Source organism: Cornus florida, unplaced genomic scaffold (assembly GCF_030987335.1).
Source record: "Cornus florida cultivar Cherokee Brave unplaced genomic scaffold, ASM3098733v1 CherokeeBrave_3.0.0_Hap2_Chr05, whole genome shotgun sequence".
NCBI lineage: Eukaryota > Viridiplantae > Streptophyta > Magnoliopsida > Cornales > Cornaceae > Cornus > Cornus florida.
The window spans coordinates 97267601-97339078 of NW_026775575.1; the positions used below are offsets into that span (position 1 = coordinate 97267601).

Sequence of the window (71478 nt, forward strand, 5' to 3'; positions counted from 1 at the left end):
TAAGTCTTTGCTTCATCATTTGTAAGAATGGAATACACTTTATATAAAACACTTTTCACACAGACACAGTGGTTGATGACAATTACAAAAATTGCAGAAAATGGTCCCTTTCTCCACAGTAACTTCAAATAATGCCTCCAGGAATCTACTACCAATTAGTCAGACTAACATTACTCATCATATTATCATCATTATGTCATCATTGTTGGCCTAAAACTTGGAAAAATAAAAAAGTTAACCTAAGAGCAAGAGGGGCGACATGCTTGAAGGATATCGTATACTGCTTTTACAAATTGTAGAGTATTGTGTATAAACATTTTATGTCTTATCAATTATGTCGTATACAAATATAAATATATTATCTTTCAAAATATATATATTTTATGTCTTATCAGTTATGTCGTAGTTATATTTATATCTGTATACGACATAACCGATAAGACATAAAATGTTTATACACGATACTCTACAATATATATATATATATATATAATGTTTGATATTTGCTATTCCAGATCGACCATTAAGTAAAGACTGTACAAACATATATTGCTTAGCATAATCGACATTATTAGTCGGTGTTTCACAAAGCATGAATTTCATGTCACAATTGCTGTTGTGGGTCCTATAATTAAGTGAAATATCTCACAATACATGGGGACACATTTATTCAAAAAGTTAAAGATTCTACCAATTATGTAACTAAACCACCAGTAATATCCGAATTTTAATATTTGTATTGAAATCATATATACATACTCCATTATTTATATGAGAATATACAACCGCAAAAGTTATGGGTTCAATTTTAGCTCATCAATAGAACTTTTAAAAAAAAGAAAAAAAAGAGAAAAGGGGGGAATTATTGAAGTGGCAAACCCGGCCAATAGCCAGCTCATGATGATCCACATCACTTAGTGATGTCGTGGCCTTGTAGGAATTATGTGGCATGCATAGATGCTTACAATAATAATTATTGTGGGTGAAATAATGATACTAATTCTAATAATCCATAATTAAGCCACCACTTTTTGAGTTTTGCTCATAAAATTTTCATCGAAATTTATTTATTTTTGGCTCATAAAATAGGTGACACCAATTCTTTCTCTCTCTCTCTCTATATATATATGTATATATATATTCTTTAGACCCCTATAGTTTGACAATACTTCGAGGAGAGCCTTACACATTTATAAAAATTCAGTTAGATCCCTTACTTTTTCTGACACACATCAGTTTCCTCACTTATTCAACAGTTTAAGCTAGTCAAAGACACTTTTAATTTGCTGACATCCAAGTTGCCGGCGGGCTGCGACTTGGAATCCCCTACCTGAAGCAACCCGCGTCAACCTATATGGTCACTGCTACACTCCGATCACTAGGTCGTTTTTCTGGCGACATGGTCGCGTTATGGCAAAAGTGGGTCGCCATATGTTGATTATCTATAACATCGACCACCATTAGGCCGCCGTAGTATTGATGTGCTTAGCGACCCAATGATAAAGGGAGGACAACGACCATTCGTCACGGTCCATGGAGGTTACTTTTCCACTCACCCAAGACGGCAAGAATGAGATACAGTGACAACGCGAGCTCGAATTTATGCTTGAGAAAACGCAGCTTTGATCCATATATATATGATTATTGAATGGGTGAGTGATAAATTAGTGGAGCAAGCTTGACTGAGGAGGAAGAAAACAAAGCTTCCACACGTTTCAGTGCAGGTGTTGCCGACGGTGAAGAAGAAGAATAATTAAAAAATATATATATAGAAGAGAGGGTAGAAAAGACATTTCATTCCGTCTTTTAACATTGTTAGCCACTAAGAGGGGATCAGTTTTACAAATGTGAAAGCATCTCCTTCAAATATTGACAAACGTCTAAATGAATTATACCCTTTATTATTATTATTTGCGAATAGCAAGAGCATATATGTATTACTAAAAACACTACTAGATATATTTGGTGAAATGACCAGCAACCCTAGTGTGGATCGACTTCCATGATTTGCATGGGATGGTGGCTGGTGATAGGGGTGGTTGAAAAGTTGTAGCAATCATTGAAGCCTAAACAGTGTTAGACGGAAAACCAACAACTAATGTTGAAGCAAGTGGTTAATTATTTCGTACAATTATTATAAGAATCGATCAAATGGTTAATTCTTACACTACACCCATCAGATTTTAAAATTGGATATATAAGTTTTCCTCTTAATGGTTCCTTTTCTTGGATACCAAAGACAAAGAAACTAGATTCGCCAATCTCCATCTCTCTCTCTCTCTCTCTCTATATATATATGTATATTAGTCAGTACGAAGATTCGTCAACTTTAGTGTTTGCTCACCATATTACCTAATTAATTGTCTCATTTGTGCCATAGAATCTATGGTTTAGAGCTTGGATTGGCATATATAGTTTGCTTTAAGAATACATACGTACTGTGTGCATAAATATTATATTATATATATGAAGTTGGATTTGGCCTTTGAGACGATATAGGTAGGGGCTCGGTCATTTGGTCCCTTCAGATCCCAAGCAGTTGCCAACTCGAGCTCTTCCACATCCACGACCGGCCCCACTTCGAAAAAATTGTCCCTCTATATTAGTTTCTCTTATGTGAAAAGATAGTGGATACATATCACATCATTGGCATATATGTTTTATGGAAGGGGTAAATCATACTCATCATCTAGTGACCTGAATAAATTATATGCATGCATGGATAATTATTTAGTGTTTATTATTTTGATCTCTTTTGAATTTAGTTGTCAAAAAGGGATTTTTGAAAGTAAAAAAATCAATAATATTCTTATATTATATTACATTTTATATAAGAGAAGGACAAAATTGTTATTTTATAAAATTTGTTTTACAAATTTGTTAGAAAATGCTAAGAATACCGTTTATCACACCTACCAAATTTGAGAGGAGATTAAAGTAATAAATGTTGGACGATTTATTTGTGTTATTTGCTCAAACTGAAGGAAGGTTAATGCAATTTATCCTTTAATAAAACGAAACATAAAACCTTTTTACCAGCATTTCTACATGTAGGTGGAGCAAATTTCTTGGGTTCATAGGGCCACGTTCACACAAATATCTACTCTTTATGTGACCGCTTTTATAAGTTTGAAAACCCTCACCAATTCTTTGAACTGGGCTTATAATTAAAAATAACTGTATTGAATTTAAATATCAGATTTTTTATTTTATTTATACAAACATGCTCACACAATCACTCATCCTTGTGATGACTTGAATTCCTAACCTTTTGTTTTCACAAGCCAGACAGAAAGTGGCAATAGATTTTGATAAATCACAGACTTTGACACCCACTTAAGGAATAGATAACATTTTAAAGTATTTGAAGTATACTACAATTATTTCTTTTTCTTATTCTCTATTACTTTTTCTGACCTGTTCTTTTTAACCATTTACTATATTAATACTCGTACGTACACACACACACACACATATATAGCAGATATAAAATAGCCTCCCAATTATTCGCCTTAGGTCTTCACTTGTACTATCTAAGTGGATCCTAGTGATTCACGGTACAAGCCCTTGTAATTTTCAATCATCCAATTAAAAGAAGTTGACCACTCGAACCCCGCCGGCTGCATTTCGCGATGGTGAGGAAATAGTACTTTGACCATATTGAATCAGTTCCACGTCAATACATTAATGTGTGTGATTTGTTCTTTAATTATATCAATTATAGTCTAAAAAATAGGGTTAAAATATTTCAAATCACAACCATATATATGTGGGTCCCACCATATGATAGGGTTCACATAAACCATTACGCATAGTCACTCATTGGTTATGATCATTTAAAAAATTATAATATTACAACCTAACAATCTTTAAATAGTGAATACTTGTGATGATCGTTACCTTATTTTTTTTCCTTCATTTTAAAAAAAATGGGGCAATGTAAAGTTAAGAAGGCAAGCATGGAACGCTGGCGTGGCCAACCATAGACAAGGGCACTTATATATTCATTATATAGTTTAGTTGAAAATAATATATACACACGTACACCTTTTTTTATTTTTTGGGAGTGGGGGTGTCTATTTTAATATTTGGGTGAACCATGCACTGTGGAACATTAGTTAATTTAATTTGACCAAACAAATCTCTCATCTTTTCAATTGGTAGCTTAGATTCGTATATTCGCACTAAAAAGAAGGAAACAATCGGAAAATATATATTATTTTTTTCTGAAGTTTCTAGTTTTGAAGTGATATACATTTGATACAAGCGGGAAATATTACTCTCAACTACATACTTCCAGCCCAGATAGGCATAAAATAATATTGATAAATAAAAAAGCACCACTGGGGCATTGGCAACATCTGCAATGTCATCTCCATTTCGCACAAAGACAACCAAACATTTATTCCTGTTGTTTGTGTTCAGCAAATAAATTTCAATTACACCCACTCAAAAGTTGTATCTACATTCTAAGAGGAGAAGAATGTAGCACCAAAAGTCCGAAAAGAACATTATCAAAAAGAAAGAAGGAAAGAAATAAAATAGTTTCTAACTTGGATAGGAATCACACTGCAAGACCCCCCTTCAGCCAACATTACAAAACCCGAAAACAATAAACTCAAACTTGTTTCCTTTCAATGAGAATTCCGAGTGACTGATACACAGAAACATGAAACCCAATTTTCATATAGAAATCCCCAAGGACTTCTTCATTTTCTCGACCTCCAAATATACTGTTGAGTAAGGGAGGAACTCTGAGAAATGACTTTTGCTCAGATCGTTAATCGCAACAGCGAGTTTAGGGATCTCTAAGGTCTCTTCATGACTCAGGGTCCTAACACACCTAGCAGGATTCCCAGCCCATAGTTCACCTGTTGGAATCCTCCTCCCTGGGGGAACCACTGACCCAGCTTCAAGGATGGAGTGGGTCTCCACCAAAGAACCTTCCATAAGGATGGAATGCTGCCCAATAATGCACTCCGGCTCAATTGTGCACGACCGCAAAAGACTGCATGCACCAACTGTCACGAATCTCTCAATGGATGTCTCTGCTGGCAGTCCTGATACAAGGAATAAGTAGCATATATAATAAATAATCTGAAGATACCTCAGCATAATTCACATATGTTTTTCCTGCTTTTTTACTATTTCGTGGGGGTGGGGGGCAGAGCAAAGAATCTCTATGTGCAACAAAAGCAATTGCATCTGCACACACGTACACTTCAGTGAGAGTTGCAATATACAATGGGATTTAGGAATCAGAAACATGATGAGTAAAACACAAGAAAGTTCTTTTATCACCGACAACGATTCACTTAAAATTTCATATTTTCAAATGTAATTTTATCACCACATTAGTGAGCAATAAAAACTCTTCCCTCGTTATCTCACATTCAAACATAGTTTTGTGCTCCCAAGTATATCAAATACATAATTTTTTCCTTACATTGGGTTCATAAAACTGTGTATCATATTTTTTTTCCTTTTCCTTTTGGCATTCAGATTCATAATTAATTGCAAAATATCACAATATTGTGTCCAGTTATCCACTAATTTTTCAAATATAAATGCAGTGATATAAAAACCAAAATTTCTTTCTAATATCCAATCTAAATTCAATTCAACTCAACTTGAAAGGCCAAATACCCATCCTAATACCCTTACTTGAGACCAGATACATGCATTCTTATTTTTGCCATTCAGCTATTCATCTTTGTTTAGAGCTAAATCTGCATTCGAGTATGAGTCAACAAGTGTTTTCTTACTATTTTGACCACATTCTTTTTAGACTTTCTGTCGTCCATTTAGTGCCTTCAACTTGAATTGATGCAGTTCTCCTAACCAGTGCAGTAACAACTTTCAATCCACACGATGATGTCATCTTTGGCACTGCACACTCCAATGGTGCTACCTCTCAGCTTTCTTGCCGATGCATCTACATCGTGTTTTTACCATTCTGGGAGTGTTTGGATAATGGGAACTGAGGGGTGGCAATGGGCATCTCATTCCCCTCCGCTGATCCCACATTTCACGCATGCTATTGGCAATGGGAATGATACTCCTTTGGGAACGTGCTACCCTCAAACAGTATCCTATTTCCACCCAGAGTGACGTATCCTCATTTCCATTCACATGGGAATCAAAGTTTAATTATAAAAATGTGTAATGGAGATACTTGTTGAGCTTAATAAGTAACAAGCAAAGTAAACGGATTCATCAATTGATAACAGCAGAGCATGGGTGGAGTATTTGGCGTGAGTTTGGATGAGAGGTAAATTGGGTGATTCTGAGTGTTTAGTGTCCGATACCTAGAGTCATATTACTTTTCTTCACGTAGTAGATTTAATTTGCTTAAACTAGGTCCAATGAATTTCTCTATTGAGGTTTTTCACGTAAATCATGTGCTCATGTGTAATTGCTGGTATTTTATATTTGCTCTCTACAGTTCAAAAAAATTATATTGCTGCATTTGAACTGTAATTGCTGAATTATAAAATTTGGTTATTGTAAGTCAAACACCAGACAAGATCTATTCATCCCCCTCTAGATCTATTTTTGGGCATAGGTGCACTCTAAGTATCAGTGTCTTGGACAACAGTCCTACTCTCCATTGGTATCAAGCATATCAATTGTAAAATTTCCACATACCCTGAATCCGGAGTCCATGCTTCATATTTAATATATCATATTATCTTGGACCTAGTAAATGGCTTCAGAAAATTCTTCAACTATTCCTTCAAATATCCCCGTAGTTCTCTCCTTCAAGAATGTCCAAAAATATACACAAAAATGAGATCATCCCATGTAGTAGAAAGGGGTAAGGCTTGGGACTTGGAAAACATCACATCCTTCTTCACTAATAATGGGTTATAAAGTAATGAAGTTATCACAATAAACCTAAGTGTCTTAGGAAAGCTTATTTCTGAAATTTTAACCCATAATTTTTATTTTTTATTTAAAAAAAAAGAAAAAAAAGAAAGATAATTCTGAGATTTGAAAAATAACAATATTTGCACTGCCAATCAATCTTGTAAACAATGCATTCCCTCACAGAAATGTTTTAGTGAGTATCAAGAGGGTCCCCCAGGTAGGAATATGAGGTCACTCACCCTACAAAACAATTTTGCTGCCATTCTGATATGTTTGGAATATTGACAACTAGAGGCTTAAATTCTGCAATGTTCACCCTCTAGCTTGACACAACCTTGGAACATCTAAATGCGCACCTACTATGATAATCCTAAAATGAATTTTTGCAGAATCACAAATAATTGATCTCATATGCATATCACACTATCACAGAAGAGTGATTGAGGAACCTCCACAACCCTAACTCCCATCCCAACCTCTTACTCGACCAAAGGTTTCCTCCAATGATTAAAACACGAGAAGGGGTGATAGGTTTTCCTTCCATATGCCTACATGTTCCTCTATAAGTTACCATCATCTCGACCATAAACTCATACATCATAATTATTAATTAGTGCAAGATATCATGATTACATAATCATAAGCCTTTTCAATATCCACCTTGCAAACAACTCTTAAAGTTTGAGCACTAGGACCTGACCGCAACACATTCTCTAAAGAAAACTTGTGAAAATAATAAAAGTACCCAGTAATTTAAGTGCATTATTCCACAGCAGGCCATAAAGGGAAATAATTAAGGAAAATAATGTTGAAAATATTAAGTAAGGCTTGATCAAAGAAAAATCATAACAAAAGGCAATATAATACTTGAAGATTAAAATATCATGGTATAACTTAAAGCGTACAAATTCCATAACAGTTTGCAATAAAGCCAAAGAGTCAAAGATGATTAACAATCTTGGGAGAGAGAAAATTCATCACCTAACAGAGTTATTTAAGTGTTAATCTGCTCTTATGACCACTAAACTTCTCTGCACATAACTGACTTCCCATGTGAAAGAAAACTATATACAGTTTTCATGTAATTATCATTTTACGATGGAACACATTTCATTGTCATTTGCCAATGCCAAATTATTATTATGTTCTAACTGATTCAAGTATGGCATTCAGCAATCTTAGTGTGCCTTTTCTATGAATATTCAACAACAACAACAAAAAATCCTAAGTTTAGACTTATCAGCCATGAAACACCAAAGAAAAAGCCACATTTAGCCATACCACAGACAATCAACAGACAAAAAAGGAAGAAAAAATTGAACAATATGATGTAAATATAAACAATTACTTCCTAACAATGATGCTTGATAGGAGAAAAATAACCCTAACTTTGACCGTCGCCCTTACTGAACTGTTTCCTTAGACTTCGTTGAAAAGAGCACAAATCATTCATTCAGTTGTGGAAGATAGAAGAGATCAGTTAGAGAAGATCAACATAATCTTCCTAATCGACATCTGCTCCGTTAATGATGAGAAAGCATATCTCAACCATCGACATGGGCTGAACCGACTTGATTCCAATCGGCAGCCATAAATAGGGCATCGAACCATAAGTCAGGTATGAGAAAAAACCCCTAAACATTCAATACAGATTTAATTCTTCTGCTATACGTAACTCAATCATCCGAGGGTCCTCGGCCGGCACGCCACCGGTGCCATTCGAGGTAACATCCTGTTGTTTTGCAGGTAAACGCCGCTGTTCCGAATCGTGAGGATTTCCGCATCAACAACTAGCATCGTCTGTGAAAAATGATTAGTTTCCTGAATAAATAGTAATTCTGACCCGATTCGACTCGGACGGCAAGACGAAGTTTTCCGATCATGAAAACCATCCTAAAGTTATCCGTTGACAACGGGTTCCCCGTTCTCATTGAAGGACGGGTCTCCACATCAAGATTCCCCCACCAAATATACGATGACAACATTCAAAGTTTGGCACATCGGCCTGGGCACCAGACCAACGTGTCTAGTGACTTCCATCTGGTGGTGCTTGGTCACCGTACTACTAAGGTCTGGTCGTCCATGACCAAATCCTATCTCCTATTTGGCGAAGCCAACTACCAAGGCCTGTTCATTGAAGATTAAGGCCTAATCATTCCTCACCTACATAAACTGGTGGGTGGTCTATACCCACCAAGGAGGCCATTACCAACGAGAGAGTTTCTACTTACCAGTGAAACCTCTACCACAAAGGAGGTCTCTAGCAACAGTGAAGTCTCACTACTCGTCTATTTGTGCAATCAGGGTGGCTTTCTACACCCAAGTATGTATCTCGAGGCCCTCACGTCCAAGAAGGTCTGATGTCTCCCAACATCCCACATTCATTATACTGGGGAAAGCAGTGAACCACATGATATCACTCATCGATCTACATATGACGACAAGGTTTTGAAGACCGACGCATCAACCTCGGTACGTCAAGCCAACCAAGTTCCTGGTCTCTCTTCCCAGCCAGTAACTGACTTCTCGGGCTACCTGGTCTTCCGAGACCAGACACAGGTCATCCAAAACCATAGCCTGTTAGGTTTCTACATACTAGGAAGGATTCTGAGTCCAATAAAGTTTCTACAATCAATTCACCGCATCCAAAGTAGTCCCATGCCCAATGAGGATTCTGATCATCGAGCACCAAGGATGGTCTATTCTACCAGGAACCAAACCTGGTCTCATGCACTTCTAGTCTGACGGGTCATAGCCACCATAGGCGCAGCCACAGTGCAGGGCGAGCATAAAGGATAAGTTCACGAAACTGAAATTTTTTTTACTCCCTTATTAAAGGGCCAATTCATAAAACCTTTAAAAAAAAGAAGAAGAAGAGCCTATTCCCTTATTAAAGGGCAAACTTATAAAGTTTGGGCAAAACATCCCTTTATTAAAGGGGCGAGTTGGGTGAAACTCGTAAAAACTAACCCTTTATTAAAAGGGCGAGCTGAGTGAAACACAAAAAAATTAAACCCTTTATTAAAAGGGCGGGCTGAATGAAGCTCGAAATCATTATTCCCCTTATCAATGGGACAAGCTGAGTGAAACTTGAATATATTACGAACCCTTTACCAAAGGAGTAAGAACAACTACTCCCCTTATTAAAGGGTCGAGATAGTAATGTTCAAATAGATCTAAACACGACTCTAAAAAAGGAAAATGGTTCCAACACCAAAAGTTAGATCAAAAAGGTATGCCCAGGGGGACAACCCTTGGGCAAGCACATTGCCTAAAGGGTACAACCTTGGTTATCAGAAACCAAGGCTTAGTCATCCGGGACCAAAGCCTTGACAACCAAGACTAAGGCTTGATTGTCCAAAGTCTACAAAGGCTCGGTCATCCAAGACCAATGCCTGGTCATCAGAGACCAAGACAAAGGCCTAACCTACAAAGGTCTCGTCACCCAAGTTTAATGCCTAGTTTGCAGACCAAGACCAAGGCCTAACCTACAAAGGTCTCGTCACCCAAGTTTAATGCCTAGTTGCCAATGCATGCAAATGGGCTGGTTATCCGAGATCAAGGCATGATCACTGGAAAAAAAAAAAAAAAAAAAAACTAAACTCTGGAATAGTGCCGAGGGTGTAAAAAAATTCCCACCTTAGGAACAGTACCTGAAAGTACGCTCACCTTGGGAATAGTGCTCGGGATATAAATAAAAATAAAAAAAAGAGAGAAAAATATATATATATATTTCCTAGTCCGCTCCAAACCAGGAAATAGGGGGCAACTCATAGGGGAAAAATAACCCTAACTTTAATTGTCGCCCTTACTGTTTCGACTTTGTTGAAAAGATGGCAAATCATGCATTCAATTGTGGAAGATAAGGCCTAGGGGAGATCAATTAGAGAAGATCAACATAATCTTCCTAATCGACATCTGCTCAACCAACTCCGTTAATGATGAGAATGCAGATCTCAACCAACTCCGTTAATAATGAGAATGCAGATCTCAACCATTAAATACAGATTTAATTCTTCTACTATATGATTACAAGTACTAATTTGATCGTCGGAGGGTCCTCAACCATCATCCCACCGGTGCCATTCGAGGTCACGTCCTGCTGTTTTGCAAGTAAACACCGCCGTTCCAAGTCGCTAGGATTTCGGCATCAACAATGCTAATAAAATAATTCAAAACAAAATATCCAGAATCAGAAAATTATACTCATTTAAACTACATTGATATTACTGGGACTGAATTTTACTGTTTAATTTCCGTCGAGATATGTTTTTGTTTTCTACGGTTGCAAAATATAAAAAACCTGAAATGAATTCAAGGTAAGAACTTCTCCTTTCATACATTGAGCAATTAATCAAAAACCCTAAGAATCAGAGTGAATATAAAGGAATCTGAACCTGTTGGAGTAGACCAAGCAGCGTGAACGACACACCTCTCCTGGACATTGGAGCAGAAACCGATCGTAATCTTGTTGAGATCGCCCCGAAGGACCGCCCCATTCCAGACGGAGGCTCCGTCGCAGACGGTGACCTGTCCGGCGAGGACGACGTTGGGGGCGACGTAAGCGTCGACGGCGATCTTGGGCAGCCACTGACCCAGAGGGATGATCTTTCTCTGTCCCCTGTAGTCCCATTTCACTCGATTGGGCGAATCTGCGATCTTGGCGGCTTCGGTGCCGAGTGTGCGGCGAAGTAAGAGGTGGTGAGTGGGGAGAGTGGAGGTTAGGGCTTTCCTGGACAATCGAGCTAGAGTCGCCATTTCTGATGGATTAATCCTCAGAGATCGAGAGAGTGACACTGAACCGGTGAGGAAGATTACGATTACCATGAATAAGTGGTAATTCTACGCCACGTGGCATGCTGGACTGTCCCTTTGCAGGTAATTTTCTCAACAAAAATACGGCTTGGATGGTCCGAGCAACTGAAGTTACTAAACATGCTCTACGTAGTATTATGTATATTCATTACTTTCCTGTCTATCATTCATTCATTTCATTTTATTTATTTATTTTTATTATTTTTTTTAAATCTCGCTTTGGTTAAAGAGTTACTTGGTGGGGAAAAAAAACTAAAAGGTTGCATTGTCTGACCAACCACATATCAAAATGCAAGTAAATGTTTTATTTTTATTTATACATTAGGATCACATAATCTGAGAGAGTATAAAATAATCCGTAAAGTAAAAAAACACCATTAATGATTTATGTAATGTTATACTATATATATATATATATATGTTAAAAGAAATTATTTTAATTAGTGGGCCCCACCAATATTTTAAACACACAAAAGGCCATTAAGCAGATCAGTTTCTCTCTCCCTACGTAACTGTCTCTCTCATCCAGTCCCGAAGCTTCCCTTTTCTTTTCTTTTTTTTATTTTTCAATTTCAAGCTTTGATTCCTCTTTCCGTACTTAAAATTTTTGGATGCCATTTGCGACAAATTGAAGAGCACGGCGAGATTTACATGTGAGTATCAACAATTTCAGTTTTGGTGCACTCTAGGAAGTTCAAAATTCTAAGGTTCTTAGGCTCAAATTGAAAGTTTTCATCAATTTGAGGTAGGGTATTCTAATTTACAACTTCTTGAGTTTTTTGTGAATTTTTTCCTTAAATTTGATTCTAAGCATGCTAATTTTGATTACCTAGCTTGTGGTTGATAAATGTGTTCCATGTATTATTTGAATTCATATATATGACTAGTTTTTTTATGGTGAATGAGCATGCTTAGTGTTGACATTTTGTATGTCCTATGATTTTTTTTTTTAATTATTTATTTATTGTTTTAAAAAAATTGATGCCATTGTTCTAAATAAATAAAATAAATGAATGTTTAGAAATTCTTATTAAATTGTGATGATGATGTAAATGGAATGTGTGAAAGTCTATAGTTGAATTGATGATTAGAAGTATGAAGCATTCATGTATCTATCGGGAAGAGGAAAAAAAAAAAAAAAAAAAGTTTTCAAAACAAAGGAAATAAATTTTTGGAAAAGTATTTCTAAAAGTGTTTGTGAAAAAAAGACGCTTAGGAGGCGCTTAGTGGTCCGTGATATTAGTGTAGTCTAGAAGGGAATGTACTTGAGTTAACTAGGCCGGATGCGACGCCTTGGAGGTATCTTGTGGTCGTGGATAGTTAACCAACCTTCCTTTCGTGACGCCATGGATGTGTCTTTGGTCGGATTACACTAACGGTTTGGTTGTTGAAACAGAATTTTTTCAGAAATTGGGAGTGACATTTATATAACATTGCACTTCATGACTTTGTGGTAAACTTGTGATTGGTTGATATTTGTTACATACTTGTAATTGTAGTTAAGAATGTGTGCTTCCCTATGGCATGATCCCGTTCACTTTTTATCTATTCATTGTATGGATTCACGGGGACATAAGAAGTGTGTCTTAGACACTTTCTACTGAGTTTATACTCACCCTATTATTTTAACATTTTTCAGGATATGGAAAAGAGGTGGCGGACGAAGATCCACCACAAGTTTAGACGAGCTTGGGGATCTATTCTATTTTTGCTATCTTTTGTATTATAATTCTAATATTTTGTAAATGTAATATTAACTAACTTGCAAAACTTTAGTTTAATTAGTACAATGTTGTAAGTTATGGATTTTTAATTTCTAGCTACATTTTATGGACTATAACTTGATGTAACTAAAGTATGTTCCTTGTTTAGATGAGATGGAGGAACGGAACTTCTTGTATGTATATAGTCATTTTGAAAATGTGATATAATTTCTATATTGTGCATTAGGATATGATAGATTACTTTTAAGGTCCAGTGAGATTATTGCATCTTTTTATGTTTTTTAACGAGTCGTGGAGGGACTCTTTCTGCGGAGGTCATGTCGAAATTTTAGCTATTTATTTATTATTCTTTGGTATATTTTGGGTCGTTACAATTTAAATTTGGACAAATAACACCCCTATGTTTATTTTGGGTTTATAACTCCGTTAAGTTTGAAAAAATGAGCAAAAAATGTCTTATGTTGTATATATAAGTTTGTTAAGTTTGAAATATGAGCAAAAAAAGGCTTGAAGTTACTGTTAAGGTCCTGTTTGGATTGCCTTTTTAAACGCTGTTTTTGACTTCTTAGACTAAAAAGCTATTTTAAGAAGTTGGGGACCCCAACTTTTTCAAAACGCAAACAACACGAGAAGAGTTTTGGTATTTTAATAGAACTTTTTAAATGACAAGTATACCATTTTTATTACCTAATAAAATATATATATAATTCCAAACGCATCCCTATAAAAATCCCTTTATTTTTCATTCCAAACCCTAGTATTACAAATCTCGCCTCTCCTCTTTCAAAAAGAAATATATATATATATATATCATTACATTAATGTTTGGCGGAAGCCACATGTATACCATATTCTATTCAATAAATATCAATGTTATGATACAAGTCTAAGTTTTGAAAAAAAAAAAAAAATGGATGCAATTTAGTCCCATCGGGTCTAAACAATCTTGTCTTTATCAAACTTTTCCTTGCTAAATGGTGATTCAATATAGATTCTACATCTTGAAACCAAGTCAATTTTGAAGCAGCTTTATGATAATGAAACCAATCAGCAAAAAGCATTAATGCTGCAAAGACCAATACACCAATTGCGGTACAATAGAGTTGTAATTCACTACTTATTCCAAATCCCCTTCATACTCAAAGAACTAATCTGATAGAGCATTCAACCGGAGGCAAACCTAGAAGAAGATTCCAAATCATTAAATTGCAAAATTCTAAGTAAGCCACAAAAGGATGAGAACAATATATATATATATATATATGCATGTTGTAATCTGTAATTAGACTCTTTTTTTCTTTTCTTTTCTTCTTCTTTTTTTTTTTTTTTTTTTTTTTTTTTTTTTTTTTTTTTTTTTTGCCTATTTTCAGATTCATTACCATCTGTCATATGCTTTTTCCCTTTAATTTTATTTTGTCTCAGTTTTGCTTGTGAAGATGTGGGTGTTTGTACAGATAATATACGTGTGTATATATTATATGATTTATTTGATGATGGTTATGAAAAAAAATCTCCAGGGCTAAGGCATAATAATAGACGTAGTATTAATCAACGATCACTCCCAACAAAACAAAGAAAATAAAATTCCTTCTTTAATTTAAAGTGAACTTATATGAAGTAAAGCGTTGTTTTTAGTTTCCTTCCATTTTTTAATTTATCAAAACACTATAGAAGAAAACAATTACAAAATAAGTTAAATATATATTATGTTAAGAAAAACAAGGAAAGAAAAATAATTAAATAATTGACTGTAGGAATAATTTCTTTCGAGTATAATTAATTTTGTTATTTAGATCATTTTATGGGCATCAACATGTGAAAAAAATAACTTGGTAAAAATGGTTTACATGGTAAAAAATAACTTAATTTTGTTATTTAGACAATTGTTTTGGACTTGTTTCATTGATTTACATGGTAAATGCTCATTTGATGGATTCTTTAATGGCATATTGAAACACTATTACTAAATTTCTTAAAACGCAAAATAGTTTTTACAATTTATTATTATTGTTATTATTATATATATGGTTTGTTAAAGATAAAATTGATTAATTGAATGAAGAGCAAAATAGTTATGTTAGTAGTAGAAGAGCTTTAGCAATTTTTTTTGCCAAACATATAAAAAAACCCTTATAGCATTAAAAACTCTTCTACAATGCAATTTTCAAATACTAATACATAAGCCGAATAAAAGTGATGGCTTCTACTTCTTTTTTTCTTTGGCGTAAAAGTATAAGTAAAAGCTATGCCAAACGGATCCTAAGATATTAAATTTTAAAAACACCCCTAATGTTTACACTTTGGACAAATACACCCCTATCCTTTATTTTGAGTAGATAAGTCTGTTAAGTTTGAAAAAAGTGGGAAAGAAGGGCTTGATATCATTGTTTGGTTAAAAATTTATTCATATGCATTGCACATGATATTTTTAAAATATCCTTATTTCTTTCAATAAAGTCCTTATATATATATAGACACACACTCGCTTGTCACATTTAATTAGTTTTATAGGAAGAAATAAGAGTGTTTTAGAAATTTTATATCTTAAAGTGACACTTTAAGCCATTTTTTGCTCATTTTTCAAATTTAACGGACTTATATACACAACAAAAGTCCTTCTTTACTCATTTTTTCAAACTTAACAGAGTTATACACTCAAAATAAACGATATGGGTGTTATTTGTCCAAAATTAAAACATTAATGTTATGTTCGGTAGGAAGGAAAGAAAATGGGTGGAAGAAAAATAAGAAGGAAGGAACAAATTTCCTTAGTTCGGTAGAGATGATATAAGGAAAAAAATGATAATACGAAGGATAAGTCATCTTTCCTCCTTCACAAATTTTCATCCATTCAAATATGGGCAAAATATATGAGAGAAGACAAGTGAGCCTATTATAGAAATTTTAAATTACTACATCACCCTTCATAAATATTTAATAAATCCCATAAATAAAATAGTGATTGTTTAATGGTAAAAATAACTTGAAAATTTATCTTTTCTTTTATCTTATAGATTGGCTTTTTCCATTCTCTTCCATCCAACCAAACAAAAATAGAGAAACACTTAATCTATTCCTTATGGATGTCTCAATCATCTCTTCTTCTCTCCTTTCGATTCAATTTTTTTTCTTCCCACCGAACGAAGCATAAGGATGTTTTTCTCATTTTGCCCAAAATTAAATGTTAAGGAGGTTTAGAACTTATAGAAAGTTATATACTCTTATGCATACCATAATTGTTTTTTGCCTGCAACCATATATTATATATATATATAAAGAGAGACAGTTTACTTATTTCACATTTAATTAATTTTTTTACTTATTTTATTTATTCAGTTATAAAAGGACAATTTAATCTTTTTAACATTTAGGTCACCGTTTGCTCCAAAATTAACTGTTACAAATTTTTTAGAAGGTACAAGGGTTTATACACTTTATATGCATAACATAAGAATTTTTTCGCTAGCAACCCTACAATAATTTCTCTAAAGAAAGGATCATACACCACTCTTAGTTACATTTCTATTCACATAGAGAAGATGACGCAGAAGTTTTTATTGAGACAATGCTGAATGCCTGTTGAATGTATATCATCCCTGTAATATTAAAAATAATAATAATAAAAAAAGAGTGAAATTATAGCTAGTGAATGGAATGATCATGTAATAAACATTGTGTAACTAAACCATGTCAGTGTTGATGATTAGGTTGTAATGGTGGAAAATAAGTTGGCTTGGAAAAATAAGTTAAAAAATCCTATAACAAATACCCTATACTTGACGGTACCGTTTGGCAAGTAAAATTCATATAAAATTTGATTTGAGTGAGTGTAAAAAACATATAATCCGCAAGGTTCAGTTGATAGACACTTCAATCGATACTTACCCAAGTTTTGATTGATCGAAATTCTCTGGACTTAACAAAAATTTCTTTCAAAATCTCGATGGATTTAGTTTTATGATATTGTAAAATTCCCCAATCCCAAAAACCATGTCATCAACAATCCTAATTTTGAGAAACAATATTAAGTAAAAAAAATGAGCCTGTTAAAGATCATACTTGAGTCATAATTGGTTTCTATAGCAAACTAAACTTAGATAGTAGTGATTGAGCCTGAAGAAATTTGTGGTTTGTGTTCTTTGCTGGCTTCATCTCCATCTTCTATAGCGTATGCGAATGACTCAATATTTTGACACATACTATGAGACTACCACTCACATTCTTCCATGGTCACCATTTTGAAAACATGATTTTTGAAAAAAAAAAAAAAAACTATTTTGGAAAATATTCTGCAATATTGCTTTCTTTCCCAAGGAAGATTTCAGATCCAATTAGTCGTGTGGTGATGGAAGAATGGAAACAGAAAGCTAACAACTACAATGGACACAATCCACACACCTGAAATCTCCAAGATCTAGTCTATTAAGGATCATTTGACATTCACAAGCTTACTTATCTCCAATGTATCTCCAACATCTATAAATTCCAGAAAACAATTACACAATGCCTAATTTTAAAAAAAAAATTCGAAGCAAAGTTCCGAATCAACAACAAAAATAAGAGCAGATCGATGTGATAAATAGAGAAATGAAGGGTAATTAGCCGGCGTAGATGTGGACGCCAACGGCGATGAGGAGGATGGTGATGAGGCCAAAGTAGATGACGGCGTGGACCAGAATGGAAGCACCACTGGTTTGCATGTTCCCGAACTCAATCACCCTGTTTCGACCCGGCATCTGGAACAATAGCCCTGGCGTCAACAGCACGAACAGCACCACCGCCACCAACACAGGACCCCAGTCCGCCATTCCTTTCCTTTTAGAGAGAGAAATCAAGGGTTAGATAAAATCCAGATTCGGAGGGGTCAATAGGAAGTTTTCTTTCAGTCAATGGGAGTCAATTAGGGATTTATGAATGAAGAAGAAGCCAAGCATGGGCAGATACATTGAAGTCGTTGCTGTCTTGACAGATAATGAGTTACTATGGGGAAGCGTGTCAATGTCTGGATTTGGATTTTTGACGATTGTGATCTTCTTGAGATGGGATGACTATTGATTAAGATAAGCATAATACTACCAGTACAAATCTGCTTCATTAATTTTGGTTTGTTTTTATTGTGGTGAGTTAACGGGTCCGGGTCGGATCAGTTAGGGGATCGTCCCAATGACCTTTCACGTGTTCACTTGATTTCATCACTTCATGCCCCTGCTCAAAACGACAATAAACAACACCAAATGCATGCGACTGATTTGTTGTATGAGTTTAATAACATTTAATGCTTTGTTTAAACCAAATTCTTTGGAATTTGAAATTGAAAATGAAAAATGAATTGGATTGTACTTAAATAAAATTTTATTTGAGTATTTGAAAGAACCAAGAATTATGGATTGGACTATATTTAAATAAAATTTTATTTTAGTATTTCAAATTGCCAACCAGCAAATATCTGTTTGGAGACCAAATTCTTTACATCTTTTTCCAGTACTTGTGAAGCATTAACAATGGAAAGTTAAGCCATCATGGCTCTGATACCAAATAATGCCATTAATACTGAATTTCAACAGGATCAATATAAAGAATTTAGATCGATGTATGATTAATAATAATTACAACAATAATAAGAATTATGAACAGACTTACAGAACTATGAATAATGTAAACAGACTTACAGAAAACCTTCTTTATTGAACTTCCAAGCTAGTACAGAGAAATATTACAAAAGAGAGAAAAAGAAATTGAAAGATACATTGAAAGGAAACTTTGTCCTCTATTTATACATAAAATGGACTTGAAATTATCATTTTGAAGTCCGCATAGTGCATGGGATCGTGTGCTGGAATAATGCAATCGGTCGGCCCACCACTAAGTTCTGTCGCCTTATCGGATGGAAAGTGGATATCTGATGAAGGAAATACTGTAGAACCAAAGACTTTTGAGAAAAGTTCTTTGGCTTCTTCTGTCGGCAGGATAAGAGGAATCTTTTACTTTTTAGGTGGATTCATCTTGTCCATTAAGTGACTGGTGAGAGAGTCCCAATAGTCGGCTACTGTAGGCTCATCTTCAGAAATAAGATCTTCATTGGGATCTTGTGCATAACCAGCTAGACAGGAAAACTGATTACCTTCTTGACTGGTCTGGCTAGAGACTGACACCATGGATGCATCATCTCGTACTGTGGGTGTGGAGGAATCAAAAGATTTAACAAATTTGGTCCTCATAAAATCCATGCATTTAACCATTAAATCAGCTTCGGTAATTAATGGTTGTTGTTTTCTGATCATATCTTTAACAAGTTCAAATGGGTTAAAGATTTCGGGTTCTGGAATAGTTAACTTTGGAATCTTATCCATGTATTCCAGTGTTTTCTTTCTGATCTGATGGAGGAGGGCTTGGATAGGATCTTGAGTCATGCCTGATCACCATCGGTAATAAAAGATCCTCTGAAGGACTGGTAACTTGTCAGTGGTATAACCACATTGGAAATCCCATTTCCAAATCCAAGGGATTCCAAATTCAGTAAAGAACAATAGGGTGGATTTCCCTACAGGAATATTATCCTGTCCCCGTAATTGAGGATGAAATTGTTGCCATGGCAAGTATAATTGTCTGATTGATTCGGGCAACATATCCAGATCAGGGCCAAATATAGCCCACCAGGGTATAACCCAGTTTGGGAAATCAGTCTTAACTGATTGAGGGCATATCTTGAAGAACCAAGAATGCTTAGGCTTCTGATTTTGATAAAAGAAAGAATATGTCCAAGCTGAGATATAATCCCAATAATTGTAACTGTGACCATAGGATATTTTCCTTGGCAAATTAGGATTTAATCCCCAGTCACTAGGTCGTATAAGCCTCTTAAAGATAGCTTTACTATAAGTAAGAGGACTATCTTTGGAATTCGGAAATTGCTTCGTGTGGTTAATCTCCACAGAGGAAGTTTCAGTAAGAATAGCTTCATAGATATATCTATGGCGACCATCCGGTGCAGCATATTGTTGAGTTTGAAAATATCTGGATTTTACTTCCCAAGGATCTGGCATCCATTGCTCATCCTGAGAATCCAGTACCAATACTGGTTGAATATACCTTTGATTAGGTATCCATGGAGTTTCTTGTTCAAGAACCTCTTTCATGGTTGGTTTCTGTTGTTTTTGCTGGGTACTGCTGCTTCCTTTAGAAGGTGTGTTGAGCAGATCAGCAACATGCTCCAAATATGGAAATTGATCATCAGTGAGGGTATAACCACTTTGGCCTTAGCCTTGTTTTTGCCACGAGCCTTTGGAGTATTACCCCGGCCCTGCCCATGGGGGGGCGGATTCATGAACCCTGCAAAAATTCACGAGTTAGAAAATCAGGTAAAGAATTAGAACTGCCTTTAATATATTCAATAGAAAAATCAAAAGCAGATAAATCAGCTTGCCAACCAGCAAATATCTGTTTGGAGACCAAATTCTTTACATCTTTTTCCAGTACTTGTTTAGCAGCATTACAATCAATGCGTAACAAGAATTTCTGATTGATTAAATCATCTTGGAATTTATAAATGCATTTAACCAAAGAAAGAATTTCCTTTTTGATGGTTGAATAATTTAATTGTGCATTTTTCCAAGTTCCTGAAGTGAAGCGAACAAGCTCCTCTATTCCTGTGTTCGGATTTTTCTGTTTAAGAATACCACCGTATCCAATATTGGAGGCATCTGTTTCCACAATTTTGAACCATGAAGAATTGGCTAGAGCTAAGCAAGGAATTTGTTTGGCTCTGAGTTTAATCTTCTGAACTGCCTTGGTGTGTTCCAAAGTCCATGGGGAAGGAAATTTCCTTAACCTGGTGTACAAAATTGCTGTATCCTGTGTAAGATCTCTGTAGTGATTTCGAATATAATTCAAACTACCCAGAAACCTTTGAAGCTGAGTTTTATCCTTAATTTCATCTGGAAATTTAGAAGCAAACTCAATACTGCGATTAAAAGGTCTAATTTTCTTATCGCAAATTTCATGACCAAGAAATCTGACCTTAGTTAAAAACAGTTTTAGTTTAGGAGTAGAAACTACTAAACCACTTTGGTAAATAACATGTTTGAAAATTTTCAAGTGTTTATAATGCTGATCGATTGATTTGGAAAATATAAGAATATCATCAATATAAACTATAGAAAATTCAGTAAAAGGATTAAATATGTCATTCAAAATATGTTGAAATTCTGAAGGGGCATTTTTTAATCCAAATGGCATCACTGTCCATTCATACTGTCCAAAAGGTACGCAAAAAGCTGTTTTGTACCTATCCTCTTCTGCAATCTGTACCTGGTAATATCCAGATTTAAGATCAAATTTAGAAAAGATTACAGCAGATTGTAACCTATCTAAAAGATCTTTGATGTTGGGAATTGGGTATCGGATCCAACTCAAAGCAAGATTGAGTGGCCGATAATCAATAACCAATCGAGGAATTCCTCGTTCTTTTTCAGCATTTTTATTGACATAAAAAGCTCTGCAACTCCAGGGGGAGTAGCTAGTAGTGACAAGCTTCTTTGCCATTAAAGAGCTGATTTCAGTTTTACATAATTTCAAGTAGTCAGCTTTCATGTGGCTGGGACTAGCTTTAGAAGGAATCATGCGATCGGTAAATCCGTTTTCATAGGGTAAAGAAACAATATGCTTCTTTCTGGCCCAAAAAGCATTAGGAATCTCACTACAGATTTCCTTTAGAAAGTTTTGTCGTAGTGACTCAATTTTCTGTTGCTCAGTGGGTTGTACCAATCTTTGATTAATTGCTAAGGAGGATACCTCCTTTTGCAAATAATTCAGTTGCTTTTCCTTAAAGATAATGTTATCTTTAAGAGTATTGATATGCTTATTTACTGGTGGGGTCAAGAATTGGAAAGTAATTGACTGGCCATGTAAATTAGAGCATATTCCATGAGAATCAATTTTCTCAATTGGCATGATTAAGGCTAAAAAGGGAGTACCCAAAATAACCTGTTGTGCCATATTTCTGATGAGTAAGAAAGTAGATGGTAGACAAATACCTTCTTTACAAATGAAAACATGATTAAGTTTATACTTAATCTGCATCTTACCTCCACTTGCACTGGTAAGACCTTGAGTGGTTTTCTCAAAATATTGAGTAGGAACCAATCCTTCCTGTATGCAGTTCATGTCTGCGCCACTATCAACTAAGGCAATTGCATTAGTGATTGTGTACTCCTGATTAATTACCAAATTGATAGATATATACCATTTTTGGTAAGTAACTTGATTCAAGAGTTGAAGATAATTAGTACCTTCTGATTGAGGGACTTCATCTTGGGATGATGAAGGTGTAATTGCAGATTGTGCTTTTAAAAGAGTAATTTCCAAATCCATCTTAGTCTGACGAGACTTTAATTGACGAATTTCTTCTTTTAAAAGATTAATCTCCATTCTGAGATCAGGGAGATTAGCAGGATGAGAATTTTGTCCTTGGTGTTCTAATCTGCTGAGAACTTCTTTCATGCTGTAATGATTTTCTGCTCTCAGAAAATCTGGATTATCTGTATTCTCATTAGATCGTGTCAGAGCAGAACCTATTTCAAAGACTTTCATCTTGATTTGAGGATCCTGGATATGATCTATAAGATCCAATAAGGATTGTTGAGTCGAAGTCAAAACATTTAAGCTTAACCCATTCATCTCAACAATTGCCTTATAATAATCATCATGAGAGGGATTACAGGAACATTTTATTTTTGTATTTCAAATAAACAAGAAATTATAAAATAAAATTTGAAATAAAACAAGCTTTATACCAATTTAGGATAAAGAAACATGACGTTATGATGTAGTTTTTAGAATTAGAGACTAAAAAAAGTAAATAAAATGATAATGTTGTAATTATATTTCAAATCCTATCATTTTTTCTCGAATTTCTTTACTTTATAAATTTTCTTTTAAAATCCCATCAAATTCCTTCTCCTTTTAAAATTCCATTATTCTAAATAATTAATTTTTTTTAAAAAAAAATAATACATTTCTAAATTCGAAAGTTTTATCATTGCTCACATATATAACATGTTTCAAAAGACAATTTATACGGCAACAGTGAGAGTATATATATAGTTGATTCTAATTTCTAAAGGAGTATTCTTACATTTTCAACCGTACTTTTGTCATGTCATTGTATGAAAATGTACAAATATCATTAAATAAGAACAAATCAAGACTCACACTATTGAAGGATTGATGGGTATAAAAGTTGTACCATTGAAACATGAACAAGGCACAAAAAAGGCAACAATGCATTCCACATCAAATTTAAGAACTCACATCAAAATCACTAGTGCGAAGTATTGAATCCGCGGCGACTTGAGTTTAGAATCACAAGAAATTTAGTTAAATTTTGAACTGAATTAAATCCAAAGCACTGATTCATTACTCCCAAACATAACATAATTATAAACGAGGATGAGTAATGTTAGGTGTTTGGGTCACCTTATTTGCCAGTATGGATGTGTATACCAACAGCCAAGATTAGAATAGTGAAGACAGCGAAGAAAAGGAGAGTGTGGAGAAGCACGGCCTTGCCGTTGGTCTTGAAGCTGCCAAACTCCACATGATGGGTGTTCCCTGGGATCTGAAAGACTAGCCCTGGACTCAATAGTATGAATAGCAGGAACCCAATTAATATGGGTGCCCAGTCCACCATTGCTGGACCTCTGCTAAGTATAAATTGATGAATTAGTGGATATGTGAATGATGATGTTACCAAGCAAATAGGTCATATAAGATATATTAATTCAAATGCTTGTTTCTCAAGAGAGGCACCATAATTAGGCAAAGAAGGCTTCAAAAGAAGTTGAGCATATATCTCTCTGTCCTTCACTCAATGTTCTGTGGCATATAGAGATACTTTCGCACTACATACTCAATCCACTCCTTTGACAGCTTTAAATTATTGCATATTGGAACACAGAGTCTCTCTCACGCAAAGGCTCATTTCTCTCTTTTGTTTCAAGAAAGGCATCCGCATGCAGCAAATCAGCTCATTGCTTTTCAATAGAGTTGAGCATCTCTTCCCTAAATAATTCCATACATCCCACCTTGCCATGTTGGAGTACAATACTACGTTGTTATAGCACGGCCTTGTAGGGTTTTTAAAATATTAAATATATCGGTTTTAGTCACTTTTTAATGTGCTGAAAAACAGAATTAATATATTGACAATTTACTCTAAGTAATTTATCTGAGTAATTGCTGTAGTTTTTATAAATGAGTATTTTACTTTTTATACGAAACCATAGTTGCACTTGGCTTTTCTACTAAGATACTTTTTATTTTATTTTATTTTATTTATTTAAGACAATAATAAAATTGTGCATAAACTCATAAAAGTTTGATTTATTAATTTTAGATAAAATGATATCGTGTCATTGAAGAGTGAAGTAAAATACTTATTTATAAAGCGTGGATGTCACCCTTCATTAAAATAATTCACGATCCAAGAATCATTTGAGAAAATAGCACTTGTGTGAAAGAATTATAATAAAATTTTGAGTAAGAAAAAGGATATATGATCTAAAATAAAATTGCCAGTTCTCAATTTAATATTATTTAAATAATATACAATAATACTTTTGAAGGTTTGAACTAATTTAGTAGTATCTTCTTCTCATGATTTTTTTTTTTTTTTTTACGCAGCTTCATGGAGTATGGGAAGCCTTTCAATTTTCTTCTAAAATTGGAAGACAATCTTCTGACGTGGACGAATGTTATTGGCTAGCGCGCCCGTAATTCGTATACCTCAAAATAAATCGACTGCAATAACACCACCCTATTTCATCAGGTCCCCTCTGTTTTCTCGCTCTCACCCGCCACTTTTTTTCCGGTCGGTGAATTTTCCGGGGGTGGGTCGTCACAAATGCAGACTCATTTTCCCGGGAAAGTCCAATTCTCAGATTGCAATTCCGCAGCGACCGATCCTTTCACTTCCACATTATTCAAACTTGCCGACGCATAAACCTATCGATTGATTAAATCATTTATTTTCCTCGTCGGAGTTTCAATTTATATCATTATAATTGGACTACGATCTTCATCAAGAATTGAGTAATTATCAATTAATTGCTAATCGACCTTTGATGTGACCAAGATAATTGGGGCTGTTGTTGTAATCTTTGGCCATATTCGTGGGACGTTGTGGTGTTTGGCAGGTAAAAATGAGGTCGAGTCATGGAAGTTCTTCCAGAAAAAGTTCCTTGACGAGCTCATCGTCAATGCCGAAGAAGAAAGCTCTCGAGAATGGAGCCCGCAATTCTTTTAGAAAATCTATGTCTTCTCGTTCCATGTACGTTTTTTTATACACAGACGTGTTTGTTTATGTAATACAATTATGCTATATTTTCTTGTTTGATTAAATATCTGTGCATGCATATTTCCTATATTAGCGAAAGTGTTTAATTCATGTAGAATGGGAAATATAAAAATGGAGATAAATGGCAGTCTCCATTTTCTTCTTTATTTATTAATTTTTTTAAATCAATCACCAAATTTTTTTTATTTTCTTTCATTTTGTTTTCTTCTTTATTTTAATGATTTGTGCAGGCCGGTTACACATTTCTTTAATGTGCTAGTGTATTTCCGTAAATGCATACTTATACTGCATTTTCATTGAAAAAAACTATACTGAGAAACTGGAATTTAATATTACATAACTGTACTGAAAAAAAACTATATTTCATTGAATTTCAGAGCATATGCTACTCTTTCATTGAAATGCCACTGTTAAAAATTTAACTCGAGATTTAGAATTGATTTCTATGATAAATTGGGACGCAAACTGTTAGGTGGTCCTTTAGAGATGCCCGAGCTTATTGAATTAGGAGATTCTTTTACTTATGTTATTTTGAGTTTGGATTACACTGGGTATTATTGAGAAGATAATTGAGTGATCTCAACTCAGCCCTTCTATGGATTCACCAATAGAAAATTTCACCGTTGTAGTTTTTCTCATGGGAGGGACATCAACCTTCGAAACTGTAATTGATAGAGGGAATTGCCAAAGAGATTAAATCATAGAATGTCATGTGTTATGCTACAACTTAATTAATCTAATAAGTATTTAGCATAAGAGTATGATGCATGCAAACACAGCCTACCTCACCACTAAATAGAAGAAAAATTAAAGGTCTAAAATTTTAAATCAAAACTTCATGTTATACTTGTAGACTTTGTAGTACTAAAGTTTTCCGTTTTCACTTGTACATGGAGCAGGGGACTAACTGGAGAGCGTACAGTGAGGCGATTGAGGCTGTCGAAGGCCCTGACAATACCTGACTCTACGAGTTTATATGAAGCTTGTCGTCGGATGGCTGCTCGTAGAGTTGATGCTTTATTGCTGACTGACTCAAATGCATTACTGTGTGGAATCTTGACGGCTAAGGTTTGACTTGAACCACTTCTATCATACATTGCTAAGCATATTGATTGCAAGAATCTTTTACAATATGTGTTTATTAACTTTTTTTTTTGGTTGAAGGATATAGCAACAAGAGTTATTGCTCGTGAGCTTAATCTTGAAGACACACCCGCTTCAAAGGTTATGACGAGGAACCCAGTGTTTGTTCTTTCTGATACTCTTGCTGTGGAAGCCTTGCAGAAGATGGTGCAAGGTATTAATAAAAAAAAGGGAGACTAAAATGGTATTTTTTTCAAATGTTATATTCTTATTTTTGCCCACTGAATATGGTAATGATATTTTTGTTCATAGGGAAATTTAGACATTTGCCTGTTGTTGAGAATGGAGAAGTCATTGCTTTACTTGATATAGCAAAATGTTTGTATGATGCCATTGCTCGCATGGAAAGGGCAGCCGAAAAAGGGAAGGCCATTGCGGCAGCTGTTGAAGGTGTTGAAAAACACTGGGGAACATCTTTTTCTGGTTGGTGAAGAGATGCTTATCCTTTTTGTTTTGATTTTCTTTTGTAATACTTTCTGTGTCTTTTTTCTTTTTGTTTTTCCCTTGATAGGTTATAGCTTCTCTATTTTTGTTGTTGATGGTATCTATTTACTTGGTCTTCTCAGGGGACATGACTTTTTCATTTTAGTCAATATTTGGTTGATATACAGGTCCTAATTCATTCATGGAAACACTTCGAGAGAGAATGTTTAGGCCCTATTTGTCAACAATCATTTCTGAGAATTCAAAGTAGGTAATATCTTCTTTTTTTTCATATTATTTTTTCAATATGGTACTTTATTTGTTAACAAAAATTCCTCAGATTAATATGCTACAAGTTACTTTGTCATACTGATTGTGGCATTGTCAGGATTGTAACAGTCTCACCTACTGACACGGTACTAATGGCAACTAAGAAGATGCATGAGTGTCGAGTAAGCTCTGCAGTTGTAACAGTTGAAAACAAACCACGGGGAATTCTAACGTGAGTTTCTTCTCATTTGAATTAAACAATGCAAATCTGGTTTTATGTTCAAAGGAAGAAACACACATATTTCCAAAAGTGCTATAATGTATAAACTTCAATTATTCTTTTTGTCTTCTACATTTTCTTTTAGTACAAAGGACATCTTGATGCGGCTAATAGCACAAAATCTTCCTCCAGAGTCCACTCTAGTGGAGAAGGTAATTGTCTCGTTCTAATGGCAATTTGTTTTTAATGGGTTCTTCTGAATACTTCCAAATGTATTTTATCCGTTCTTGGTACAACTTTCATAAGTTTATCTGCTATTTCCTGAGAGGATATCATATTTATGATTTTCTTATGGATTTATTAATAATTTTTTTGATGTTGGGCATCATGGCTTTTAATATATAGGTAATGACCCCAAATCCAGAATGTGCGACAGTTGATACACCCATTGTTGATGCTTTGCATACCATGCATGATGGGAAATTTTTACACCTTCCTGTAGTTGATAGTGGTAAATTTACCAAGTCAAAAGGTTGTATAGAAGTTTGTGATTTTTCATAATGGTTTCTGATCAGTGTAGGTGTCTTGATACAGATGGAATTGTAGTTGCTGTGACTGATGTGCTCCATATCACTCAGGCTGCTGTTGCCACTGTAAGTCAAGTTTTTACCTTTCTGTGATCATCAAAAGCTCAACAGGATTGACTTCTTAGAAATAATACTGAAAAGACATGAATTTTAACTTTGTAGCATAAAAACATTAGAAATCACTCTCTCATTGCCCTAAAGAGAGAAACCTATCTTTAGGGTTACATGTGTGCCAATCTGCAATTCGGGTTTTGCATCTGCTAGTACTTCTCATCATTTTACAGATTTTCTGTTAATAAATTTCATTCATTTTTATGTGATGTAATCTTATCAAAAGATAGTTAACAATGCACAGTAATTAATCATTAAAATTTTAAAATACAGCACTAAGGACTCAACTAGAATTCTATATTGAACATTCTTATTTTTTCCTCGTTTTCCTTTGTAATTTGTGGAGAGTAATACGGTTGTTTCCTGATCAACAAGGTGGGAAGTACTGCTGGAGTTAGTAATGAGGCCTCGAACACTCTGATGCAAAAGTTTTGGGATTCTGCCATGGCATTGAGTCCTTCGGATGATGAGGAAGAGACGCGCAGGTTATAGAATTTTCTTTCAGTATGACGATACATTTCTGATTTCTTACGTATATTTACTAAAATACTATTTGGTGACATCTCAGCAATGGTTCCTTGCAAATGGCTTCTGAAGGGGCAGAGACTGGGAGAAATCTTTCCTATACTTCGTCAGGCCTGCCTACTACGTTTGCTTTCAAAATTCAAGATAAAAGGGGCCAAATTCATAGGTTCAATTGTGGTATGCTTCTTGTTTTCTTGTCACATTTCGTACCCACCGTATAGTTGTATATATGACATTGCCCGTTCTGCACATGCAGCTCATAATTTGATTCTAGTTTCTCCAAGTTTTAGACTTCAGTTCACTGCTACTCTATCTTATTATATGTTTCAATTACACAAACCAGATGTGTAGCATTGCCCTTTTTCCTCAGTTGTATAGAAGAAACTTTAATAGAAATATTGAAGTTCTTTTTGTTACATTTGGGCAAGGCTTCCTTCTAGACATGAATTATGATGTCATTCGACATGGGGACGCTTACACAACAACACACATACTTACCTAATAATTTTTGGTTCACTGTATTTCCTGTTCCTGTTTCTGAGATCAGATGTTCAGAGTTTGACGAGCCTTATAACCGCGATCCTTCAGAGGATGGGGGATGACATTGACCGCAACAATCTGCCTCGGATTTTGGTACACACTAACATCATATATGTTCAAATTCTCAATTTTTTTACTTCAAATTTTGATGCTAGCTAAATGGTAACCACACTGTAGTATGAGGACGAAGATCTTGACAAGGTTGTACTCGCGTCAGATAGTGATCTTGCAACAGCTGTGGAACATGCCAAGTTAACTGGTTGGAAGGTATGATAGATCTTTCTCTTGATCCTACTATCAAATCAGAAGAAAAAAACTAAAATACAATTGGAGGACAATACTTAGTGGCTGTTTATCTTATAAAATGAGTGATGATTGTGTTTTAACAGGGATTGAGATTGCATTTAGATTATTCAGTAACAAGTGGTCGGAGAAGGGGCTCCAGCTCCGGAGATATGGATTATGCAAATGCAGATGCATGGGCTTCTGCATACAGCGCTGTTGCAGCTGGGGCAGCTCTAGCTGCTGGATTAGGTTTACTAGCATACTTGAGGAAAATTGGCATTTAATTATTGCTAAATATACTTTATATTTGAAACAAGAAGGAATTGCAACTGGCTTAGAAGAATTCTAAGGCTGACGAATCCATTGTTTGACTATGATGTGTGATTGTCTAGAACCATATATTCTTTGTCACCAAGGTTCTTGGAGTTTGCTGAACATTTGGAATTGTTTATAATCAATAAAATGGTGACAACTAAAGTTTTCAAATTGTTTCACTGGACTGCCAAGATTGTCGATCAACTGATTATAGTTGCCAAATCACCTTAATTGGAACAAGCTTAATTCTCTGTCACCAAGAGTGTCAACTTCTCCGCAATATATCTATATCTATATTTTCAAGACCTTCATATATTCTGTTTAATCAAACTTCTGAAGCTATGATTGTTCCATTTCGATGTCAATATAACCACAATTTTTGAAAAAAAAAAAAAAAAACATTTCATTAATTGCAAAAGAGGTGACATATCTCAAGTTGTTATGAAGGTATTTGTCTCACGTCGGATCTAGATAGGAAAGTGATTTGGTATAAATGGGTGGGTATATAGTACTACCCAATAACTTGAGTTTTTGGGTAAATGGACAAGTACCGACTTGTTACAGTTGATATCAGAGCCCGACTCAATTCTTGATTCGGTGCCACGCCAAGCGTCCGACTTGAAAGGCGTTCAGGTGAACTATCCAGGGTGATCCAATCGCAACGATGGCGTTACAAGTTCGGATGTGGGAGAGTTACAAAAATCATTTGTCCCACATCGAATTCGAATAAAAAAGTGATTGGGTATAAATGAATGTGTATAGAGCACTATTTAATAATTTGAATTTTTACATAAATGAACAAGTATACACCGAAGTCATGTAACACGAGTCAGAACCCCATGAAAGGTATACAAATTACCAAATTTTCAATCAACAATTTCAATTTATGTACCATATGTCAAACATTGAAAATGTTACGGTTTTGTCTTTTTTATTCACGTGAGTTGGAGGTACATTGTTTAGTATGTTTTACATACGAATTTGTGCCCTAATTTGAAAGTCGGTTTTAAGAAGGAGAGAAGTGGGCCGCTTTAGAATCTGAACTATGGACCACCACACCCAACAATATAAGAACGTGTGGCGTCGAGCTGTGGCGTGGGCCTCTTGGACCGGTTTAGGTGGGATTTGGAACTGCAAGAATTAAGATGTGGGTGGGTGGTCCATCTTATCTGACCCAATTCTGTTTTATTTCATTTTCTCGTGGAAATTTTTGACTTTTGCTCATCACCTTTCCATTTTGTTTTTGACCGACCGACTATAGGTACATTATGATGATAGTAGTAATAAATAATGAATTTTGTTGTGCTTCTTGCCTTCTTTTAAAATGATATGAAATCCGTGGGCCGTGATGAGTAGATTCCCATACACAATATATATATATATATAATCAAAAAGTGGCCACCCATTGCAGTCTCAAATCACATGCATCCCAATTCTATACTTTTTTTTTTTTTTGTTCAAATCCTAATTCTATTCATGAATGTGACATCAATGTTTGAAGTGAAATGCAATACTGTCACAGTTTACTTTAGAGTTGTGCTTTTATATCTCAAAGCTGTTTTAGATTATGTTAGATTGATTGGTAGTACTAGATTCATTAACTAACTAAGGTGAGAACACTATGATTTGAGACCTTTATCCCATCAAAATCAACACTTTAGTAGTTTAGTGGGTTTTAACCTTTAATAAAGTCACTAGTCTCTCTTTTTCTGTGCCTAATGACTTTGAATTCTTTAATTGACAGAGTTCTTAGCCAAGGCTTCAAAATATATACTCTCTTTCTAGTAATAATTAGCATCAATTTGGTGAGTTTTTCTTGCAATGACACCGTTAACAAGTCCATTTTCGTCCAACTATCTAAATGATTAACCAAAAACTATAATGATGGTACTTGAAACCTGATATCATGATTATCATTTTTCTTATACAACAGAATTAGCTAAAGATATGGAAGCATTGGGCCACGTTTAATCCAAATTATCCCTGCACTTAATAGCTCTCCAAAGTAAGATTAATAATTTAATATCATATTTTATATTCTTTTAATTCTTGATTGCACAGAGCACACTGAAGCTGATAACACCAGCATCTTCCTTTGCTTCCGTTTCCATTTTTGTAATTCCATTTCTGTACTCTCTACCAGTAAAAGTGGAAGCCCTCTCTCTCTCTCATATATCGAAGCAAATATATTGAAATTAACAAGCATGGGAAGGTTGAAATCCAGATTACCACCATTTTCCTCCATTTTCTTGCTGTTTCTCACTCTTTCAGCCGTTGTCCAACCCATCCATTTGGTAAATGCAACTGAGCAACAACCCATCAAGACCATTGTTGTGTTGGTTCTGGAGAACAGATCTTTTGATCACATGATTGGGTGGATGAAAAAATCCATCAACCCATCAATCAATGGTGTCACCGGAAAAGAATGTAACCCAGTTTCAACCAAGGCCCAAAGCACAGAAATGACAGAATCGATCTGCTTCACAGATGATGCTGAGTACGTGGATCCGGATCCGGGTCATTCATTCGAAGCTGTGGAACAACAGGTATTTGGCTCTTCTACACTTCCTTCAATGTCTGGGTTTGTGGAACAAGCACTGTCCATGTCACAAAACCTCTCAGAAACTGTCATGAAAGGGTTTAAGCCTGAAAATGTTCCGGTTTTCGCGACATTGGTTCGCGAATTCGCAGTTTTTGACCGGTGGTTCTCTTCAATTCCTGGCCCAACGCAACCCAACAGACTGTTTGTGTACTCAGCAACTTCTCATGGATCAACAAGCCATGTCAAGAAGCAATTAGCTAAAGGGTACCCACAACACACCATATTTGATTCACTACATGAGAACAAATTAGACTTTGGTATTTACTTTCAGAACATACCCACAACTCTGTTCTATAGAAATTTGAGGAAATTGAAGTATATATTTAAGTTTCATCAGTATAATTTGAAGTTCAAGAAAGATGCTAGAAATGGGAAGTTGCCTAGCTTAACGGTGATCGAGCCGAGCTACTTTGATCTAAAGGGACTGCCTGCAAATGATGACCATCCATCCCATGATGTTGCTAATGGGCAGAAGCTAGTGAAGGAGGTTTATGAGACATTGAGATCAAGTCCTCAATGGAATGAGACCCTTTTGGTGATTACTTATGATGAACATGGTGGATTCTACGACCATGTCAAGACTCCATATGAAAATGTCCCCAACCCGGATGGGAACACTGGGCCTGCTCCCTCTTTCTTCAAGTTTGATCGGCTCGGGGTTCGTGTGCCCACAATTATGGTCTCTCCTTGGATCAAGAAAGGAAAAGGTAAGCTCAATTTTGAAATTTTGGGTATTTCTTACCTTTTCATGATCAATGAATTCTGTTATTTTTGGTATAGAAATGTTTTTTTTTATAATTTTATTTTTTGGGGATAAGTTTGATAGCAATGTTGGTAGACATAATTGTATATGTTTGCTGATTTCTCAATGTCAAGTATTCTCCTTCAATGTCTACTTGCACCCCTCACACCAAAACATGACTGCTTTAATTACACTTTCAATTGGACTTGATGTTTAAGAATGTAATGCCTTTAATTTGACTGATTTGCTTTGTTGGCAATAGTCTTCTTCCGAAAAATTGATTGTGATTGTTTAGATTGAGTGAATATATATATATATATATTCTCGATTAGGCAAGTACTCACACACACCCTCACAAATGTTCTACCATGAGGCTCAAACTACTCACTTCCTCTTTGAGGGGGAAGAGGTTTTGCCGTTTTGCCAATTGGACTAATGGACCAATGGTGAGTGAATATGGTTTTGAGATGACGATTTGTGATGAAAACATTTTATTAAGCCAGTTAGAGGGCATATGGTTGTGTTAATACTTGATTAAACATTATCAACTTCATAGTGGACTTAATATTTTCTATATTTCGCCTTTTGTTCTAATGTTGTAATGTCTACTTTGCAAATTGTTTGTTCTGTGTTGTTATGTAGTGATAAGCCGCCCCACAGGTCCTACTCCAAACTCTGAGTTCGAGCACTCTTCAATACCTGCTACAATAAAGAAAATGTTCAACCTCTCGTCTAACTTCTTGACTCACAGAGATGCTTGGGCTGGCACATTCGAGCAGGTTGTTGGGGAGCTAACCTCTCCCAGAACTGATTGCCCAGGTATTCATCTTTCTAACCCATTCACCATTTTAAAATTATCGTTTTTGAGAATTGCTTGCTGCTAAGACTTATTAGAAATTTGAGTTTTGATTGGTCAATTCAAGTTGGCAAAGAAGCATGTTGAACTTAAAATAATGGTGAAAGGAGGAAAATGAATTAGCATAGTTCATATGAACAATCCTAGGGATAAACCAGAAACATAAATATAGGTTTGTTATCATAAATCATCAAGTAGCTTTTTGAATCATGCTATAGTTAAATCACAATGTTTAGAATATTCACAAATTAATTATTCACACTGGTTTCAGGTGACTAGTTTTATTCTGTAAGCTTTTACCTAAAAATAAATAAATATATATATATATATATATATATATATATATGATTACGTCCTGTTAATTGGCTGCAGAGGTCCTGCCAGATGTGGCTCCTTTGAGAATGACAGAAGTGGATGAGAATAGGGGGTTGTCTGAGTTTCAGAGTGAGGTAGTCCAATTGGCTGCTGTTCTTAATGGTGACCACTTTTTGAGTAGCTTCCCAGATGAGATGAGTAAGAAAATGAGTGTGAAGGAAGCTCATGAGTACGTGGGGGGTGCCGTGTCAAGGTTCATCAGAGCAAGCAAAGAGGCCATCAACTTGGGTGCAGATGAATCTGCCATTGTAGACATGAGGTCATCTCTCACTACCAGATCCTCAATTCACAATTAACAAAACCCCTTGGCTAGGGATTTGGTTCATTTTACTACATATGCATGTCTACATGGTAACGAATTGCATGAATCCTTAAAATGAAATGCAACCAAAGCATGTTGCTGCTGAAAATGTTTGGTTGCTTCCATGGCCTTTCGAGTGTTAATCGACTGCTTTACATGGCAATGGAAGCAACCAAAACAGCATGGACCAACACTTCCCTAAAAGCTTCTTTGATGAATGGCTGTCAAAAAAACCGCTAAAATGTGTGTAAATGGTCTTCAGATGTTCTTGTAGGGGAAATAGCTAAGCATGTTTGTTAAATATATTACCAGGTTTGGTCTATAAAATAGCAAATCCACTTTTAATGTTTCAGAAAAGCAGATGATAACTCTTATGTTTCAAGCAATACCTTGTTGCCATAGTCACATTTGAACACATGATATGGAGATCTCACTTTTGTAGTTGAGTTTCAACCTGCATTATTTTACAGTATTTTGGTTGGTATTTGGGTGAGAAGATTAGGAACACAGCAGTGCAGATGGCTTCTCATTTGCTTGTGGCATTCTTCAAATTGGGAAGATGTGCATGTTGTGAAATTAAAGAAAAACACAGAATTAGGGATTGTTTATTAAAAGCCTTTTTTTAAAATCATCCAGAATTTATTATTATTCTTTTTATTCTTTTTTCTAAGGTAAAATGTTTACTCCGTCTCAGTGTTCTTTTTGTAATGGTTAGAGGTTGTTTATTAAAAAGCCTTTTAAAAATTTTTAAATTACTTGGTTAAGTTTCAAATTGTAATCTCACTCTAGTGTTACAGCGATCACTACAATTTCGGCTCACTCTATTATAAAATTTTAGCCAAGTTGAATGGAGGTTGCGCAACCCAAACCACAAGCAAGGACTGAGGATAATTTTGAGCAGAGAATTGTGAAGTATTGGAGGATTCTAAATTATTGTTGTAATATGTACGGTATATAACATTCTAGATAAATATAAAGTTTTCTAATACCTATAAATATCTTAGATTTTTTAAGAGTATTATAGAGAAATATAAAGTTTTCCAATAAGGAGGATGCCTATATAAAGAGGTGTAGCTAGATTAGAAATTCTTAATGCGACTGTTAGTTTTAGAGATGAGAGATGCCAGTGATAGCCTTGACATTCTAATACACAAGAATATCGAAAATTATATTGTCCTTACTAAAAATTAGACGTGACGCTCCTTTTCTTGGTTATTTTAATAATTACTCTATATGAGTAAGGATAAACCCTATTCGGAAACAAGTTTTCAATTTGTATATCATTTGTTTTATTTAGTATAATAAATTAAATTATAATAAATAAATATAGGTGAATGGCTTATTAATAAAATCAATACCTCGTTAAAAGATACAAAAATATAAAACCATAATCAAATAACACATCTAACACTATTTGCTAATACCTCATTATGTTTTCTATATATATATATATATATGGGTTTGATTTTGCAATTACATGGAATTGAGCATGTTAATAATAATGATCAAACTGGTTTGAAAACAAAAAATGGGAATTTTTTTTTTCCTTGAAAACCACCTTGTTGACTAATACTAGTTGTAATACCCAAAATATATATATATATATATACACACACATGAATTATAACCTTTTTATTTTCATTTCTTCTCCTTTCTAACCAACAAATGAAAGGTAATACTTACGAATTTAACCTATGTGATAAAAGATGTAAAGAACTGAAGCGTATATATATATATGCAAACAAAACACGAATCATGTCAATAAATCGCCATATGTATTTGTATGCATATATCAATGTATAAACAGGATCACATAAATTTGGATTTACCAATGATTCAATGAACAAAATCCAACAGATATTTTCATAAAATACGATGCCGATAACTCCGGGAAAGTTTAGGATTTCTTTTTGGAAAAAAATCAGACGATTGGAAGTGAGTATGTTAGAAAATAAAAATAAATAAATAAAAATAAATTACAATTGGGTAAAAGGTAAGTTTTATTAAATAAGATTCTGTACAAGTAAAGCAACAGCCCAACCGAAAGGAATCAAAGCCCAAAGGCTTTTGAATGCAATGCCCACTGGGGCTTCGTTTTGAACAGATGGGTCTGTTTTGGCGTTGAGGTGATAAAGAAAACTATTATGTATGAAATTTTAAAGTACAAGAATAGTTTGTTTTTCATCCAATGTCGATAGAATAAATTTTAAAGTACAAGAATAGTTTGTTTTTCATCCAATGTCGATATAATGAAAAACGTTTTCTGCAATCAGTATGAAAATCATGCTCGGGAGTTAAAATACAACACATCTTTATTTTATGTTTTTTCTTTGCATAAATGCCAAATACTTTCTGGAACATGCTCTGAAGGTTTTGTAAAATCAAGTAACAGAACTCCCAAAACTGAACTCAACAAAGTGAATCATGTGTTTATATATGATTCTATTCTATTAAAGAATTTCATTGGTTAAAAATAATTCAATGTCAATGTAAATAGTTAACATAGATAATATGTGAGTCAATTAATAAAACAGACAACACCAAATACTACAAAGAAAAGGGACACGCACGATTTCTCATCTCCAAACTATCGCATTGGAACATTATCAGTGAATATACCACCCTATTATTGCACTTCACGTCAGCCCAAAAGTTCAATGGCTACCAATTGGTAAATGCCAAATACACACACACACACACATATGTGTGTGTAGTTGTGTATGTAGAAAAAGATTCTACTTACAGGAGCAAAAGGACACAAAGAAAGTGACAATTAGGAGCCAAAAAATTTGTACTTGAAGTAGCTCTCTGTTGTATTATTTGGTCAAATTTGGCAATTTAGGAATATATATATATATATATATATAAGAGTTAATGAAGAAAGTGATGAGCTAGCAACAAATTAGTGACAGTAGGTTAAAGTGAAAAGCAGCATTACTTATCTATCCATTTCATGAACTGTAACATTGTTTTTCTCTCCTTCATTTGTTCTCTTCTCCTCTGTTCCCTAATTTGTTTGATTACAATATACATAGTAGTATGTGTTAGTACCAGCATGAACCTGATATTGTTTCCTCCATAGTATCCATCTGGCCAACGCAGACCGACCAGCCATTGTTTAGTTGCTGGTGCGATTTTAAACAGATGAAATTAACAAGAAAAGTAATTAACATTGACAATAACTAAGATCACCCGAAAACTCAACCAGCACAAAACTATAATTCAATATTTAATTACAAATAAATAAATTAAATTAAATTACACTCTTTTTAATCTATGCCTTTTAATTTTTAGGGTAAAGTATATTAACACTCCCCGAGGTTTGTCAAAAGGACATTAAGAGAAAAGTTTGCCTATTTTGGAACAATAACACCCCCTGAAATTTGATATATCTACCAAAGACACCCCAATGGTAATAAATTAATATTTTTACCTTTAGACTTTTATATTGACTAATTTAAATGTTGAAATGACCTTTTTAACCTCATACCCATAACAAATTCTTTCCTTCTCTCCTCTCTGTTTAATTTCTCTTCCTCAGCCCCAACGGCAACACACACTGTCACACATATTGTCACACATATACACACACACACATAAAAAATGAAAGTGGAGTGTTTAAATATTGTTAGGGTACAATTATAATAAATGTTCTAATGCATCGAACGACCAAAATTCATATTTTGTAGATATAATTTTTCTAGTCTCACACAATTTGACAAACACTGCGGACAGGAAGGATTGGGCATGAACATTGGAAAATTTAAAACCAAAGCCAGAAAAAATTACATCTATAAAAATAATGAAAATTTCAAAACAACTTGCATCATCAAATCAACCCACCAAGTTATTTGGAGAATTTAATAACACAAGATGGATTATGAGGAAACTAAAACATGTTCATTGTTTTTATATATTTCTTTTTATAACTAATGGGTTTTTTCCTTTACTTTTTTTCTTTTTTCGTTTTTTATTCAGAATCAATTTACGCAGGTTTTTTTTTGTTTGTTTTTCTTGTTTTGTTACACGATTCACACAAGTGTTTTTTACGTAAATATTCATTCAAGTTTGTTGTTTTTATATAGCTTGTTTATATTTTTACTATATGGAAAGATTAAGAGAGCAAAGAAAAAAAAATGGTTGAAGGGTAATTTTGTTTCAAAAAATTATATTTTTAGAGTGCATAAATAAGTGTAATTAATGTGTTTACAAGTAAATATTGTGATTGGTTGAATGATAAATTCTAGGAGTTTGTAATAATTAATCACTTAGTAATGATATTAAATTATTATTTAAATTATTACACTTACACTTGGTAATCACCTGATAATGATATTAAATTATTATTTGATGATGCAAGTTGTTTTGAAATTTCTATTGTTTTTATAGATGTAATTTTTCTGGCTTTGGTTTTAAATTTTTCAATGTTTATTGTCCAATCCCTCCTATCTACAGTGTTTGTCAAATTCTGTGAGACTAGAAAAATTATATATACAAAATATGAATTTTGGTTGTTAGATGCATTAGGATATTTGTTATGATTGTGCCCTAGCAATATTTAAACACTCCACTTTCATTTTTTATGTGTGTGTATATGTGGGACAGTGGGTGTTGGTGTTGGGTGCTAAGGAAAGAGACAAAGAGAGGAGAGAAGAAAAGAAATTGTTATAGGTATGAGGTTAGAAAGGTCATTTCAGCATTTAAATTAGTCAGTATAAAAGTTAAAGGGTAAAAATGTTAATTTATTACTGGGGTGTCTTTGATAGATGTATCAAATTTCAGGAGGTATTATTATCTCAAAATAGACAAATTTTCTTTTGAGGGTCTTTTTAACAAATCTAAAGATACTTTATACTAATTTTTATTATTGCAAGTGTCCCTGTACCAACAATGACAACCGAGAGTCATGCATGCATAGTTGATGGAAAGAGAGAGAAAGAGAGGACAACCTTTGAACCAAATACCTACTTGCGCATGGGCTTTGGACACCAAATGTAAATAATTGATCATCCTTAATTATAGCGTTAATTTTCACTATGAGCTGTGTGTTATGCACAGCTCAGTGTTCAAATCTTGTGTCATGCACAATTGCAATTATACAAGTTCAGTCTTTAAATCTTGTGGTTCTTATGGTGGGTTCACAGGTTCAACGGTGAAATTGTATAGTCGTTACATACTATTGCAGTTGGCATTTTTCTTTTCACTAAAGATGGATAAGGACCTTCTTTACTTAATTACAAAGAGTTTATATATATATAATTACAGCATGATTTGGAAAAAATAGATTAGTAGATACCTTCCAACACATTTAGCATAAACCAAAAAGATTAAAGCTGTATGAACACAGAAAAGGCCACAAACAAGCATAAAAAAAGAGTTGGATCTTCGTACAAAAGGAATCAGCCTACAGCAAACAAACAAGTTGCTGATAATTAACACATTCTTAAACATTTGTTGGATAATCCAGTCAAACTCTTCAATATAAAACCCTAAAAAAGGTTGGAATATTGATGCTTTTGTGGACCATGCACCAAAAGATATGAAGATTAACATAGAAAACTACAACCATTTCTTTAGTGTTAGTGTTCTTTTCCTATATATGACGCTCTCCTCATGGTCAACTTTCTGTCCTCTTTCGGTAGTTAAAGGGATATTGTGAATTTGTTTTTGGATTCTTGCTGTCCAATTCATAAGTTGGAGGCCGGATTTGGTTTAGCTGCATCCTAGGTAATCGTTTGTATTAATTGACAAATTAAACAATGATATTATATTAGGACTAAACACTCGAGCTTGCAAATATCTACAGATTTTATCCCCCTGTCAAATGTTAATTACAGCTAATTCATTGTATTTAAGCTATATTTTAATTAGTTCAAAACATATTTACGTCCAATAATAATTCTAAAACTTACTAGTCTAATTGAGAATGCTAGTCAAGAGATTTCTATTCCTTGGATGCATTAGGTGATCAAGCATCCAATGGATAAAAATCCCTTCACATGCATTGAATTATAATTTTCATTCTAAATAATGTTGTTCAGTTATGTCTAATACGAAAGCTCAATCCATTCTCAAACCTAATACTATAACCGAGATTGTTAACGAAAAATTTTCTATTCCTTCGTGCATTCGGATGAAAATTTCATTCTGAAGAGCATTGTCCAATTATATGTCTAATCTGGAAGCTCACTCAATTGGACATAAAATAGCAACATGATGGCCTAATAATAAATCTACATTATTGTTCATAAGATAAAAAAAAAGCATAAACAGATTTATAAAGAAAAATGATACTAGGGTTTCGTATTCTCTTGCCTTTTGTGGTACAAGTGTCAAACCTTAGGGAATTTGAAGGAATCGTTGAAGATAACAACACAACAAAGGTTGTCCATAAAGTGCATTCCTTAACATGAAATAAAGTTGGCAATTACAATTAGTTTATTAAATAACTCATTTTAATACGTTTTTAAAGATTTACTTAATATTTAAAAATTAAAAAACAGAGAACAATTGTTAAAGCTTTACATCTTGGACAAATGGTGAGCATCAAAGGCGGTAAAGCATATGTTTTACTAGGGCATAAAATAATGTTTGAGGTGTGAACTGAAGTGGATAACAAGGCCTTTTTATGCCTAAAGTTGATGCTATCTAGTGGCATATACCTTTAAAACCCTATTGCTATTTAAGGCAATGTCATGCTGAAAATTGTTTAATATTCCTAACTATACCTTTTAATTATTAATTTTTATTTTTTTGGACTCCATTGAAATTAAATAATATATATTAGGAATAAGAATATTGGGTTGGAACTTGAAAGCTTAGTTGATTAGTTGCTTTATGAAATTCTACATGCAATGTTGTTCTAAACATGTTTGGCAAAAGAATGTATCAACGTTACCCAAAAGAAAAAATTATGTATCCAATGAATGAATAGTGTGTGCTTTTGGAGCCCGTCAACTGCTTTTATGTGCTCTTTTAACATATAGACACAAACCACTCCATCAAAAGCAGAGCCAACGAGGAAAAACAGAGAAGCAACGAATTCACACTCCTATTCACAAAGTCTGTTGTATGATTCACACACACATCACACAACTCTCTCTCTCTCTCTCTAAATTCCAAATCTCTCTCTCTCTCTACATTAACGCCAGCTAAGCCACCCACCTTATGAGGCGCAGTTGACGGGCACATGAATTAGGATCACTCCATAGGACCATATGCCCCCGTGACAATTTCACCGTCCGGTGTCTTTGTTTTGGAAGAGTAGAAACAGTAGGTTGAGTGTTCAGTTTCAATTAAAACAAATTACTGCAAAACAAAAAATAAGCCAACCAACAATTACCCCTCTCTCTCTCTCTCTCTCTCTCTCTCTCTCTCTATATATATATATATATATACATATATATAATTATAGTTGAAATCAAACGAGGGAGGAGATAAATGCAAAGCAGCAAGCAAAAAACTAATGGGATTGACTAAGGTAGTCATGGCGTTTTCTTTGGTTTTGATTAAAAAAAATATTGACGTGAAACAGCACCTGTGTCTCTTTCTTTGACCACTTTCAATTGCAATTTGTCAACATCTATTTAGGCAATTACAATGTGTACACACACAAACACATACAGGCAACGAGACCATCTATCTATTTCTATTTCACTTGGAGGCTTCAATATGTTCCAAAGTATTAGTGGAGCTTCTTAACCTACATTATTGAACATATTCTTCAACGATTCAACTTGTCAATACCAACTGGTAGTATATTATATGGTATCAAATCGAAGTTGTAAACACCTTTTATATTAATCTTGTAACGTTTATATATTGCAACACATTAATTTCTTCTGAGTTGCCACTTGCCACAAAAAGAAATTTGGGAAAAAAAAAAAAAAAAACAGACAAGGAAAGAAGAGAAACTTGAAAAATAAAGTGAACCAGAAAGGAATACTATCTGATACTAAAAAGAAGTCTTTATGTACAACAAATGTATGCTGTGTAAAACCAATTTCATTTTCCTCTACCAACTCTGTCGCTCTGCCAGCTAGAAACAACCCCAACCCAACCAACCAACGACTTTTACATTGTTTTTCTGCTTTAAATCTTCTAAAGTCAAATTCTTCTAAAACAATATATTTGAATTGGAGACTGTGCACAACCTATATTCACCAACCACACCCAACTATAAACAACTACGATAACCTAGTAAATTCCTTTCCTTATGTACAACATATGCCCAACCCTGAAGCAAAGTATATGCCCAACTGTGGGACAGGACAATCCCCAACAAATTGCCTTTGATATTCTTTTTAAGAATATGACCCGATCAGCCCCAAATTGTATAGATTCCTTCTCACTAGGCTTCCAAGTGATAACAACACGGTCCCGCCAACCCCAACCGTGGGTTCATCCTTTTCGGCCTTTTGATGATCGATCATAGGCAATTCCTTCACTTTTAAGTTACTCAATCCGATTCTCTCTCGAACATCTTCTATGATTTTAGGGTCTGCAGGCTCCCCAATTGCATCCGTTACATAGAACACGTTCATAGCCATATCACTCGTGGTAGATACCTCTGCCCTTGTCACATTAAGCCCATTCTCACGGAAGGTTCGGGTCACTTCTGCCAACAGCCCTTGCCTATCCGCAGTGCACAGCTCTAACCTCACACCCTGTGATCAAAGAACCAGCTTGTGAGACTTCAATTGACTATAGAAAGCAAAACAAAATGCATAATAATTCTGTTATCTTTTGATGGCAAAAGAATAATACATCGGATGCTCTTCTTTCAATGGCGGCTTCTAGGCAGAGAATCACACGCTGCTTTTCGGCTTCTGAACTAATTGGGGTTCCATCTGTGTGCCTAATAAAGAATTCCTGAGACAAAATTGAACAATGTTAAGTAACAGAACACTGTTAAAATAAGTGATTATATGCGCAAACAAAAAGGTTGACGAATATATACCATATATGCCTGGTTTCCTGCTGTGTTGATTGTTGCGTGGAAGACTATATATTGCATGTCTGTCAATGTGCAGACAACATCGAACAAAAGCTTTGTTCGATCCCTGCACTGAATGTTCACTACAGAGTAACCCCTCTCCAAGCAATTCTGAACAGACACAACAGGGGAATCACTAATTCTACTTGTCATATGCTTCCGTTCATAATCACGGTCTGCAAACATCATTTGATGGAGTCTCCTCTCGGTGTGAGTAACTGCCATGGAAACTGATGTCTTGGCACTTCGAATATCGTTATCCCCTTTAAGAACATTCCTCAGCCGGCCTTCGATTCTATCAATTTTGTGAGAGTCCTCGATTGGGGACCCCGAATCACAATCTTTAACATAAATAAGTGAAGCAATCCGCATATTGTGAGTCCACATTGTAGCTTCAACCACATTGCATTGCAACTCAGCTAATACCGCAAAAACCTCCGATAGTAGGCCGAGTCTGTCGGTTCCCGTTAGTTCGAATGCTGTCAAGCCTTCAAATGATTTGGAACTGGTAGAATGAATTGTACCTAGTGACTGTAAAATACAAAAATGTGACAAATTTAGAGCAATTCAAGATAGATTATTTCAATTTAGTTCCATAAAAATGAATAATAAAATAATAATTGAGTCAAGCAAATTACCTGTTCTATGTAGTTGATGACGCTCTCATCGGTTAACTTGTTTCCATTTAAATCAGTCACATGAAAAACTGCAAGATAAAAAAAATTAAGAAACCACCGTCAATTGCAGTTTCAAGAGGTACTGGTTTTCATTCAACGTGGAGTATTCAATAAAGTTGCTAACGTAAGCCTGGAATGTGGCGCAGGTTAGCATGACAATTTAATTTTCTTTTTTTTTTTTTTTTTTTTTTTTTTTTTTTTTCCATGAATAGAAATATTAAAGGGTGGGTTGATTCTGCTTACCATCCATGAAATACCTTCCGTCAGAGGATATGTAAGCCTTCTTAATTGAAAGGTTGAGATCTGTGAGAATTTGAACGGCCTCTAGAAGAATTCCATGTTTCCTCGCACTGTCAATCTATTAGAAAATAGAGAATAAATTAAAAATAATTAGCGATTACTCAAGATTTCACCCAGTCTTGAGGCATTACTTTTTTAGGGTTTCTGAGAAGCTTACCATGACTCGAGTGGTGTTGGCGCAGCCAGCGTTGTCAATTATGACCCTGCGAAAGCAGTGAGGAAGACAAGTCAGTGAGACTTTTTCTAATGGGAAATTTTGAATTGTAGAAACCGAATTTGTGGCTAGTAGAGGCGAAGAGAAAGAAATCAGAGGCCACTTGTGGAGAAACAAGACCAGAGATTAAAGAAATAGTCAAACAAACTTAAATTTTAATAAACCAATAAATAAACAATTCAATTTCATATTTATATATTTTTTTGGGTAAGTACAATTAATTACACAATATATACATTCAAACAGAAAACGAATTAATACAAAGTTTCCACACAATGATAGAAATTTATGAAAATATATCAGAAATACCAAAAAAAAAAAAACTTTTGAAATTATAAGAAAAGTATATATATATATATATATTTTTCCCCTAAAAAATAGCAAAACAGAGCATAAATTCCATGAATGAAGGAAAAGTAAAAAAATTGCAGAAAACACTAGGTTTAGACTAAAATCACCGAGTGAACAGCGAGAAAAATTAAAAGCAAGGACTGAACTGATATGCGTAGGAAATTGTTGAAACATCGATATATGTGTGTATAATATATATAGAGAGAGAAATTGACCTTGGAGTGTTCATCCGTATAACAAGCTTTTCATATTCATCTAAATAGGCAGAACACTCCATCTGAGTTTTGTTTCTTCTCTGTGTGTTTAATTTCTTGAGCCACAAATATACCAAACGCAAACAAAAACAGATCGTCTTTAAATAACTCTCGGTTTCAACTTCAATTAAGCTATGAAGAAGGACGGAGATGACAAAGAACCAGCAAAGCGCAGAGACAGCCCCAAAATTAACGCGGTCTTCGTACCAAACGACGCCAATGCCAATTAATACTCAAAGGTGCACTTCCTCAACCAAATCGCTATTAACAACCCTCACCAAACCTCCTCTGTGTACTCTTCACACTCATACCCCTCTCTCACTCTCTCTCTCTAAAACTCGGACAATTCCTCCCTCTCTTTAGAAGCGTTAGAACTTTCTCTCTCTATAGCGCAAAGCACGCCTTGCTGTTGCTCCTCTATCACGCTCTTTGGGTCTTATATATATATATATATATATAAGAGAGTACCTTATTCTTAATATGTATTTAAATATGGAAAATATTGTATGCTTTTAAATCCACGCCTGATTTCGCAAAGGGTGGGGGTTCACATGGCGTGTGTAATGCAGCCCGGACGCCTGCCCACGCTGACCTAATTCTTCCAGTTTCATAGCATTTAATTTTACACGCCAGGTCAAGTCAAGCGCATCAACTAATCCACGAAAAATTAGTCCGGTCTAATTAAAATTTTACAACTAGAAAGAAGTAAATTCATACAAATTTAATATTTATTAAATAAAATACAATAATACAAATTTTGACCACCAAGTATCCTATAATTCATTCAATTATTTTTTTATAATATCAGATGGCAGAGTTGCTTTCACTTTTGTGGCTTGTATGTCCAAATCGGGTTTGCTTATATTCTTGTCAACAAAGCAGTTGGGTCTAAAATTAGACATTCTTTGATGAAATTTGTAAATATAAAAAAATTGAATTTTGAAATAAACTCTTTTGAGTGATGTCTTGCTTTTATGAAATCAAATTTCTTTTCAAAAATGATATTACAAATTTACGGCGTATTTTGGTTTGATGGAAATAGAGAAATAAAATATATATATATATATATATATATAACTAACTTTCATACAAAATTTTGTGAAAAAGTAACTTTTCATAAATACCTAATTTTTCTATAAAAAAAACTTAACAAAAAAAACATAGAAAATTTTTGTTTTCTCGACAAAAATATAAGAAATTTCAAATGTATATCTCTTTTTATAATATGTTTCACATTATTCAAATAATAAAATGCTATTTTTTATAGTTTCATTTAATTAAACACACAAATAATTTTATTTTATTTTTACTGTTAATTTTTATCTAACCAAATCGATCAATATTAAGGATAAAAATTTACTTATATTTATTAACTATGAAACTTTAACTTTATAGTAGAAAATTTTATCAATAGTCTGATAAAATGTATTCTGAATTACAGTAAATAGCGTAAAATGAAAATAGGATTCCGATTCCACTTTTGATGTCTCATTTCAATTTTAAATCCTCTTGTTAGCATAGCTCTGTCTATCGTTTATTAGCTTTTCGCGCGCGAGTAAAGATAGTTTATACGTTGAGATCGGCCAATCGAAATTATTGTCATCATCATGGGCCGAGGTCCACACGTGACAACCTCGGCTCGTATCTCCTTTTTCTATTGTCATCATCATTGTATCCTTTGGGCCGGTTTCGTTGCACCGTTAGCTGCTCTTGATCGTTGCACTTGCTTATAACTAACTTGTAGTATTCCCTTGCATAATAAGATCCCTTCAGGGCAATTTTGTCATTTGAGTTCGCAAAACAGTGCGTCGTACGTGGCATTATTTAATTAGTCGTGCTAAGCAACTGCACGAGCATGACTGAAACGTAATCGTGGAAGCACGCTACCAATTTAATAATATTATTTTTTAATTTTCACTTTCTGTTTTTTTTAATGTTAAAACAGTGCTTTGATTAGTTGTGGTACTTGACAGGTTTCAAAAGAATGGAGTAACATTATCCTTAAAAACGCTGTGATTAACGCACCACGTTGTCCCCGCTGAGCTGGGACCCATTGTCTGAAGATCAATTGCAGCTCATCAGAAAACACGTTGGCTTGTTTGGAACTGTTTCCTGAACCTTCTACGTGGCATTGCAGATGCCGTCCATTTTAAAGGACTACTTCATCGACGGTTATCAAGTTTTGGAATTGTCGAATAAAAATTTTCTCCGTACTCCCAGCGGATCATCCTCACGATGTTGCCACGTGGCTACATCAAATGCCGTAGGACGTGCGAAGCTCCTCCTAACTAAACCAGCCGACCGTTATGATATATGACAACTGTGGCGGTTGACCTTTATGCTTTGAATGTTTGGCGGGAAAATGCTGGGACCATATCTTCGCGCCATATCGAACGGTGGGGTCGCCTCCCAGAAGAGAAAGGACGATGGGGACCACTTTTTGCCGTGAAGAGTGGTTCGTTGGGTCGAATAATTCGAGAGAAGGTGATGGCTCTTTGCACCAAAGAAGTGGTCATACACATATATGAGGTGGGTGGATATTGTTGTGACGCCTGGATGACAGCTCAGAGGTTGCAAGTTACCCTTTTTAGAGTAATTTTTTTTCATTTTTGGAAATTACCGCCAGTTGTTGGGTTTATTTATGTGGAATTTAAACTTTAGCGCCAAATTCAAAAATAGGAAGTTAATATTGTTGTTGTGTTAGTGTAATTATTACTCCTTACTAAGTACTAGTTTTTTTTTCCCACAAAAGTATATTATTAGTACTAGTTTAACATATGTAATAATACATGATACATTTACGCTTCGTTTGGATTGAGGGATTTTAGAGGGATTTGAAGAAAAAAGAAAGGAAAAGATAGTGATGAGTGTGTTTGGATGTGAGAAATAGAAGAGAAAAGAAAGGATTTGGAGAGATTTTGGGGGATAGCAATCCCTCCAAATCCCTTATTTAGAAGCCCTCCAAAATTGACAAGATTTAGAGGGATTTGGAGAGAAATGGAGCAAATTTACAAAAGGGGCAAGAGAGTTGAGAGACAGCCGGCTGAAGTTGTGAACGGCGACCAAACTGGAACAACAGGAAACTAATTGATATGGGTTTTGATTTTTTTAATAATCTGAAGTGATATGCTTGTTTAGGTTTTTGATATACAGTTGCATAGAGAGAGAGGGAGGCTGAGAAGGAGATGGAGGCTATTGGGGAGGCTGAAATATATATATATATATATATATATATATATATATATATATATATATATATATGCAGTTGTAGAGAGAAAGAAAGAGTTGCGCAGTTGCAGAGAGAGAGAGTTGCAAAACAAGAATTACAGACCTTGATTAGTTAATTTTAGAAAAAAATTTAAAATAAAACCCATACGTATAAGTTAGCAGTTCCAGAGTGTATATACATCTATACAGACACAAACATATATATATATAGACACATACACATACATCAAATTATGAACTATGTGTGTTCATTAATGAGCTCGAGTCAGCTTTAGCGAAAATTTCGGATGTATCTATGAGACTTTGAACGGATTGATATTTGATTAACATTTAATGGAAAAAATTTATGAGAAAAACCTTGAAATCAGATGAAACCCATACATACAAGTTAGCAGTTGCAGAGGGAGGGGGGCAAGCTTGAAATATATGGGTTTTGATTTTTGAAACAATCTGAAATGATATGTCAATATGCAGTTGGGGAGAGAGAGAGCGGATCAGAGATAGAGGCGATGAGAGGTTGAAATGGTTTTGCCCTACTAGCCCTATCAAAAGGGTAAGATGGTAATTTCATTATTATCCTTTCATTTCTTTTCTCTCATTTGTGTTATCCAAACAACAATATTATCAATTCCTTTCTTTTCTCCCATATCTATCCAAACATGAATATAAATTATACCTATCATTTCCTTTCTTTTCTTTTCTTTGATAATTCTTCCCTTTCTTTTTTCTCATGTGTATCCAAACGAAGCCTTAGGCTAATGTAAAATATATTTTTTTGAAAACGGCTTTTCTTTTTCAGGTAATATATATATATATATATTGTTCGGTGTTTGGCAGAAGTTTAGGTCGAGATTGAGATCGAGTCCATCGGACGGGACGTGTAAAATATCTTATTAAAAATTGATGGGTAAATTATATTTGTTAGATTTTAATATTTTTTTTTTCTTCGTAAATCTTTTACGACAACCAAACATCAAAAAATAAAAAATATTTTTTAAAAAATATTTTACACACAAACAAACAGAGGAGCCTTAATAAAAAAACTCTCTTATTTATAATAGTTTAATATCTTTATGAATTTTAATTGTATTGGATTAAAAAATATTTTACACACAAACAAACAGGAGCCTTAATAAAAAAAAACTCTCTTATTTATAATAGTTTAATATCTTTATGAATTTTAGTTGTATTGGACAATTTGGACCATAAAATAACTAATAGTACAAGCTGATCTAATAATTTTTCAGTGTCTTATTCAGTGAATCTTTATTTTATACAAGAAAATATTAGATACTCCAATAAGATATAAGAAAAAAAAATCTGAATATAAAATTTAATTGGATTTGAATTAAACCGTCCAGCGATTATAATCCAAGACTCTGCAATAATTTCTTTTCGATACCATGCTAGCTAACTAAATCAAGTCAAAAAGAATTCTTATAAATCCTATTTTGTTTAAATATAATTTGATATTTTAATCTAAAATTACATTGTTTGAAAAAGTTTATTTATTTTCATTGTTTTCAGCTGAATAATTGAAATTTTAGTTTCTTCAAAGAATTATACACTTCAAGTGCGCCTGCCCTAAAAATTTAATTTACAATTATAGCAAGAAATTGTATAACTTTACAGCTTCATTTATTTATCTATTCCCTCGACCCCACTTTAATTGTCGTTTTCGAGAAATGTGACTCACAACTTTAATTGTCGCTTTCGGAAAATGTGACTCACAAGTCACATTTCTCAAATGCGACAATTAAAGTGAGACGGAGATATTATTACTTAGCGCAAAATTGCATATCAAAGCTTTAATTTTATCTATATTTCTCCCTTCTCCATCAATCTTTTATAAATTTAATAGTTAATTTTTATGGTTAATTTCACTAACACCCCTTCAAGTTTGGCCAAATATCACCTTCAAATATCTTTCGAAAATAACTATCACTCACATTATAAATGTTTGCTCCATTTTTCACTCATACCCCAAAAGTTACTTTTCAGATATGTCAGACCAATTTTTACGTGTAAAAAGATATTGTTACCCCTTTGACTTTAGTTTGGCTAATTAAAGTGTTTTTTGATGATTAAAATGACATTTTTACCCTTAGTAATTCATTGAAATCAATTAAGACAACTAACCCTCATCAACCGTTACATTATTTGGCTCCAAAAGTGTTTTTTATGATTAAAATTACATTTTTACCCTCATTGTTTAATTAAAATCAGTTGAGACAACTAGCCCTCCGTTATATTATTTGGATCCAAAAATAGCCGTTGAAAAAGTGGGTGATATTGCACTATAAATACACACATTGCTTCCACTTCATACATGCTTGAAGGCGAACTTCTTCACTTTATTTGCCTTAATTGATCAAGGAAGTTTTGGTGTTACTAATTGACGATGATACAATCTTTGTCGATGGTGGTGGTGATTGGAGGTGCAATGGAATTTTACTTGAATAGATCCATCTGTTTTTGGGGATAAGTATAGCAGATCCATCTTCTCTGCTTCGTTTTTATACTTCTTCCAAGTTTCAAAAAAAGAGTCAAATTGCCATGTATATGCACGTGTATACATGTAATTTTATATTTTGGGTCATGAATTTTTGAAGATAAATAAAGTGTCAAATTGCCACAATCACTCTTATTTTCTTTTTTCTTTTCTTTTTTTACATAAAAACAATCCATTTATTTATTTAATTCTAACAAAAAAAGAATTCTCACTACAATACTAAAACATGCAAAAAAACATATTGCCTCGAAGTCACAACCAACTTTCAAACTAAAGTATAATCCATTAATGTCTATGACATTAATGAGGGGTATAGTAGTTATTTAAGTAGCCTGATATTTTAGAATAAATGGAATTAAAAATTTAGGGGTAAAGTTGTCTTTTTATTTATATTTTTAACGGAGACTTTGACAGAAAAGAAAAAATGGACTTAAAGGATAATTATTTTTAAAAGATATTTAAGAGTGATATTTGGTCAAATTTGAGGGGTGTCAGTAAAATTAATCTTAATTTTTATTATAAAATTAATCTCAAAAATAAATTTTATTTAAGTATTACTTACTGTTGCAACTTTATTACTTTGATGAAGTGTGTCTTGTATGAATTTGGTTGTTGGTTTTTGTTGTAAAATTGATCTCATTAAAAAGAATTGTATTTAAGAACCCGAATATTCATATCGACTACTTATATTATAGAACATTGTTCAAAGTATTAGCACGTGAAGTCAAGTCATCCCATCAATTTATTTATTTATCTATTTATTTATTTATGTGTGAGAGCACTACGCCATCACTCTTCACGCAAGCATAGTGCCAATCTCCGTCTGATTTGGTTCGTATAAGGTAGACCAAAAACCATATTTGACCAATTGATTAAATTATGATAACTCCTTTGACACTTCAAGTTCAAAGAAATTTCGATGCTCTTAAGAACATTAATTTACATGTAAGATGGGTCCCATTAGTTGAAATGGCGATGTGACACATCATCTGATGTGAACAAATCAGACGGCTGGTATTTCGACTTGAGGGTCAAGTAAACGTGAGTAGAAAGTAAAGTAGATGAATGTGGGTGGGGTACGTGGATTGGCTTGCAAAGTTAGGCTTCAAAATGCGCATTTCGACAAACATACCACTAATAGACATGTCTTGATGACTGACTCTATTAGCCAATTAAGTCCACTACAGTCGAAGATAGTGCATAGTTGATGGGCATATGAAAGAGTATATCTATACTTAGTTTAGTATTTCACCATGTTTACACTCAAACTCTGTGTTAATGGCTCACGAAAACAGAGTGTCACCGTTGCGTGTCAAAGTAAGAACATAAGTTTGCAAAGCAATGTGGCCCCAGATTACAAGATATTCACACAATATGATACGATTATATATATATATATTAGTGTAAAGATTTAAATTAAGTCTTATATGTATCTATGTATAAAGTTAAAATTATTATTATTTTTCATTTATCAAAAGAAAAAGCTATTTACCAAAGGAAAAAAGAAGAAGAAGCAAGTTGAGTAAACTTCCGGAAAACGAAGACAAACGAGCAGAGAATAATATTGCATGGCCGTAAATATTAAATAAATTAGCAACGTCTGCATATTTCAATACTTATTTTTTGATTTTTTGATTTTTTTTTTCAAAGTTTTTTCTGAAAAAGATACTATGGTATTATACTTAAAAGCTTACACTTTAATATTTAAATTTTTTTTAATGTGTCATGAAGTATTTGACATGATCAAAGTATTATTTATTTATTTATTTTTTAATTTCAAATTATGAATACATTGGGATAGTATCAAACTCATATCAGCAAGTATTTGAAAAGCGTCACAGTTATAGAATTACTCATCTTTATTAAATAGAAAAATGTAAATGAATTTTGCTCTATTTTTTCTTCTTTAATTACTTTTCAAAAATACACTCCTACTCACAATGACTCCTTATTTTAGACTCACGTATTTTAGAAAAGTACTCAATTTTAAGGGATAATTTTGCCAGTTCATTTAGTAAAAAAATTAAGTAATGTGCAAATGAAAAAAAATATGAAATGTGAATATCATTTTTGTTCGTATACATTACTTTATATCAGGAGTATAGTATAAATATATATATATACATTCAATTGAATCAAGAATTAAAACTAAAAATATAAAAGAATCTAATTACTTTGCCAAGCAAGTTTTATATCGTAAATTGGTAATTAAATTCCAATTCTCATCCTTTTCTTTTTTTTTCTTCTCTCATTGAAGTTGTTCCTATTATAATTCACACCTACCCCTGATATATTACAGTACCCTTCATTTATATAATACTGTTCGATTTAACTCTCCTAAACACACACACACACACACATATTAAAATATCTTAATTAACCAAAGCCTTAAATTGTAATAAAAACTAAATGCTGTAAATTCCTACAATATTAATAAAAGTGCAAAGACATTATTTATCTGGTGAAGAATAAATGGATCATTTAATCAAGAATTCCAAGTGGGTACCTATTTATAACAAATAGAGCATAGGCTATATAGGTCACATGCAACAACTGAAACTAATAATCCATACTCCTTAAATGTGTATTCTTTCACGTGACATAGATTACCATATGTCGCGGGCCACCTAACTATACATCCATTAGAGCAAATGAAGAGGTGGGACATTCATTTCTGAGTTTCTGAATAGCACATTTCTTGTGATCCATCCTTGAGCTATATATATTGCATGTGTCACTCGTGCCGACACTGACCACATTTTTTTTTTTTTTTTTTTCGGTAAATAATACCAACCACTTAATTCTGTTAAAATTCAGGATTTTCTTTTATTTACAATTTTGATCAACAAATGTGTTCGATCGGAATATCTTGGAGACTTAGGTGGTCTTTGATAATTGTATGAATGCTTGATATTAATGATTATTCAAAATGCACAATAAAAACTCACAGGATTTGAATTTTAAATTGAAAAGTCCTGACTTGTAAGCAAGATGTGGATCACAATTTCACAAAATGCATGTGTGATTATCAAACATAATATCTCTGCAAAACCAACACAAACAGATACAACAATCATTAAAGAAATCAATTGTATGATCCATCAATTTTGGTTGTTAAAGCATCGCGGTACTTAATTCGTAACTACCAAAATTATTTGAAACACAATGATAGCATTAAACTAAAAAGTTGTGTACATCACAAGGCACCCTGATGTGGTTGGAATTGTTTTTAGGTTTTAGTGTATTAAACTCCACTCTAGTTTTACGCCCTCTCGTTTTTTTTTGGGACAACAAATAACCTCTTGTTTTATTGCAACTTACCCTATTTGACCAACCGAGTTAAAGGATGAAATAAAATTATATAAATATCCAAGGAAATTTAATTAAAAAAACAATAAATATATTAGAAAAAAAAAAAAAAAAACCAATAACTAAACCTGCAAAATTAAAGGAGTAGTGATACTCACACCGAACACTTGAATGGAGGGTTTTACTTCTTATTTGTTGCATAATTGACCAATTAAAATAGTAGGTGTAACAATTCACTGTAACAATTTAGTGTAAGAATCATTTTCGAAATCAATATTATGCCTTAGGATTTTATAGCAGTTGACCGACACCTCATAGAACCCTAATTGAGCCATCTTTTTTTTTTTTTTTTTTTTTTAAAAAAAAAAAAAAAGGAAAAAAGAAAAGGCTAAAACAAACCCTAATCGAGTTGTTGTTGTTTGTGATCAAAGAGGAATCGTCTCTAATATATCGAATACGTTTTTTTTTATTTTTTTATTTTTCAAACCGTAGTATATGCATACATTTATTCTCGTGAAGAGAATTTTGGGTTTTCAATTTGCCAATATGATTTTTTTTTTTTTTTTTTTTTCCAAATTCAAATAGCAGTGTGTGCATACATTTATATGCTTGTGAAAAGGGTTTTAGGGTTTGCAATTTGTCAATACATTTTTTTTATTTCTTAAAAACATTTTTTAAATTCAAGCCACGTTCAAATGAACGGGTTACATAATATGTGAATAGTTCAGTATCAAAAGTTGATGATTTCATATACGAGTGTCTATATATTAAGGATAATTTATTTATTTATTTATTATTATTATTATTTGTCAAATATGAAGAATAATAGAAACAAAAGTTACCAAATGAAAGAAAGAGGGCAAAAGTAATTTTAGGAGTAGGGGGAACCGTAAAATTATCAAAGTTATGTAATCGGAATAAAAAAATAAAAAAACAAAAAAATCAATCTACTTAATGCAATTTCCCCCCTCCTTCCTCTGTAAGTCCGTCCCTATCACGATTCTTGATTTTAACCGAGATATTTGTATTGAGATATTAGTTTACATGAATAATTAAGAATGAAGCAACATGTTTGGCCTCATTCATGGGGTGATTGGGAGGCCTATATCGATCCATCAAAGCGGGTTTGCAATTTGTCAATACATTTTTTTTTCTTCTTAAAAACATTTTTTAAATTCAAGCCACGTACAAATGAACGGGTTACATAATATGTGAATAGTTGAGTATCAAAAGTTGATGATTTCATATACAAGTGTCTATATATTAAGGATAATTTATTTATTATTATTATTATTATTATTTGTCAAATATGAAGAATAGTAGAAACAAAAGCTACCAACTGACAGAAACAGGGCAAAAGTAATTTTAGGAGTGGGGGAACGGTAAAATTATCAAAGTTATGTAATCGGAAAAAAAAAATAAAAAAATAAAAAAATCAGTCTACTTAATGCAATTTCCCCCCTCCTCCTTTTGTAAATCCGTCCCTATCACGGCTCTTGATTTTAACCGAGATATTTATATTGAGATATTAGTTTACATGAATAATTAGGAATGAAGCAACATGTTTGGCCTCATTCAAGGGGTGAGTGGGAGGCCTATATCGATCCATCAAAGCAGTCAAAACCTGGAGGTAGTTATCTTTCCTGAGGTCACCATGATGCGAGTTGTGACGTGCAATTTATGTCAAAAGTGACCGTTTCAAGAGACCCGTCACCCTCCACGATATATGCTTTCGCTTATTTTACTAAATACCAAATAAACACCCACACATAAATATAGTACTATGAGAACGAATGGGCACCATCGATTGGCATGTGATTTGTTCTTGCCCTGGTACAAAACAGCAGATATTGTGAGATATATATTAGCATAATTGGCATAAGCAAATTTAAATCTTTGTTATTATTTTGCACAAAGTAATTATTTTCATACATGAACTTATAGTTGTACATTTTTAATCGGAGATTTTATCATTACACTAAGACCTTAAACCATAGTTGGAATAATGATTCTAAATCAAATGTTGTAATGGAAGAATTGGTGAGGGTACAAATCAACTTGGTTCGGTCACTTCAAGTTGAGTCACGTCGAACATATTCATTATTGGGAGGGTGATGCTTTGATTTCTTGAATTTTTTTATGCATATGGTAAGTTGACAACAAAGTATTAATGATAATGGCAGCTTACTGGATGATCATGAATATAATTCATGTAAGTTCTTTTAATTGAATTACTGTTATAGTGCACAATGACCTTATAATCAGATTATTATTGAACAGAGGAAAGCACTACAATGGCACATTCGGAGTTCCAATATGCCTTGTCGAATAAACAGTTCAAATTAAGGGCCTTGTAGCATAATCATATTTTTTCATCTTTAAATTAAAAGATCGAGGAGTTCAAGTCCTCTTAGGAGCTTGAAATTCAGATTAGGAATGTTTTGGAATTGGGGCTCTTGGGCTTGGAATTGGGGTTACTAAATATGTCTAGAACAGCCCAATGAGCAACAACAATATAATTCCATCATTCCGCTTGGAATTGGGGTTTTTGGGCTTTTACCCAATTCCACATTGGGATGGGTCCACCTCCATTCAACAGAAAGCCCATTCAACTAGCTGGTAACGGCGACGTTTACATGTCTCCTTTCTTCTCCTCCTCTCCTAATCCAAAGCCTCCTGAATTTTCCTCACCCGGCCACTGCTATCTCAGGGAATGGCCGCTACTACTACTACTACACTTTCTCTCTCTAAAACAACACAAACCCGAGCTTTACAATCTGATTGTACTCCACTCAAGCCTTCTTTTACATCTCTGTCTCCGAGTCCATGGCTGGGCACTGCCAAGCTCTCGCTTCAGTCCTCCAATCTCAGAACCCAGATGCCAATATGTCGACCCATCACTGCCAAAGTATTGTTCAGCCTCCCAATTACGTATGTTTATGTCTATATCCATATATTTTTTGCGTATATATATATGTATGATTGTATCTGGGAATTTTCAGTTTGTGATTTGTTATTGCAGAAAACCAGAGAGGGTATCTACTATTGAGGAAGTTCCAAAGTGAGTTTTGTGTTGAAGGGTTGTATAATTCTATTGAATTTTATAATAATGTTGAATTGGTTTGATTTGGTGTAGTTTTTTTTTTATCGGGATTGAGATATTTGAATTGGGTGACTGAAATTTAGATGGTCTTCGAAGGCGATAAAGTCATATGCTATGGCTGAATTAGAAGCAAGGAAGCTCAAGTACTCAACTACTGGTACTGAAGCTCTTCTCATGGGAATCTTGATTGAAGGTTTGTATTGTTCCCCCATTTCATTGGTTATTTTTATTTAGTTATATATTTATTTTTGCTCCATCTCAGCAATCACCCTATATTTACACGTGTATTGACTCATGCTTGGTAATGGCCTAAATAAGGGAAAATATAAATGGCACATTTTTGTTTGGACTATTTAAGATAAATGCACAAAATTGAAGAATATAGAAAAGTAACTTACCCTTTGGCACTTTGAGAAAAGCGATTGCTAGTGCTTATTTTCGTCATGAGAATGAACCCTCACCGGATTAGTAAGTGCTGACCACTGTGTTTAATCTAGTACGAATTGTGGAGTTCGGGATCATGGGTGCCAAAGATGAAGTTTTGAGGTTTTCATTGGTATCACTTTGTTGTTATGATGCTCTGCAATTGAATTTTTCTCTTTAAATCATTCAAGACATGAGACCCGCTTTGCGTCCAGGGAAAATTAAAAGCTGTAGGTTCTAGGTTCTGAAAAGTATAGAAATAAACAATGGCAATAAAAGATTTAAAAATTCAGAAATAGGTGCTAAATATCCACACTTGGACTGTTCTACAATTGATTCTCAACTCAAAAGCAGCAAACAATAATAAAAAATAAAAAAGGAAAGATATCGAGTGTTATGGATCTAAACTTCTTGCCATGGTTAATTCTATCAAGGCCAATTTCCTACAGTATTTACATTGAAATTTTCAATTCTATTTCTCTCATCAATTCTATGATTTATTCCTAAGCAAACAAGCAGGAGGAAGCAATGGACATCTTTCTGCATCAAACTAATAACACTTGATATGTTTACATCAAAATGTTGTCTTTAACTCTTTGAATAAGATCTGCAATTGTTTTCATATTTGAAAGTTCTGCTAAGTCCCTGATTACTGACACATTTATGTTTTTATTACGCGGTAATTATGCATTGAAGCAAATCTTGTTCTGAAATGTTACGGATTATGGTAATTATGCATCAGAGCAATCCTTACTCTTCTACCTTCTTTTTGTTTTGTTGCCAGGAACTAATCTGGCTTCAAAGTTTTTGCGCGCAAATGGAATTACACTTTTCAAGGTGCGTGAAGAGGCTATCAAATTACTTGGAAAAGCTGACATGTACTTTTTCAGTCCTGAGCATCCTCCTTTAACTGAAGCAGCTCAAAGGGCCCTTGATTGGGCTGTTGATGAGAAGCTGAAATCTGGTGAGTTCCCGTAAATTTGCTAATTCAATCAGGTTGGCTGAGATGACTAGCTCTAGTTCTGGAGAAAAATAGTTTATGCTGGTCTGTGTACTTATGGTCCAGTCATGTGAATTGTTGTGACACCGAAGCTGTTGGAATGAATTGTTTGTCCTGTAGTTACTTGTCCTGATTTCTTTTATTATTTTTTGAAATTCTGGCAAGGATGGATTAGGTCATGAAGTTTGAGTTGAAGTTCATTATGGAAGGTAGTGCAGTTGGATTATGGTGCTGAAAGCTTGCATATGTGTCCAACAGCTTTTGGTGTCCATTGATGGCATACATAGTTACCCACCCAATGAGCCCACGATTTGTGTTGTTATTGGTATGCTATTGTTGAAAACAAATTAGGTGTGAAAAGTTGGAAACTGATTCAAATTAAAATCCTATCTGGTGAAGGATAGGGCACTTAATCTATCGAGGGATCGGTCATAAACCACTGGCCTGGTGTTAGTCAATCCAGACTTGGATTGATGGATCGAGATATGCGGAAATCGGTTTCATTTTTAAATAAAATCTCCTAAAATCTTAATTGTTTTATGATTCTGAACTCTATACAAAGACCTCTTGTATTCGGAAAAACAAAACAAATATATTATCGTTTTCTCTGAGCATACCTGGGACATAATACTAATAGTGACTTGAGAGTGCATTCTAGTAATTCTTTGCCATACTTTTGTTTCTTTCATATTCATCATTGCGTCTACCTTGTTGAGGATGTGCTGCGGGTGTTGACTATCTATTGTTTGTGAGCCTACAAAGAATTCAGCACCAAACATGTAGTTTCACACCATAAGAGGCCTAGATGATTAACTGAGGAGATCAAAGTGCTTGTGGAGAAGCAGATCTTTGTGAGGAGCGAATCTGTTGACGGAGCAGACGGACACCTGGAGACCCAAGTGGGGAGTTTGCAATCAGTCTATGTCACTAGGCAATTAGTGATTTTTAGGTTTTGAAAAACTGTTAACTAGTTATAGTACTTCTTTCTCATATTAATTTGATCTACCTGGATTATATTACATACAAATCAGTATGTGATTGCTTTCTATTACGTTTTATATCTTACATGCTTGATGAAAATGATGGAAAATATGATCTATGTTCCTTCTGATTAACTAGATTTATTAAATTACTGTTAATTTAGTTTAAATTTAAAATTTATTTAAAATCCGTTAATTAACCTATCGTGGCCTATTCACTGCCCCTCTAGATCTAGATAAAGGGCCTTGCACTACTCTTTATCAAAACTTAGGGTTCCAGTCCGACATTACTCGAGAGGAAATTGGCTTCACCCCTAGAAATGATAAACAACCCAAATTTTGGTTTTCTTGAAATAGTACTTTTTTATTTTTTTTATTTGTGTAAATTCTAAAGGGATCTATTTTTCTCTGGAAGCTGTCCTCCCCCCCCCCCCCCCCCCCCCCCCCCCACAGAGGTGCGGGTAGGGATTCATATTAGCTTTCGGCTTTTGTATAAGTTGTGAACAAGGATTATCCTCTTTGGCAACTTAATATGATTATATTCTTACTTGCAAAAAATAATCATTGAGATAACGCTAAATCTTTCCTGTGTTTAAAATAATAAATAAATAAAAGTGGGGATCCATTATTCTTTCGGGATTGTTCTGATTTACCTTTGCATTTTGGTTATTTCAATTTTTTTATTGGGATTGTGGTACTTTTTATGTTACTATTTCAACATTTTGTGGCATGGGGATGTTTGATGCATCCCTTCAACTTCTGAAAGTATATTTTTCATGTCAAAGTAGTTCCTTGAAAATGTAAAATATGTACAAGCACTCCACTCTCGGAGAATTTTTTGCCATTGCTCTGCATTATTAGAGAGCTCTGCATTTCACAAGAAATTTTTTTTTTTTTTTTTCCTCCTAGTTGGAACTCACATACACATGCCTTCACTGAGGTTTGAACCCCTAATCTCTCCTTGGGAAGTAGGGGCTTGGTACCGCTAGGCCACAGGTCTGTTGGTCATAAGAAATTTTTATATACTACTGGTATACATGGATGGTATCCACTTCCCATCTGTTTACACCAAAGTAAGTGATTCAAAATTCAAACCTCCCCTTCCCCAAGAAATCAACAAAAAGATGTTCAGAAAAATTTTGAAAAGGAAAAAAACGATTCTTTGTTTGAGTCATTTTTGTTAACTGCTGTGCCAAAAACAAAAATTCTCTTATTTTTTAACATGTGAAATGCAGGTGAAGGTGGGGAAATTACGACAACTCATCTTCTTCTTGGTGTGTGGTCAGAAAAGGAATCGCCAGGTCACAAAATAATGTCTTCCTTTGGCTTCAATGATGAGAAAGCCAAAGAGCTCAAATCTTTGATTTCTGAAGCTGGATTTGTTGAGGATTAATAGCTTCTCCAGTTTTTAGTGTCCTTATTGGTGTAACTCCTCGAGTGAAATGAAGCGCAAATGCTGTGATTAAGTTGTGAGAAGTGCAAGTTGTATAATTTGTGCATCCACACAAATCTCCGCAGGAAATGGAAGTTGGCATTTGCTTTAGGTTGTCAGCGGCAGCTGTTGTGTATGTGTTAGAATTGATTTCTTGTTTTATGACAGTATCTTCAGTTTTACAAACCGGAAACACTGGAGTCTGTGGTACTTGTTTTCAAGGCAATTGGTGGAACTGACTTCTCCATTGTAATGTTGTTCTTACTGGCTTTTTTGCTAGGTTGCTTCATTGTTTAGTCAGACAAGATATAATACATTTGACATTTTGAAATGAGCTTAATTGATCGCAGCAATATATCAAGAGCTGGTATGATATAATTGATTGGTGGTAAAAAAAAATCCCTCCCATAATTACATATGTCACAGGCACAAAAACATGTAATGTCAGCGATGCTACACCAGTGAACTTTGGTTATGCAACACCATTGGGGTGCAGCTCTGATTTTGTCATCCTTTTCATTACTGCAGTGCTCTCGCCTGTTACCGAGTTATTACGATCGTCATCGTCCTTAGCAACCTCCTCCGCGCTACTGGCAAGTATTTGTGCATTAGCAGCTTCTTCAACCCAATCAATCCTTACAACAAACACCAGCAGCAGAACTAAGCAAGCAACCATTCCAACCAAGAACCCTGTCAACAGTCCACTGAGCCCGAGATGGATCTTGAAAGCTAAAATCACACCCAAAGGCAAAGCCAGCAAGTAGTACCCGCTGAGATTGGCATACATGGCCAACCAAGGCCTGGCTGTGCCGCGGACTATTCCTCCACAAACCGCCAGTGGGAAATTCACCACCTCCACCAAAGCCATCAGCAGCATCATCTTCTTCACCCCTCTTATAATCCCCTTGTCATGGCTATACAGATAACCCCAAGGACCTCTGGCTGCTACCATCACCAAGCCACCGATGAAGCCTGAAACCATGCTCACAGCCAAAGACACATACGCCGACTCGTAAGCAGAGCCAACCTGGTTTGCTCCCAGCTCATTCGACACGCGAATGGATGCACACGTAGCTAGTGAAAGCATAAGAGAGTAGAGCAAGTAGTCGAAGTTGAGCACAATGGCTAAAACTCCCACAGCCTGTTTGGCATTCGTGAGCCGCCCTGTTAGCAAGACCAAGATCTCTATGCACCACCATTCGAGGCAGGTGGTGAGGCAACAAGGGCCACAAAGCTTGAGCAATCTGATCCAGTCTGGAACTCCTTGTTCCCGCCACCCTCCTTCCTTCCACCTGCCTCCCTTGCTATTTTCCGATATCAACACATACAAGATGAGGAGAATCACAACTATGGCATCAGAAATCCATAGTGCCATCGAAACCCCCTCGATACCTTTGGCTTTCATGAGCAAGATGTTGATGGGTATGTGGAGAACGGCCGCGATTCCCGAGCTCAGCATGATAGGGATTGTCAACCTTTGTGAGCTCAAATAGGCTTTGAGAGGACATAGGAATGAAGTGACTACCAAATCTGGTAGAAGATAGAAAAGATATTTCTTTGCAACCATTGAAATGTCTTCTTGTTGGCCAAAATGAATAAGGATCTTGTCAACATTAAGCCACAAGAAAGAAACAGGCAGTGTTGTTAGTAGTAACAAAAAGGTTGACATGACAAGGGTTTTGTGAAGGAGTCTAAAATTTTTGGCTCCATAAGCCTGACCACATATTGGTTCCATGGCGCCACAGAGTCCAATCAAGACTGAAAAGCCGGTGACATTCGCAAAGGTGAAGCCTAGAGTGCCACCGGCCAATTGCAGCCCTCCAAGCCGGCCTAGAAACATGGTCGTGATGGCGATCTTGGCAAACCATGTCAAATTCATGGCTATCAAAGGAATTGCTATCCCCCTTTGCCTTCTTAGCTCTAGAAGCCATTTCTGTGCCACAATTGGAGTTGAGGGTGGCTTAGGAGGCATGTTCTCTAATGGGTTCTCTTCCAATCTTGAAGTTGTTACAGACATTTTTTTTTTGTTTTTTGAGTTGCAACTTATTGGTGTGAGTTTCTTCTCTTCTCTTCTTATAGGAAGATGAGAAACGGACAAGATTAATAATGTTGCGAGTGCATGGGTTTCGTGAGGAGGTGTTTGTTTTTGAGGGAGAAGTAAAAGGTGGCTTTTGTAACCGCCAATAAAGGAAGAGAGAATTTGGTGGTGGATCTGTAGTGCGTGATGATAATGCAAAGGTGCAATCATAGTGTGATTTTTTTAGTAAAAGAGCTTTGTACAATTCTCTGGTGGAGACTCCCAAAAATGTTACTGAGTTGGTTTTATGCTGCAGATGTAAATAGAGAGAATAATATAAAATTGACGACACTATTGTTGTGGTGAGATCTACAGCTATGTGAGACACTCGATTAGTTAGGTGTCATCACACGTACCACTATTTATGTCAATATTGATAATTTGGTCAGAATTCACACCAAGGATTGCTATTAATATATTTATATATTTGTTTTATTTTATCATTTTTATAATAATAAATGGGTGTAAGAATTTTCAAGATTACACCTGTGTATATGTTGCAAACCAAAGTGAGAAAGAAAGCACAGTCACTTTCATGAGGGAAAAACCTATGTATATGTTTGTTTTGGGGAAAACATACAAGGGAGAGTTAAGAGGAGTAACAAAACATCTATGTATATGTTGCGTGACATGAATCAGTCACTTTCATATAAATGTCCAAATATCACCCCTCTTTTGAAGATGCTCATTGTTCAGCTCTACAATTTTTTAGAACCCACAAATTCCTCCTTTTGAGTTTTGTTTTCTTCATAAATTTCAGAATCTTAGACTTGTCAGTGTGTCGGAGTCCCAATTGATAATGTGGAATGAAGAAAAGGAGAAGATCAAAAGAAAAAGAGAAGGAATAATAAGAATAATGGTTTCTCTTTGAATTTTTTTTTTCTCTGCATATACCAAATCTTGGCTAATTTGATTGGTGGGTGGGTCATGTGAAAGGTATCATAAAGGTCTGAAGGGTTAACATACTTGAAAATGGAGGGAATTGTAAATAAAAAAAATGGGCAGTAATGTTGTGGTCCTGCATAACCTCTCAATTCTGAGTGCCCTAATATGGGTTTCCAATGTTATCAGCTATAAAAAGATGAAAAGAGGCAACCTACTCTACCAAAAGAATGCTTTTGCTTTTAAATTCTAAAAATAACTAGTGATTTTGTCTATTGTTTTTTTTTCTTTTTCTTTTTTCAACTTTTAGCATAATCTCATTTACATTTATTAAGAGTAATTATATTTTTAACTAAAAAGTATTATTTGGATTAAAACCAGGTGGAATAGACGGTTCTAATAATTTAATCAGGTTGGAGGAAACAATTCAAAGTTTTGATTGGGTGAGAACAATGGATTTGAATCATCTCTGAGTATATTTTTCTGCAAACATCTCCGACCATCAGTTCAATGATCAAAAATTTTGCCACATCATCATTTTTATAACTAGGCATCATGTTTTTGTTTTATACCCCATCCTTTCTCGTTTAGCAGCAAATAAGATCTTGATCCCCTTTTATATATATATATATATATATATTGAGACAAGAAACACACTTACACTTTGTTCTTACATAAATTTGAACTCTCGACCTTCTATTTTGAAATTTATTAGTAAAAATTTGGACCAGTCATCTTCCCCTTCCTTTTTTTTCTTACTAAGAACACATTATATTCCAATTGTTCCTAATTTATAAAAAAGTATGCTTTGTGTACCTCTTTTGTGGAGTGTTGTTTGTGTATTTGATGATGGTTAGATGATTAAATATATGTGAAATGACATGTGAGAGAGATAGAGATCCTTTTTAAAGGAGAAGAAAGTAATGAGGATAGGGAGTCAAGGTCGTGACATATATAGCACCCAAGTCGCTGGGCGTATCAGTTTGATTCCGTGGGAATAAAAAAGCATTGAGTGCTCATCTAATATTATACGCATTAATTGATTTTGATTGAATGAATTTAAACCTACAAAGACGATTTTCTATTCTACAGTGAATGCTGGTTAATTGCAAATGGTGTAAGATTGATGGATAAGAATAAGAACATTGATGATGAATAGGCAACATAATCTTAAATTCCAGAAACTATTTTCAACTAATTCAAATCATGATAAGAATAACAATTAATGATACCACTTTGATTGGAATGTACTGAGAATAAACTACATAGAATATTTGGCAGAATATTGTCAATTATATCAGAACATCACCAAAAGCATCTGGTAAACTTGACTAACAGAGATGACATAAAGTCACTTCGAACATCTTACTTGAGAGATACACTACTACATAAAGGTTACCATCATATATATATATATATATATATATATATATATATATATATGATCATACTATACATTGATCATATTATGCATTGAAAAGAAAAAAAGAAGAGACGTACTTTACATTGATCATATTATGATCATACTTCAATCTCAGTGAAGTTAAATTTTGCTAAATAAATATAAACCTAAAAATTTGCAAGAGAGGTTAATAGTGACATTCATCCATTCATAACTTCCATAATACAACCTCCATCCATAACCCATGCCTTATCTTCCTTTCTTTGTTCCCCTGTTCTTTTTGATAGACAAAAACATAAATTCATTATATAAAGTCTAAAGGAACTCAACCAATATAAGAGCATACAAAAAAATATACACACACAAACCTTTGTGCATTTGTTGTTACCAAGAGTAACAGGGGCGTTTGCTTTATTCAATCATTTCCGCTTTCCAAATGAAAAAAAATGGGGAGACTACTTTATGCATGTTGTGGCAGTGGTTCCCAGTGACAATTCTTGGTGGTAATGGAGAGAGAGGTGCCATTGAGGATCTGAGCGGTTCAAAAAAAGAAGGAACTTAGGGTAATAGAAAGCCCAGTTGTGGGTAATCTACAATAATTGAATTTGACAAATCATTTAGTGTACCACAAATGTTATTGTCAATAACAACTTCACGATAAGTAGCATTGACCGTTGTAATAAATCACAATAATAATGCACAGTGTCTAGCATCAGATGTGGACCAAGATGTTTTTTTACTACATATAATTCTAGTGTATCACTATGTTTTTTTTTACAAGAGCATGTATACTACCCTGTTTAACAAAAAATAAAAAAACCTGGCTTCAGGTCATACCATGGTTCACAAATGTGTATTGGTCAAAAGTACACAACAAAAATCAAAATGGTTGATACTTGCTTTTACATGTTACAGAAAGAAATGGTTTCTCATTTGAAGCCTACTTATACCTTATACATTATACAGAACCTAAAAGAACTGTGTTCATGGTTAAGAAATGGAATTTCAATCAACATTCTCCTTTTTACTTCACCTTTGATTCCTAAATTCTATCATTGTCTTCTTTATATCCCCTAAACAATGAATATTTTGGAATCAATCAATTCCAAATTTTATCATGCTACTTGTCAAAAGTTGATATGTATGCAAATAGACATTAATCATGATGAAGGTGTCCCAATAAATTAATATGAATAAAGCTTATACAGTGACTCCACATAAGTTTGATGTCTACCATTAATTATATCCCAAAAATGACGAGACATTAAAATTGATCAGATTGGGACAAGTTTATGAGCCCAAAATAACCCATCACTCATTGCTCCTGATTCTATATATACATCCAAAACTCAAATCCTTGATTTAATTTCTTAATAAAAGTTGAATACACAGTTAATTTAATTGCCAAGAACTAATTAATTGTTGCGTTCAGATTAGAAGCTGTATGGAGAATATGCTACACTTTTCTTTTCATGCTTGCTTGTGTACTGACGACATCAAGAGCTCAATGAAGCCAGGGTTAATATGTTTGGGAGACGAGAAACTGAGAACTAGAAAGAAACAAGAGAATTAATTGGCTGAGGATCCACTACAATCATATCATTCTTGAAAACAAAGATCACAAGAGACCCACAGACATTGTGTGCCACTCGTATCTTCAAACCCAAGTTTGATATCTTTATGAAATGTCCCTGTATCAAAATTGTCAAAGCAAAGATGAAAGAAAAACAACAAGAAAGAACAAGATTCTTTTGAGAGCAGATAGGAATTATTGTCCAAGGTGCTTCTAATAATTGTTTTAGATTCTCTCTGAATGGTGGGTGCATAGGTGGACACCTCTTTTCTTTGTCTGGACTTTACGTAGATGAGTGCTTGGTGACGGTAGGCTCAACAAATCTTTGAAGGCATCAAGCCAGAATTGGAACGCTGCTGTTTTAGTCTTACAAACATACATGACACTTGACAATAATTACTGTAATTGTTACATACAGACACAAAAAAAAACTCTCTGTTTTCACATTTTTTAGCTTTTGCAAAATGAGTAGGTGTCTTCTACAGCAATATTGGGGGAGTCAAAGTTGAAGTAAGTCGGTATGATTCAACCAGAGCGCCTAGGAGTAGATACCACCACTATCTATAGAAAGATCTTCATTATGGACTTCATTGGTTTATTTTAAAGAAATTTAGATTACAAATGAGAGTTTTATTAAACTGCAAATAGAGAGAATAGCTACTAGAATACCGAATGAGGCTTTGCCCCTGTGATCAGTTAGGATCCTCCATTAGTGTTGTTGCATGGGCTCCTCCTAGTCCTAGAGAATGTAATATTGTGGCTCACCTTCTCAGCCAGTGGGGTGCTGACTCGGATTTAAGGTCTCAGTGGCTCTCTGATGCTGCCTTGTTTGATTGTTCTATTTTGTGTTTGATTGTCCTGTTTCCTTTGATTTTGGGTTGATACATAAAGGCCCATTATAAAAGAAAGAAAATGGGATAAAAAGCTAGGAAGCAGCAGTAAGTGCAAGACCAGTCAGCCAAAAGAAGTGATTGAGACTTGGCAGAGGGAGACTACTCTCTATCTGCTGAATGGGAGGAATTTGCCTATAAACAAAGCTCAACTTTAGCCTACCAATCATGTCCCTGTTTAAAATGTAGTATTTCATACTTGTCAAACTGTATTTCTGTAATTTTCATACATTAAACTTAAATACTTTAGGTAGGTGAATCAAATAGATTCATTGAGAATACCAAATGTGAGTGTGAATAAATCTAAAAATATTTTCTTCCTTGATGCATGAACTATTCAGATACATATGTATGTGTGAACAAATTTAAAACTTAATACATAAGAGGATATGAATCAAAATAATTATATTTTAATTATATTCTTAAAATATTTATGAAACATTTTTCAACCTAAAATCCAGAAAGTTACAATAAAAACACGAGCTGCAGGGGAGTTGAGGGATGGCTCTCTTCTGATGGAAGTGAAGTGGTACTTCATCGTTTTTATTTAATATGGATGAAAATCATACCAAATTATACAATATTGTTTCTTAAAGAATATTAGATAATCCTAATTTACATTGCCAATTCGTACTTCAACCACTTCCTGTATGACTCAACCCAATCTTTTATTGGATCAGAGGTGTTGTCTTCCTCCCTCATATAAGGGCATGCAATTCTACACCAAGCCAGTGACATAATTTTTTTATATATATATTTTTTTGTAAATATAAAAAAATTAAATATTAATAGATCGACATTTTATATATGTGTTCCTGAATTTATAAAAAAAAGTGAACCCCTTAAGACCTTCCATATTATGAAAAAAAAAAAATTCATTCTTTTTTTGAACATGGAATTTGACTTGAAACAATGAAACCAACCAAGAAAATAAAATGAGAGCAAGACAACAAAAGTGACAAACAATTAATGGGCTGTTCCACTTTATTATGGTATCGACTTTCAATCAAGAGAACCCACTACATAAACACATCATCATAATAAAAGAGCAAATTACTTTCTCATCCAACTCCAACCAAAATAAATATCCAAGACACAAGAAAGAAAGGAAGGCTAAAAACAATTCAAATCTAAACCGGTTGGGTTTGGTTCAGAATTCAGATCCTTTGCACCTTATCAGCCTTCACCACCGGATTAGCCTGTGCAATGGCTTCTCGTCCGGCACCCTTATAATCGAAGGGGCATTCGTGCTTCTCTGGGTACCTGTGGGTCCCACAATACGTGCTCCCGCACCTGCACGTGAACCCCAACACCCCTACCTTCTTCCTGCAGCTCCAGCACCTGTTCGACGGCACCTTCGGGGCCTCCGTCTCACGATCAACGCCAACAGCCGGCACAACCAACTGTGCTGCTGATGAAGATTCCGTCGACGAAGATGGCCCCACACGGACCTCTCCTGAAAACACCGTCTGATTCACCAGTTTGTCCATGGCGGCTTTAGCCGAAGCCGCCTGCTCTTCCTCGACGCGGAGGTCTCTGAAACACTTGGAGCAGAGGTTCATAGTCGCTGCGTTACCGAAGAAGCCACAGCCGTTGGCGCATAGGGCCGGCTCCGATGGTTGAAAACTAGTGCCATCGTCAATCTTGTTCCAGCTATCTTCAGAACCCATTATCGTTCTTTTCCTTCAAATTCAGAAAACTAGGGTTAGGGTTTTACCAAGTCAGACAGAAGATTACTCGAGTCTTACGCGTACTACAATTGAATCCAAAATCTGTGACGCTTGCGTTTATTTATAATAATAGGGGTCAAAGTCCTTTATAATGACGGTGGACTCCTACTTTCACTAATATACCCCTCCTCCAAGTACTTCTAGGTCTTTCCACTTATTTCCACAAAGCCGACTATGTACGGCTTTAGACTAGACGCGTTTACAAAATTCAACTTGCCAAACAAGACACACTTTCCAAACTCCCATCCAATTCTGGAACGAGTCTGTCATGTTAATATAGGATAATCCAATTATCAGGATAAAATTGATCACTTATGGAAGTTTTTTAAAAATAAATTTCATTAGTATAATTGCACTTGTATTTTTTTCATTAAAAAGAAATTTGAAAAAATTATATTTGAACTTTATTTTTTGTAAAATGTCTAATAACTCTTTAGAAGCACATTAACACTCCACAATTATCGGAAAAATATCATTATATTCCACTTTCAAAGGTAAGTAATCTCCAATGATAAAATAAATAAATAAAAATCCGTAAAAATTTTTCCGTTAAATAATTCACACACGCTAGTTACTACAAAACAGTCGTTTTTAAATCTAAATAATCAAATCTTTTTAAAAGGAGGGCATGGCAAGGTAATTTGCCATCTCTATTTGCACGTGTGAATTCGGTGACTCTTTTGAAAGGCAATATTATTTAATTTTCTAAAAAGAAAAAGTACAAGCATAAAAAAAATAATATATATATATATATATATATATATATATATATATATTTATTCAAGGAGGACCAATTTTTGAGCTATTATCTCAATTGCACTTGTTGAGAGACTAATTTGTTTTTTCAAATCTAATTCCTCGCGTTTCAACGGTAGATGCCCAATTCGAAGTAAATGTATCAATTTTATTTAGGATTAAGTCATGCAATTCTTCATTCTCGGTCAAATTCTTATTATTTCCGTGACCGAGATCCTATCACACTATGCTCTCGAATTCGTTTACTTTGATCCTATCATGTAATCTTGTCCTACCATATAATCCTCAATAATTCCTCTAAGAGGGGGTCAAGAGGAAATTTGAACTCCCCAAC

The 71478-nt window shown here is 34.4% G+C and overlaps 8 protein-coding genes and 1 long non-coding RNA gene across 10 annotated transcripts in view; 3 read left to right on the plus strand and 6 right to left on the minus strand.

Annotated features, from left to right (window-relative positions):
* Positions 1-4378: 4378 nt before the first annotated feature.
* On the minus strand, positions 4379-11763 carry LOC132307814 (gamma carbonic anhydrase-like 2, mitochondrial). Its single transcript, XM_059805686.1, has 2 exons — positions 11268-11763; positions 4379-5060 (listed from the first exon to the last, which is right to left on the minus strand). Exons 1-2 carry the CDS (start codon positions 11695-11697, stop codon positions 4684-4686), a joined length of 807 nt encoding a protein of 268 aa, XP_059661669.1. The 5' UTR covers positions 11698-11763; the 3' UTR covers positions 4379-4683.
* A 6050-nt stretch (positions 11764-17813) lies between these two features.
* On the minus strand, positions 17814-18473 carry LOC132310383 (uncharacterized). Its single transcript, XM_059808562.1, has one exon. It carries the CDS (start codon positions 18215-18217, stop codon positions 18008-18010), a length of 210 nt encoding a protein of 69 aa, XP_059664545.1. The 5' UTR covers positions 18218-18473; the 3' UTR covers positions 17814-18007.
* A 6665-nt stretch (positions 18474-25138) lies between these two features.
* LOC132307815 (CBS domain-containing protein CBSCBSPB5-like) lies at positions 25139-30754 on the plus strand. Its single transcript, XM_059805687.1, has 14 exons — positions 25139-25734; positions 26661-26829; positions 26926-27058; positions 27157-27327; positions 27516-27594; positions 27716-27829; positions 27963-28029; positions 28223-28328; positions 28412-28470; positions 28891-29000; positions 29084-29217; positions 29588-29673; positions 29758-29847; positions 29970-30754. The coding sequence occupies exons 1-14, from the start codon at positions 25607-25609 to the stop codon at positions 30147-30149; spliced, it is 1626 nt and encodes a 541-aa protein (XP_059661670.1). The 5' UTR covers positions 25139-25606; the 3' UTR covers positions 30150-30754.
* Positions 30755-31946: 1192 nt separating this feature from the next.
* LOC132307816 (non-specific phospholipase C6-like) lies at positions 31947-36016 on the plus strand. Of its 2 annotated transcripts, none has more exons than XM_059805688.1 (4): positions 31947-33489; positions 34167-34343; positions 34753-35014; positions 35854-36016. In XM_059805688.1, exons 1-4 carry the CDS (start codon positions 32385-32387, stop codon positions 35939-35941), a joined length of 1632 nt encoding a protein of 543 aa, XP_059661671.1. In that variant the 5' UTR covers positions 31947-32384; the 3' UTR covers positions 35942-36016. The 2 variants fall into 2 exon arrangements, with proteins under 2 accessions (XP_059661671.1, XP_059661672.1); XM_059805689.1 differs by having other exon boundaries at positions 35895-36016.
* Positions 36017-42978: 6962 nt separating this feature from the next.
* LOC132307818 (ACT domain-containing protein ACR8) lies at positions 42979-46287 on the minus strand. Its single transcript, XM_059805690.1, has 7 exons — positions 45809-46287; positions 45186-45231; positions 44972-45086; positions 44690-44757; positions 44016-44582; positions 43823-43927; positions 42979-43722 (listed from the first exon to the last, which is right to left on the minus strand). The coding sequence occupies exons 1-7, from the start codon at positions 45868-45870 to the stop codon at positions 43360-43362; spliced, it is 1326 nt and encodes a 441-aa protein (XP_059661673.1). The 5' UTR covers positions 45871-46287; the 3' UTR covers positions 42979-43359.
* Positions 46288-57538: 11251 nt separating this feature from the next.
* LOC132307820 (ATP-dependent Clp protease ATP-binding subunit CLPT2, chloroplastic-like) lies at positions 57539-62187 on the plus strand. Its single transcript, XM_059805692.1, has 5 exons — positions 57539-57827; positions 57919-57957; positions 58083-58192; positions 59207-59386; positions 61638-62187. Exons 1-5 carry the CDS (start codon positions 57610-57612, stop codon positions 61793-61795), a joined length of 705 nt encoding a protein of 234 aa, XP_059661675.1. The 5' UTR covers positions 57539-57609; the 3' UTR covers positions 61796-62187.
* An 80-nt stretch (positions 62188-62267) lies between these two features.
* On the minus strand, positions 62268-64007 carry LOC132307819 (protein DETOXIFICATION 56). Its single transcript, XM_059805691.1, has one exon. The coding sequence runs from the start codon at positions 63849-63851 to the stop codon at positions 62307-62309; it is 1545 nt and encodes a 514-aa protein (XP_059661674.1). The 5' UTR covers positions 63852-64007; the 3' UTR covers positions 62268-62306.
* A 2127-nt stretch (positions 64008-66134) lies between these two features.
* Positions 66135-66773, minus strand: LOC132310384 (uncharacterized). Its single transcript, XR_009482599.1, has 2 exons — positions 66564-66773; positions 66135-66466 (listed from the first exon to the last, which is right to left on the minus strand). It is a non-coding gene; the product is annotated as an uncharacterized LOC132310384 (long non-coding RNA).
* Positions 66774-69614: 2841 nt separating this feature from the next.
* Positions 69615-71478, minus strand: part of LOC132307821 (zinc finger A20 and AN1 domain-containing stress-associated protein 1) — a 2478-nt gene continuing 614 nt past the window's right edge. The window contains exon 2 of the mRNA XM_059805694.1: positions 69615-70341. Coding sequence (XP_059661677.1) covers positions 69816-70328 — 513 coding nt within the window. The 5' untranslated portion in view covers positions 70329-70341 and the 3' untranslated portion in view covers positions 69615-69815. The remainder of the gene's footprint in view (positions 70342-71478) is intronic.

Coding starts and splice junctions, on each gene's coding strand:
- LOC132310383 (XM_059808562.1), bottom strand. CDS start 18,217: ATGGCGGACTGGGGTCCTGTGTTGGTGGCGGTGGTGCTGTTCGTGCTG.
- LOC132307815 (XM_059805687.1), top strand. CDS start 25,607: ATGAGGTCGAGTCATGGAAGTTCTTCCAGAAAAAGTTCCTTGACGAGC. Junction 27,595..27,715: donor ATCATTTCTGAGAATTCAAA/GTAGGTAATATC, acceptor TGGCATTGTCAG/GATTGTAACAGTCTCACCTA. Junction 28,471..28,890: donor CTCAGGCTGCTGTTGCCACT/GTAAGTCAAGTT, acceptor CTGATCAACAAG/GTGGGAAGTACTGCTGGAGT.
- LOC132307820 (XM_059805692.1), top strand. CDS start 57,610: ATGGCCGCTACTACTACTACTACACTTTCTCTCTCTAAAACAACACAA. Junction 57,828..57,918: donor TTGTTCAGCCTCCCAATTAC/GTATGTTTATGT, acceptor TTGTTATTGCAG/AAAACCAGAGAGGGTATCTA. Junction 59,387..61,637: donor TGATGAGAAGCTGAAATCTG/GTGAGTTCCCGT, acceptor TGTGAAATGCAG/GTGAAGGTGGGGAAATTACG.
- LOC132307814 (XM_059805686.1), bottom strand. CDS start 11,697: ATGGTAATCGTAATCTTCCTCACCGGTTCAGTGTCACTCTCTCGATCT. Junction 5,061..11,267: donor TGCTTGGTCTACTCCAACAG/GTTCAGATTCCT, acceptor TCCTTGTATCAG/GACTGCCAGCAGAGACATCC.
- LOC132307816 (XM_059805688.1), top strand. CDS start 32,385: ATGGGAAGGTTGAAATCCAGATTACCACCATTTTCCTCCATTTTCTTG. Junction 33,490..34,166: donor TTGGATCAAGAAAGGAAAAG/GTAAGCTCAATT, acceptor GTTGTTATGTAG/TGATAAGCCGCCCCACAGGT. Junction 35,015..35,853: donor TCTGCCATTGTAGACATGAG/GTCATCTCTCAC, acceptor CTAGTGTTACAG/CGATCACTACAATTTCGGCT.
- LOC132307819 (XM_059805691.1), bottom strand. CDS start 63,851: ATGTCTGTAACAACTTCAAGATTGGAAGAGAACCCATTAGAGAACATG.
- LOC132307818 (XM_059805690.1), bottom strand. CDS start 45,870: ATGGAGTGTTCTGCCTATTTAGATGAATATGAAAAGCTTGTTATACGG. Junction 43,928..44,015: donor CAGGAAACCAGGCATATATG/GTATATATTCGT, acceptor ATTTTGTCTCAG/GAATTCTTTATTAGGCACAC. Junction 43,723..43,822: donor TTGAAAGAAGAGCATCCGAT/GTATTATTCTTT, acceptor CTTTGATCACAG/GGTGTGAGGTTAGAGCTGTG.